The 72,089-nt window shown below is 36.0% G+C and overlaps 1 protein-coding gene across 1 annotated transcript; it reads right to left on the bottom strand.

Moving 5' to 3' along the window:
• Positions 1 to 37,873: 37,873 nt before the first annotated feature.
• On the bottom strand, positions 37,874 to 71,551 carry POSTN (periostin). The gene is made up of 23 exons (XM_052650127.1): positions 71,433 to 71,551; positions 70,051 to 70,149; positions 66,845 to 66,909; positions 64,667 to 64,824; positions 61,841 to 62,005; positions 60,842 to 60,988; positions 60,160 to 60,301; positions 58,804 to 59,016; positions 57,851 to 57,985; positions 56,581 to 56,729; positions 54,404 to 54,540; positions 53,705 to 53,835; positions 53,059 to 53,189; positions 52,857 to 52,959; positions 52,682 to 52,749; positions 51,645 to 51,690; positions 48,661 to 48,741; positions 45,970 to 46,059; positions 45,195 to 45,284; positions 44,293 to 44,370; positions 43,825 to 43,908; positions 39,117 to 39,158; positions 37,874 to 37,911 (listed from the first exon to the last, which is right to left on the bottom strand). Exons 1-23 carry the CDS (start codon positions 71,549 to 71,551, stop codon positions 37,874 to 37,876), a joined length of 2,511 nt encoding a protein of 836 aa, XP_052506087.1.
• Positions 71,552 to 72,089: the final 538 nt, after the last annotated feature.

Here is a 72,089-nt window from a genome sequence, read left to right as displayed (position 1 = left end):
CGATCTCGTTGCCTACTGCTTATTGTCTCTCTTGAATGAATTATCTCATTTTGGAATGAGAAGTGTCTAAGCATACTCTGTGTTGTCCTCTCTGAGTCTCTTTTTTGATGGAGAAGAAAGTGCAGGACACGTGCACAGATCTGCTCTGTGCCATGTAGCAAGGGTCCTGTCCTTGGGGGCAGGGAACCCTGTATTTATCCAGCTGTGCCAGGGCCAGATGGGTAATTCCAATTCAGAATAAAGTATTTAATAACTCATTTGACTGCAGATCTAAAACTATGTTTGCTTTATTGGCCACTTATATGTTTGTTTGTCTTCTCCTGGTAAGAAAGAGATGGCCACTCAGACCAAGTCTTTCTGGAGAGTTTACAAAGAGATTATTTATAAAGATATTGGACGGGTTAGAGAAACCAATGAGGGTGGTAGTACTCTGGGGACTGCAAAAACAGGAGCCACTGCTATAAGAAGACCTGGAAAGAAAGAGGGTAGGGGTAACTACCAAAGTGTGGAGAGTAGATAAATGAAGAATATCTGGTAGGAACTATGTAGCTATAAGGGACAAAGTCCCATCTCTTATATGAACTTCTCAGGGTTATGCCAGTTGGATATACACCAGTAGAACAACCTGAAATCTAGAATGCTAGTCATCATCGTGTTCTTCATGGGTCTATTTGCCAACTGGACATCCTCCTGGTTGAAGTCTCTCTCTGTGTCTTTTGCCTATTTCTCAATTTGCTTTTTTCACTACTGGCAATGTGGGAGACCTGGGTTTGATCTCTGGGTCAGGAAGATTCTTTGAAGAAGGGCATGGCAACCCACTACAGTATTCTTGCCTGGAGAATCCCATGGACAGAGGAGTCTGGCAGGCTACAGTCCATAGCGTTGCAAAAAGTTGGATACAACTGAGTGGCTAGCACTTTCACTAATCACTACTGTATTCTGAGATTTCTGTTTATGTCTCAGATACTTGTTCTTTGTCAGATATGTGGTTTGCAAATTTTTTCTCTCTGTACCTTTCCTTTTCATCCTGTCAACGGGATCTTTCTCAGAGCAGAAGTTTTGAGTTTGGATGAAGACCAGTTAATCATGTTTTATTCTTATGGATCATGCTTTTGTTGTCAAGTTTAAAAACTTTTTGCCCAGTCCTAAGATACAAAATTTGGAAAACTCAGCAGTGGCCGCAGAACTAGAAAAGGTCAGTTTTAATTCCAATCCCAAAGAAAGGCAATACCAAAGAATGCTCAAACTACTGCACAATTGCACTCATCTCACATGCTAGTAGAGTAATGCTCAAAATTTTCCAAGCCAAGCTTCAATAGTACGTGAACCATGAAATTCCAAATGTTCAAGCTGGATTTAGAAAAGGCAGAGGAAACAGAAATCAAGTTGCCAACATACACTGTATCATCGAAAAAGCAAGAGAGTTCCAGAAAAACATCTATTTCTGCTTTATCAACTATACCAAAGCCTTTGACTCTGTGGATCACAATAAAGTGTGGAAAATTCTGAAAGAGATGGGAATACCAGACCACCTGACCTGCCTCTTGAGAAACCTATATGCAGGTCAGGAAGCAACAGTTAGAACTGGACATGGAACAACAGACTGGTTCCAAATAGGAAAAGGAGTACATCGAGGCTGATTGTCACCCTGCTTATTTAACTTCTATGCAGAGTACATCATGAGAAATGCTGGGCTGGATGAACCACAAGCTGGAATCAAGATTGCCAGGAGAAATATCAATAACCTCACATATGTACATGACAGCACCCTTATGGCAGAAAGTGAGGAAGAACTAAAGAGCCTCTTGATGAAAGAGAAAGAGGAGAGTGAAGAAGTTGGCCTAAAACTCAGCATTCAGAAAATGAAGATCGTGGCATCTGGTTCCATCAGTTTAGTTCAGTTGCTCAGTCTTGTCCGACTCTTTGTGACCCTATGAATCACAGCGCTCCAGGCCTCCCTGTCCATCACCATCTCCTGGAGTTCACTCAAACTCACTTCCATCGAGTCGGTGATGCCATACAGCCATCTCATCCTCTGTTGTCCCCTTCTCCTCCTGCCCCTAGTCCCTCCCAGCATCAGAGTCTTTTCCAATGAGTCAACTCTTCGCATGAGGTGGCCAAAGTACTGGAGTTTCAGCTTTAGCATCATTCCTTCCAAAGAAATCCCAGGGCTGACTCCTTTAGAATGGACTGGTTGGATCTCCTTGCAGTCCAAGGGACTCTCAAGAGTCTTCTCCAACACCACAGTTCAAAAGCATCAGTTCTTCGGTGCTCAGCTTTCTTCATAGTGCAACTCTCACATCCATACATGACCAGTGGAAAAACCATAGCCTTGACTAGACGGCAAAGTAATGTCTCTGCTTTTGAATATACTATCTAGGTTGGTCATAACTTTTCTCCCAAGGAGTAAGCGCCTTTTACTTTCATGGCTGCAATCACCATCTGCAGTGATTTTGGAGCTCCCCCCAAAAGTCTGACACCGTTTCCACTGTTTCCCTATCTATTTCCCATGAAGTGATGGGACCAGATGCCATAATCTTCGTTTTCTGAATGTTGAGCTTTAAGCCAACTTTTTCGCTCTCCTCTTTCCCTTTCATCAAGAGGCTTTTGAGTTCCTCTTCACTTTCTGCCATAAGGGTGGTGTCATTCGCATATCTCAAGTTATTGATATTTGTCCCGGCATCTTGATTCCAGCTTGTGCTTCTTCCATCCCAGCGTTTCTCATGATGTACTCTGCATATAAGTTAAATAAGCAGAGTGACAATATACAGCCTTGACGGACTCCTTTTCCTATTTGGAACCAGTCTGTTGTTCCATGTCCAGTTCTAACTGTTGCTTCCTGACCTGCATATAGGTTTCTCAAGAGGCAGGTCAGGTGGTCTGGTATTCCCATCTCTTTCAGAATTTTCCACAGTTTATTGTGATCCACAGAGTCAAAGGCTTTGGCATAGTCAATAAAGCAGAAATAGATGTTTTTCTGGAACTCTCTTGCTTTTTCCACGATCCAGCAGATGTTGGCAATTTGATCTCTCGTTCCTCTGCCTTTTCTAAAACCAGCTTGAACATCAGGAAATTCACGGTTCACGTATTGCCGAAGCCTGGCTTGGAAAATTTTGAGCATTACTTTACTAGTGTGTGAGATGAGTGCAATTGTGTGGTAATTTGAGCATTCTTTGGCATTGCCTTTCTTTGGGATTGGAATGAAAACTGACCTTTTCCAGCCCAGTGGCCACTGCTGAGTTTTCCAAATTTGCTGGCATATTGAGTGCAGCATTTTCACATCATCTTTCAGGATTTGAAATAGCGCAACTGGAATTCCATCACCTTCACTAGCTTTGTTCATAGCGATGCTTTCTAAGGCCCACTTGACTTCACATTCCAGGATGTCTGGCTCTAGGTGAGTGATCACATCATCATGATTATCTGGGTCGTGAAGATCTATTTTTGTACAGCTCTTCTGTGTATTTTTGCCACCTCTTCTTAATATCTTCTGGTTCGGTTAGGTCCATAACATTTCTGTCCTTATCGAGCCCATCTTTGCATGAAATATTCCCTTCATATCTCTAATTTTCTTGAAGAGATCTCTAGTCTTTCCCATTCTATTGTTTTCCTCTATTTCTTTGCATTGATTGCTGAGGAAGGCTTTATTATCTCTTCTTGCTATTCTTTGGAACTCTGCATTCAGATGCTTATATCTTTCCTTTTCTCCTTTGCTTTTCACTTCTCTTCTTTTCACGGCTATTTGTAAGGCCTCTCCAGACAGCCATTTTGCTTTTTTGCATGTCTTTTCCATGGGGATGGTCTTGATCCCTGTCTCCTGTACAATGTCATGAACCTCATTCCATAGTTCATCAGGCAGTCTATCTATCAGATCTAGTCCCTTAAATCTATTTCTCACTTCCACTGTATAATCATAAGGGATTTGACTTACATCATACCTGAATGGTCTAGTTTTCCCTACACTCTTCAATTTAAGTCTGAATTTGGCAAGAAGGAGCTCATGATCTGAGCCACAGTCAGCTCCTGGTCTTGTTTTTGTTGACTCTATAGAGCTTCTCCATCTTTGGCTGCAAAGAATATAATCAATCTGATTTTGGTGTTGACCATCTGGTGATGTCCATGTATAGAGTCTTCTCTTGTGTTGTTGGAAGGTGTTTGCTATGACCAGTGCGTTCTCTTGGCAAAACTCTATTAGACTTTGCCCTGCTTCATTCCGTATTCCAAGGCCAAATTTGCCTGTTACTCCAGGTGTTTCTTGACTTCCTACTTTTGCATTCCAGTCCCCTATAATGAAAAGGAGATCTTTTTTGGGTGTTAGTTCTAAAAGGTCTTGTAGGTCTTCATAGAACCGTTCAACTTCAGCTTCTTCAGTGTTACTGGTTGGTACATAGGCTTGGATTACTGTGATATTGAATGGTTTGCCTTGGAGACAAACAGAGATCATTCTGTTTTTTTTGAGATTGCATCCAGCTACTGTATTTCGGACTCTTTTGTTGACCATGATGGCTACTCCATTTCTTCTAAGGGATTCCTGCCCACATTAGTAGATATAACGGTCATCTGAGTTAAATTCACCCATTCCAGTCCATTTTAGTTCGCTGATTCCTAGAATGTCGATGTTCACTCTTGCCATCTCCTGTTTGACCACTTCCAATTTGCCTTGATTCATGGACCTGACATTCCAGGTTTCTATGCAATATTGCTCTTTACATCAGCGGACCTTGCTTCTATCACCAGTCACATCCGCAGCTGGGTATTGTTTTTGCTTTGGCTCCATCCCTTCATTCTGTCTGGAGTTATTTCTCAACTGATCTCCAGTAGCATATTGGGCACCTACCAACCTGAGGAGCTCCTCTTTCAGTATCCTATGATTTTGCCTTTTCATACTGTTTATGGGGTTCTCAAGGCAAGATTACTGAAGTGGTTTGCCATTCCCTTCTCCAGTGGACCACATTCTGTCAGACCTCTCCACCATGACCCACTCATCTTGGGTGGCCCCACAGGGCATGGCTTAGTTTCATTGAGTTAGACAAGGCTTGTGTTGTTAGACAAAGTCCTAGTGTGATTAGATTGACTAGTTTTCTGTGGTTATGGTTTCAGTGTGTCTGCCCCCTGATGCCCTCTTGCAACACCCACCGTCTTACTTGGGTTTCTCTTACCTTGGATGTAGCATATCTCTTCACAGCTGCTCCAGCAAAGTGCAGCCGCTGCTCCTTACCTTGGACGAGGGGTATCTCCTCACCACCGCCCCTTCTGACCTTGAACGTGGAGTAGATCCTCTAGGCCCTCCTGTGCCCGTGCTTCATGGCAAATAAGTGGGGAAATAGTGACAGACTTTATATTTTTGGGCTCCAAAATTACTGCAGATGGTGACTGCAGCCATGAAATTAAAAGATGGTTACTCCTTGGAAGAAATGTTATGACCAACCTAGAAAGCATATTAAAAAACAGAGACATTACTTTCCCAACAAAGGTCCATCTAGTCAAAGCTATGGTTTTTCCAGTGGTCATGTATGGATGTGAGAGCTGGTCTATAAAGAAAGCTGAGCATGGCAGAATTGATGCTTTTGAACTGTGGTGTTGGAGAAGACTCTTGAGAGTCCCTTGGACTGCAAGGAGATCCACCCAGTCCATCCTAAAGGAAATCAGTCCTGAATATTCATTGGAAAGACTGATGCTGAAGGTGAAACTCCAATACTTTGGCCACCTGATGCAAAGAACTGACTCATTGGAAAAGACTGGGAAAGATTGAAGGCAGGAGGAGAAGGGGACGACAGAGGATGAGATGGTTGAATGGCATCACCGACTCGATGGATATGAGTTTGAGTAAACTCTGGTAGTGGTGATGGACAGGGAAGCCTGGCATACTGCAGTCTATGGGGTCTCAAAGAGTCAGACACAACTGTGCTACTGAACAGAACTGAACTGAATTTCCAAAAGTTTTTCTCTTAAGCTTTCTTTCTTTTTTCCCTAGAAGTGTTATAGTTTTATATTTCATGTTTAATTCCATCATCAGTGTGGAGTTAATTTTGTATATATTATGAGAATTAGGTTGAGATTCACTTTTTTGCCTATGGATGTCCAATTGCTTCAGTGCCATTTGTTGAAGAGTTATCTTTCCTATACTGAATTGCTTTGAACATTTGTCAACAATCAGTTGGATGTATTTTTGTGGATCTATTTCTAGCCTATTTATTTTGCTTCCTTGACCTGTGTGTCAATAACTTCACCCCATACCACACATTCTAGATTACTATAATTATGTCATGTTTTGAAATTAAGTAGACTGATACCTCTCATTTTATTCTACTTTCTGAAGATTATTTATGTATCCCAGTTTCTTTGCTTTTCCATGTAAATTTTAGAATAATCTTGCTTATATATTCAAAACTCTTGTGGGGATTTTGATAAAAGCTGCATCAGACTGTACATCAATGAAGTGAATTGACATTTTACTATGTTGAAATCAACATAGTATGTCTATTTATCTTTTTTGATGTCTTTTATCTGTATTTGTTTCCTCAATAGTTTTCAGTATACGAGTCCGATACACACTTTGTTAGATTTATAACTAATTATTGCATATCTAATTTGTATCTGAATTATCAATTTTAGCTTTCCATAGTGTTATACCCAACTGTGCCTCTATTTTCTAGTATGTTAACATGGCTATTACATCTAAGAAATAGAATTCTTCTTAAGTTTTAAAAATTAGGATTTTGTCTTTAGTTTAGATTGTAGCCTGTCACACATTTTCAAGCATCTGAACAGTATTTGAATACTGTGTTACTGTCTGATTATTTATCAAAGTATTCCCTTTTATCTTGTTACTACTAAGGAAAAACAAGCTATATTTAATGTTTATTTTCTCTAGTATCTCTTCCATTAACTTCATCTAGCCTGAAACAAAATAGGATTATTAAACTGATATTGTTTTCTTTTAAAGTATGTAAGGACACTATGATCTAAGAAAATTCCTCTCTGAGTCATACATTTTCCAGAAAATTTTGATAGCTAAGTTTCAAAACACGGCCTACATCTGAGAGAGGGACATGACTAACAAAGAACTTCATAGCTAATTTAGGGCCTACATCCTGAATCAAAGTAGAACTTTTAATATTCACTGCTTCAGGCTTTCTTCTTAACTAAAAAACATGTGAAAATTGCATAAAACATACTTACAGAAGTAATTCAATCCATAAAGAATACTATTTATCTTTCAAGAACAAAATTGATGTTCATGGTTATTCATTCACTTTTTGTCTTACTCTTTGGGGATATTATAGTCAGACACTGAACATGGAGAGAAGGTTCTACTCACTGTGAATATTATTATCTCTCGCAAAGTTCAAATTGTCTTTTTAGTAAATTTAAGAGTATGTTGACACAGACCTAATTCCCAGTGGTGATGGTGGTTTAGTCACTAAGTTATGTCTGACTCTTGCGACCCCACGGACGGTAGCTTGCCAGGCTTCTCTGTCCATGGGATTCTCCAGGCAAGAGTACTAGAGTGGGTTGCCATTTCCTTGTCCAGGGAAAATTCTCAGTAACACTTGACTTTTCAGTAATCAAATATAAAAAATAACATTACAGAATTCCAGCCCATTACTTAAGCTCCAAGTAAAAAACAAGTATTATTTTATATGTAGCAAACCTTATGTTTTCTCTTGGTTTCTTTAGGAATAGATAAGTGATAATGTCAAGTTTTTGCCCCTCATTTTAGTAAAAATATTTGTAATGTTGTAAACATGTTAAATGCTTCTTTAAAAATTTTCTTAAATTTCTTCAGATTCCCTAAAATTTGATGAATCAGCATTCTCTAACATTATACTATAAAAAACAGAACGAAATCTGAAAAAACCCCAATGCACAATTAATTCTTAGAGAGATTTTTTATTTAGTTCATTGGTGCTTAGCAGCTCAGTCGTGTCTGACTCTTTTGTGACCGCATGGACTGTAGCCCACGAGGCTTCTCTGTCCATGGAATTTTCCAGGCAAGAACACTGGAGTTGTCTGCCATCCTTCTCCAGGGGATCTTCCTGACCCAGGGATTGAACCCTGGTCTCCTGCATTTCAGGCAGATGGGATTCTTTACTGTTGAGCCACTGGGGAAGCCCTTTTTTAATAATACACGTAACCTATTTTGAAAAGTGTTTGGAGTAAAATATCCTTTAAAGATAATTGTAAACAAACGATACACTGTGAGAAGAAAAATGAAAGGGTTAGACTTCCAGCCCACTTACTTTTTTTCTTAAGTTAAGGTGGAATTGCCAAATCTAAAGAGGTGTAGGTAAGTGTTTTTGTTTTCTAGGCATATTTAACCACTATCACCTCTTCTTAGGATAGAGTGGTAAGCATGGAAATTTTGTGTTGTTTCTTATTTCTCATGTTCCTTTCTGTCTGATGATGCCCCTTTCAGTTTTGGACTTTCTACACAGTTTGTACTTGGCAGCGAGAAGTGCTTGGGAAGAATCACTCCCAACTCTTTGCTTTAATATATCATTTTTAACACAGAGAACAGAAAACTCAGAGCCTTATGTGACCAAATCACTGATGTCTTTTTTTTTTTCTTTTGCTCCCTTAACTCTCCCCCTAGCCATGTATCATGACAGAAAATTTATATTCACAGTTTTGTGTTGATTTTAAGACCCAAAAAGACTTTCTTTCTCTGCCAAATATTTCAATTTCACTTAAAGTTTCTGTTTGGCACATGGTTTGCTCTTCCCTGATGTAATCATCTTGAGAATAAAGACTGTATCTTATTAATATTATCCTGGAATGCTTACTGCCGCTGCTGAACATGTAGTTGGTTCTCAGTAAATTAAAATTTAATTGCTGGTGGACAACATGCAACCTTGGCAGTATTCTCTGTTTATCAAGACCTGAAGCATACTGCATATGGCATTCCATATAGCAAAGAGAATATCCCAGGTACAGGCTGTTGCAAGCAAAAGTTGAAGTGAGGGAAAAATCCAACACAACTCGCGTGGAAAAAAATCCAATAGCTCTGACTTTAGTTCACAAAAATATTCCTGTGAGAAAATGACAAGAGGCAGTTTCTTTTTTTCTTATTTTTATATCAGAATTTCATATAGTGGCTTCAGCCTGTGCAGACAGAAAACTTCTCCATCCCTCCAGATTATACAAAGATGCCCATGGCCCACCAATCCATAGACTCTTACTGTGAGAATATTTTGTTTTCAAATTATGTTAAAGTTATAAACAAATTATAAACACATCTGTGGTATTTGATTCTTTTTGCCTAAACCCAATTGGTTTTAATTTCAGTGTCTCTTAGTCAGCTTACAACAAGTAGTGAGATTCTATTTTTTTATTTGGTGATGAGCAAGGATGATTCAGATTGCTGACTAAATTAATCAAAGGTCTGTGTGATGCCTTAGAAAAGAATGAGAAGAAACTTGGAAAACTTGAAGAAAAGAAAAAAATTCTAACCATAGGAGAGAAGTTAGATATGTAAAATTTTAGATAAAAAGAAGGCCATGAGCCAAGATGTGTTTAGTGTCATGAAAGTAAGAGAGAAGAGATAGCCTACTGTAACTGGCTTAGGCTTGGGAGTTAGAAAGCAGTGGCTTAAGTATAAGTGATGCACACAACACTCTTCCTTTTTGTGGAAAAGCCAATGACTCATTCTGGAGGTATGTGTATATTTAAAAATGTATGTTCCTTTCCCAGCTCCCTTTTTTAAGGCTCTAATTTGCTGTTCCTGTTTCAAATCGCCTTGTTATACTCATGTTACATCCCTCCCAGGGGTTGTCCTTTGCTTCTCACTTTTCTTAGTTCTTTATTGTAGTTCTTCCTCATGTGATTTTTCAAGCTAATTGGGAAATCTCAGACCATAGCAGTGTCAGCCACCAAGAAAATAGTGGTGGGCTTGAGCAGTCTCTATAGTGAGGAAGCATAAACTTCAAATATCAGAGTCTTTATGCTCAGCAGGATGTTTTGTTCCTTGTTACTGAAAAGGAACTCAAGATGTTTTAGTCTTCAGAGATACTGAGATGTTTTAGTCCTCACTGATACCTATGTAGAAGAAAGCCTAACAGCCTCTATTATGTGTTCTGTGCAATAGAAGTGATACCAAGTAAAAACTCAGCCGTGAATTGAGATCTTGTTGTGAATAGCCACATTGACTAAAAAAACGAACTTCAAGTTAATATGATGGAAATCAATATATGAGTGCTGAATATGTGAACCAAGATAAGGGTGGGTGGCAGTGAAGAGTTGGAAAGATATAAAGAAACTCAAAGGTACAGATAATTGTACAGTGTAATAAAGAATTAGAAAATGATGAGTTTGGGTTATTTACTGTCATTGTTTTTAATGCAACTTATTTAATTGTGGGTTTATACAGTTTATTTTTGTTGCTGCCTATTTTTAACAACCAACACTTAAAATTCCTGAAAATTAAACAGTGGGTTCTCACAAGCTGATATCTGCCAGCACTAGCCTACTCCTAACTCTGTCTACTCTCTTCTGTACACCGATCATGATCTATTCATTGTGCCCCCATCCTTTAGGTTTAACATGTTCAGGATTAAGTTACCAAAACTTTGTGTACATGCTTAGTCACTCAGTTGTGTCTGACTCTCTGTGACCCTATCTACTGTAGCCCGCCAGGCTCCTCTGCCCATGGGATTCTCCAGGCAAGAATACTGGAGTGAGTTGCCCTGCCTTTCTCCAGGGAATCTTCCCCACCCAGGGAATCTTCCCCACCCAGGGATCGAACCCACATCTCTTATGTCTACCTGCATTGGCATGTAGGTTCTTTCCCACTAGCGCCACCTGGGAAACCCCTACTATTAATATATAACTTTAACACTGCATGTAAGAGACACATAGAGGGGTCAGTTATATGAGGAATATAATATTTTTTAATAAAAAGGAAAGGCTCTCTGTGTAAATAAATTTTAGTAACAAAGTGACCAAAGTGACCATAAGTGACCCCACAAATTAGGACATTGCTTAATATTACTATACGAAGAGCAACAGATGCATAAATTCTATAGTAAATAACACTCAAACTATTGAAGTCTCAGTCAACTATAAATGAAATTTAAAATAATGTCTGGCTAGCAACTCCTTACCATTCATCTATTCAAACATTTTAAATAGATACTGTACTTCACTATTGTAAGTCCTCTGGTGGAGAAGTACAGGTGCTGTAGAAAGACAGAGGGCTTGAAGTGAAGAGTTCTAACCTGCATCTTCACCAGCACCGACTCAATCCTGCCGCTTATGCCAGCAGAAAGCCTTTGGCTAGAATAAGACCAGAGTAGGAGAGAGCCAGATCATAAGCAAAATAAATGAGAGCGCTCCAGATAAACCAGGCTGCAGCTGAGACAAGGCATTAAAGTGGAAGTGAGAGTGTTAGACTCTCAGTCGTGTTAGACTCTTTGTGACCCTGTGGACTGTAACTCGCCAGGCTCCACTGTCTGTGGAATTCTCCAGGCAAGAGTACTGGAATGGGTAGCCATTCCCTTCTCCAAGGGATCATCCCTACCCAGGGATCAAACCCTGGTCTCCTGCATTGCAGGTAGTTTCTTTACCATCTGAGTCATCAGGGAAGCCCTTGTTCTTTAACAGATCCTCGTATTTTTTGCAAGTTCAGTTTCTGTATAGGTGCTTGGAGGTGTACTTTCAATCTTATTGATAGACTGTTTTCCAAGATGTGTGTCATTTGATGGAATCTTTTTCATTGCCCTTCCCCTAGAATATAATACAATACCTTAATCTTTGTGCTTAGGTACTGTTTTTTAAACTTGGGAATGTTTTTTGCACTGTATGTTAATTATTGAGTCTGGTTCAGTTGCTCTGTTTTCCTACAGGAGCACTGTCATTCTTAGTTTGCACTTCCATTTTCCATCCTCCATTTATATTATTGATTTTGGGCTTTTTTCCCTTTTTGTATAAGTCTTGTATATCATTTTATACTTATTTTCTACATCACAGTTTTATTTCTTCAAAATAACAGTCTATTCTATTTCAGTCCAAATTTTTTTCCTACTATGCAATAGTTTCCTTGAAATCCTTAATTTATCTTTATTATTGCATCTATGAACTGTCCAAACTGGCCCATTCACTTGAAATACTTTTTCAACTTATATTGTTTTTATCAATTTGCATTTTGAAATTGTCCTCAAAATTAGCCCAAATCCAGTCAACTATTCAATAAACTTCCCTGGTGGCTCAGACGGTAAAGCGTCTCCCTACAGTGAGGGAGATCTGGGTTCGATCCCTGGGTCAGGAAGATCCTCTGGAGAAGGAAATCGCACCCCACTCCAGTACTCTTGCCTGGAAAATCCCATGGATGGAGGAGAGTAGTAGGCTACAGTCCATGGGGTCCCAAAGAGTTGGACACGACTGAGTGACTTCACTTTCACTTTCATTCAATAAATCAGATCTAACTGTGTAAAATTTAGGATGAGCCCTGGATTTTTAAGAAAGTATAGATTTTGTGTGTTCTGGGGCTCAGTGATGTCTGACTCACTGTGACTCCCCCAGGGGGGAACTGTAGCCCCTCCAGGCTCCTCTGTCCATGGAATTCTCCAGGCAAGAATATTGGAGTGGTTTGCCATGCCCTCCTCCAGGGGATCTTCCCAGTCCAGGGATCCAATCCTCGCCTCCTGCATCTCCTGCATGGCTGGTGAATTCTTTACCGCTGAGCCACCTGGGAAGCCCCAACAGTAATAAAATACTAGGTGAAAATATCTGCATACCGAGAACTGATTCTGTGTTCTTACCCAATTGTTATCGTAGTCTCTCTTCCTTTTTTGGATGCAAATGGTTAAACCAAGCACCTTCCCAAATTAGAAACACAAAATACCATTCAGATAAGTCAATTTACACTGTGTTCTGCAAAGTAATTTGTACTTTCTCACTGAGTAAAATTTATCACTCAGCGATGTGGGAAAATAGCTCTTACTTTTGAAACTCAGCAGAAATATAATTTATTTTGATTTAGATTCAACCTGAATACCCTGGTATGTTAATTTTATTCCTAATTTATTTTTTGCTCATATATGGGAAAAACATAAAAAAATTTTATGAACTGAAGACTCTCAACCATGTAGTCATTAAAACTGTGCATAAAAACAGTCACACGTTGATTGAATATTGTGCTTCAGTGAAAAATATTTTGATATTGACCTCATGCTTTAAAAGTTGGCTCATAAAAAAACATTAAACTTATCTTATGAAGTACATTTTTATCTTTCTGCTTTTATATAGAGAGCACATTAATTTCTTCTTTCATTTTTATTTCGTCCCCTCCCATTTCAAAGGGCTGGGGGTCAGGGCTTGATAGCCCTGGTAACCTTTCCTCTCTCTTCTGAGGGTTGAGGGGCTGGCCTTTGTTATCAGGCAGACTTGAATTCAGGTCCTGCTCTGCAATTTATAACATGTATAGTCTGAACAAATTATTTATCCATCCTCAACCATAATTACCTAATCAATAAATGAGGCACTCTAGGACTTGTTAAGTTGCTTCTATAAAGTAGAAAGGACTTTGACTGACAGGACTGTCGTAGAGCAAGCACATGGTTGTTGTTTAGCCACTAAGTCATGTCTCTTTGCAACCCATGAACTGCAGCACACCAGGCTTCCCTGTCCTTCACTATCTTCTGGAGTTTCCTCAAACTCACGTCCATTGAGTCAATGGTGACTGTGCTTATTATAGTATTCTCTCCTGTTGCCATGGAAATTCATCCCTTCACATAGTTTCTCTTTATAACCTTTGATAATTCCCTCTCCACTTTTCCATCCCAACTTTGAACATACCTCAGTCTCTCCTGTGATTAAAAAAGACCTCATGATCTTGTTTTTCCAAATGTTTGTCCTAGTTTTTTTTTTTTTTCATCCACTTAAATGAACTTCCCACCCCCACCCCATATAGTTTACATCTGCTATGTCCCCTTGTAACTTACCCTTTTATTTTATCAAGGTCTGTATATTGGATACTTACTGCTATCATTACAAAGTATCACAAATTTAGTGGCTTCAGTTCAGTTCAGTTCAGTCGCTCAGTCATGTCCAACTCTTTGTGACCCCATGAATTGCAGCATGCCAGGCCTCCCTGTCCATCACCAACTCCCGCAGTTCACTCAGACTCACGTCCATTGAGTCAGTGATGCCATCCAGCCATCTCATCCTCTGTCGTCCCCTTCTCCTCCTGGCCCCAATCCCTCCCAGCATCAGAGTCTTTTCCAATGAGTCAACTCTTCGCATGAGGTAGCCAAAGTACTGGAGTTTCAGCTTTAGCATCATTCCTTCCAAAGAAATCCCAGGGCTGATCTCCTTCAGAATGGACTGGTTGGATCTCCTTGAAGTCCAAGGGACTCTCAAGAGTCTTCTCCAACACCACAGTTCAAAAGCATCAATTCTTCGGCACTCAGCTTTCTTAAAGCAATACAAATGTATCCTCTTATAGTTCTAGAGATCAGAATTCCTCCAGAGATTCTAGGCGAATCTTTTCCTTGCCTTTTCCACCTTCTAGATACCACCTGCATTCCTTGGCCTGTGGCTCCACATTTCAGTGACCCCTGTTTCTGATGTCACGGACAGCCTCTCACACTTATCCTCTTGGCTTTCTCTTACAGGAATCTCTGTGATTATATTGAATCTGTCATAATAATTTAGGGTCATCTCCCATCTCAAAACCCCTAACTGTGTCACACTTGTCAAATGCCTTCTGCCATGTCAGGTTACATATTCACAGGTTTTGGGGATTAAAACCATCCTTGACCCCTTTTCTTTCTCTAGGTCTGGAAGAATTTGGTTTTTGTTTATTCTGTGTATATGTATGTATAATTACAATTAACAAAGAGTAATGTCTCAAAATATGCCCATGTTCATCTGTAATTATAGTAAAGCATCTGCTATGGGAGTATTACCAAGGGAACCAAGAATGACTTAAGAGCCAGACAAAAGTTCCAAGAGAATGTGATCTTTAAGTGGATCCTATTCACCTTCCTTGTGTAAAATCTTTCAATGTCTAGTTATTGTCTAGATAACTAGATGGCTTCTAGGCTAAAGAGTGAATTCTACAGCTTTCCAGTTTAGCTCACAGGGCTAAGGACTGTGTTTTGGTACACTCTGATTAGCAGCATATTAGACATGTAGATACAGTAGACAGAGGAATATTCATTGGAATATTCACTGGAAGGACTGATGTTGGAGCTGAAGCTCCAATACTTTGGGCCCCTGATGCAAAGAACTGACTCATTGGAAAAGACCCTGATGCTGGGAAAGATTGAAGGTGGGAGGAGAAGGGGACGACAGAGGATGAGATGGTTGGATGGCATCACCGACTTGATGGACATGAGTTTGAGCAAGCTCTGGAAGATGGTGAAGGACTGGGAAGCCTGATGTGCTGCAGTCTATGGGGTTGCAAGGAGTTGGACATGACTGTGCGACAGAACAAAGGACAAAGGAAGGGCTTCTCTTGTGGTTCAGTGGTAAAGAAACTGCCTGCCAATGTAAGAGACTTGGGTTTGATCCCTGAGTTGGGAAGATGTTCTGAAAGGAAATGGCAGCCCATTCCAGTATTCTTGCCTGGGAAATCCCATGGACAGGAGCCTAGGGGGACTATAATACATAGAATCATGAAGAGTCAGACACGACTAAGCCACAGAGCACACAGGCAGTCAAAAGAAAAACCCTGCAGCTTACCATTTGTTAACTTTGCAGTCAATATACCTCTCTCAGAAATTTGACACTTTCTCTTGCTTTTGTTTTCAATCAGAATTTAGTGAAGATTCTAACTGAGGGTATTTTCCTCATTTAGAATCCTCAACAAACTTTTGTTTTACAAAAATATTGAATTATCACTAGTTCTCCCACAGTGGTATTTGTCTCAATGTCAAATTTTTTTCCCCTCTGCTTCCTTGACCCAAACAAGACAAAATAATGATACATGTAATACTTTGAAAACATTTAAATGGAAATTATTTGAAATGTCTGTAGTACAAAGTGGTTCAAATGAGGAGCGATGAATGTCACACACGTGAGACATGAGGCAGCAACAATTTTATCATAAGGGCTGCCTGAGCGATAGTGTCTATAAGGCACCAGTAGTTACAAAATGTGCTTTGATCTCAGAATTTCAGGGAAGTTAAATTGTGAAGATTATGTGCATCTTAGAAGTGATGAAATATGACAATTCTCTTTTTGTGTTGGATTCACAGTTTGATTTTTTTTATTGAAACTGACTTTTTTTAACTTTAATGACTATTGATTAAATAACTCAGAAAAAATGGAAACCCAAATAAACTTTCAGAGGATACAAGAACACTAGCAAAACAGGTAAGGGTAGTGATTCATTTGTGTTGTATTTTAATATCCCATGAAGAGGAAGATGACAAAAACTGAGAATAAATAATGTTCTTACTAGGTGGAAACTAATTAAAATTCTACTTTGGAAATATTAGTACTCTCAGGGAAAGGTGTTAGTTCATAATATGTCATAAAGTAAAAAATATTTTTAACAAATGCCACATTATGATTATACATTTTGTGGAAATACACATATAACATATGAGTAGCAAAAAACTGAAAATATATAGACCAAAAATGTGTGAACCCTGAACAGCTGGATAAATTTATGGTTAATGTCTTAAATTTTTTTCTTTTAATATTTACAGCATTATTACTCTGTAGTTTTCCTACCATTTAAAAGGTTTTAATTGAAGTAAATTGGGATATACAAATGTAATCAAATTGTTAAGCGTGTAGTTTGGAGGCTTTTCACAAATTAAGGACACCAGTGTACCCAGCATCCAAATCAAAAGACATTATGCCACCCCCTTCCACCCCCATCCATTCACTAGTTTGTAATAATTTAAGGGTATTAATATCAGCCATAGGCAGAGGCCTGTGTGAAGCATATGGTATTATGTTAATATACAAATCTCTAAATTCTCTTTGTGGTTATACTCAAACCTGTCCAGTACACCAAGTTCCAACTGAACTGACTCAGTTGAATCAGTATCTGTGAATGTTCTTTGTGAACCTAAAATGCACAGAGCAAATGCTACTGATTATTATTTTATATTTCTCTGACCTCATGAGCAAAGACCATTGACTGACATCGCTTATGATTTTCTTCCATATTTTCTTAGTTAACTGATATTCATTTGCACACTCTCAGGTTGATCATATAGTTCCTAGAATCTAACAGAACCTACAACTCAAGGTTCCTTAGAGGATGGCTTTCTCCTGTTCCAACACAGTGACTGAAGATTTGGTCATTTTTGTCTAAGTGGATGACTAGGCTGCAAAGAATACAGTTTAGTTTGGATGCTCTTTTCCTAAAGAATCTGTGCTTGTCAGCTTCCCACACCGATCAAGTCAGAGACCATGTCCCCATGAGATTGTGCACACATGTAAATGATATTTGTAAAGGATTTCAGAGTTAATGGGTATGAAATTTGTAACAGTCTCTCAACTGGGGACTAGTCTTCTGGACATATGACAGTTTTACCCAGTAATTACTTCTCCTGATTTCCCCAATTCCTCTAAGAGCAGAGTATTTTCAAAACTGGAAGACAGCCATACATTATTCGAAATCATGACTCTCAAATTTTGAATTAACAAAGTACAACTAAAATAAGTTATGCCAATTTTGAAAATATATTAAATTATGATATATGATAAACATGAAATCAGTTATGGGACGATTGAAGATATTGACCACCAATAGACAAGCAAGCCTATTCTTTCACTTCCTTCTCAAATAAAAATTTAGTATTAACCAATCAACTATGGGGCCAGGTTTGTGTCAAAGAAGAAAACTTCTACAGAATTTAGGAGGCTTTAAAAGAATGAAGTAGTGCTACATGTGCCAATGTGGAAGATGTTCACAATATATTACTATTTCAAAAAAAAATTGGCACAGGAAATAGGATTAACATGTTACTTTTGATGTATAAGATGAATAGGTAGATGATAAGTAGAAAGACATATAGATAGATAGACCTAGGTATGTTTGTATATGCATAGCTTATTTTTTTAAGCTAGCACAGGGAATTTGGAAAGAATGGCAAGGAATGGAAAGGAGGTTTACTTTTTAAAAGTACAGACCTTTGTACTTTGTATTTTATGCCATATATGTTCATTACCTCTACAAAAACATATTTTGAAAAACGAACACAGAGTGTTCTTAGAACACTTAGAACCCTGAGAACAAAACCTGTCTATAAACCCTTGATTCAAATATTTAAACCCTGCTCTCCAAGGAAGATGACTTTTTCCCATTTTATCAGAGGCCACAAAATTTTCATAAAACATATTTATTGATTTCTTCCCTAGTGCTTTTCCAAATGCGTATTAATTAGTGCCTATAACCAATCACTTAGGTCACTTTTCAAGTCTATGAAAAGTCAGTGGACTCAATTAATGAACATGCTTTGGACCCACAATAAGGTTTTTGTTTCAATTAATGTCAGAGCCTGCATACAAAGGTCAATATATCAATCACTTAATCAGTTTATAGTTGTTTCACATGTGTTATGTTTCATAGAGAAGCAGTTGGTATTTCCACGTCTTATAGGCTTTATTCTGGATTATGGTGAAAACTTTGGCATTAGTCTTTGACGGTTGGTATTCTGCTATGTAAGAGCCCCTGTTTTACACAATCAGACTTATTTTATTTGAAATTTTATTTACTATTTCTGGATTTTTATTTAGAACACAGAGAAGATTCAATAAAAGATAAATTACCTAACCTAAGCAAAAAATTTTAATTTAAGAGATCATTGAAGTGAAATGCAATTGAAACAGGTGTTAATCTGAATTTTAACATAATTCTAATTGTCACCAGTTGGTTCCATATAGTAGGGATTATATTTTTAACAAATGCACTCAATTTTATGATGTTATTTTTTCCCCTTTCTAGATTCTAAAAGGATGTATTCAGTTAGCTTCAACTTAACTGAATATTTCTGAAGAATTAGTTTTTATTTTGTAGCTTGAACACACTCTCCAAATTTATGCCAAACTGTTAACTCTTCCTGCTCTCTCACTCACTCTTGTGAGCCTTATATTTCTACTTCATTGAGGCCTCCTTTTTTTTTTTTTAATTTTTAAATCTGGCTTCTCATGCAGCTCTTAGTTTTATTTCAAAAAACAAGAAGGCCTCAAGGATGCAGACAGGATAAAAAATGGACTCATCCAGACATTTTAGAAGTGAGAAACAGGAGATGTGATAATTGATTGGCTTCATTTTATATTTAAAATTTTTTACATGGTTTTAAAAATTAAAGTTTACTTGATTTCTAATATCATTTAATTCAAGTGTATAGCAGTTATTCATGTGTGTGTGTGTGTATATATATATATATATATATACACATATATGTTAAAAAACTATAGCATCTTATTGCCCAAGAGGAACTAAAATTTCCAAGTGTTTTACTATGGTTTTATTCTAAGTTTTCTCATATCAAGATGGATATTCTTTCAGAAGCTAACAGCACAGGAAACATACATCATGATGGTAAATAACTCCCAAAACACAAGTTTGGGACCTAGAAACTAATCAGAAGATAACACAATAAGAAATACAACATACACTTTCTTTTTCTTTATCCCTTTCTTGCAATCTGAGGCTAAGAAACAAATTCTGAGTGTGTCTGTAGCAAGATTATTCAGTTGCCTATTGTTCACTTGCAAAGAATACAAGTTATGAAGAGATACTGCCTGAGTGAGAAAACAGAGGTGAATGGAACATATATTTTGAAGGGTTAATCAGTTTCAAAAATGTACATGTAAGACTGTGTCAAAGGATAATTTGTTATTTTGCCATATTATTTAAGGGGTGAACTACCTTGAAACAATTTTTTTTTAATAGTAAGACCAAAAAGTATCCTGCATCAAAATCTGCAGTGATTCTTTCACTTGATTTAGCCAAACCATAAGGAATACTAGTGTTCTTCAAAAATGTGCAGCCTATTTTGAGGAAAATATGGTTATTATTAGTGTTACTTTTTATCTTTCTCCAATCTTCTATCTGGTTCCAGTAGTGAATTTTACATTTTTGTTTGGTAAGTTTGTTGCAAATGTGCCAAAATTTGACATCTGCAATTCTTAGGATATGTTAAGAAAAACAAACTGTTCTTTTAATTAGGTATGATTTCAAACTCGTAAGCAAAACAATGAAGTAATTTTTTCCTTTTGCTTCCCAGGAACAGATAGTCAATAAGATCGGTAGTTCTCAAATAGGTTGGCATAGTGGACTTAATAATATTCAGCTGGGGAATATCTATAAATCGTAAATCCCCTTTTCTCTCCCCAGTACTCTTTCCAGTTTCCTTCCAGCTATTTTGCTATATTCAATTTTAAGAACAGTTGCCAGGCATTATGTTGTGTTCAGGATAATAAAGTTCATGAACCCTTTCTCTTTCCTTCAAGGACCTTGTGTTTTCTGCCGGTTTTGGCAAGAAAACCATGATACAGTGGGTTGAGTGTTATAATTGGTAAAATTTGCTTTATGGAATCAGAATCTAAAACAAATGAAATAAGGAAAGCTTACCACAAGAAGTGACATTTGAGTTGACAGTTGACAGATGACTAGATAATAGCTAGATATAAAAGGGTTCTTTAATGTGTAAGAGTATGTGTACTTATGGATATGGCTTGAGTACTGTGATTACTGCAGAGAACATTCTAAGCAACTGTGTATTCTAAGTGTATACAAAAGTCTGAAGCAGAGAGTTGGAATATGTCTGTTTGGGAGAATGATGCATGATGGATGAAGTAGAAGATGTTCAAAAGTTTCAAAATGTAGGGGCTGATTTGAGGAGCTAAAGTAAGGAGTTCAGCCTTTGTTCTGAAAGCTTATGGCTGACTTTTTTTTAATGGTAAGACATAATTGTGTTGAGGATTTTGGAAGATTACTGATAACAGAGAAGTAAAGGTGGGCTTCCCCTGTAGCCCTGCTGGTAAAGAATCTGCCTGCAATGCAGAAGACCTGGGTTCAATTCCTAGGTCAGGAAGATCCCCTGGAGAAGGAAATGGCAACCTGTTCCAGTATTCTTGCCTGGAGAATTCCAAGGACAGAGGAGCCTACCGGGCTCCCATCCTTGGGATCACAAGAGTTGGACACACTTAGCAACTAAACCACCAAAACTAGAGGAAGTGAGAGGCTAATGTAGTAATCCAGATGAGAAATTATAGTAGAAAACGTCATATCTTAAGACTGGTGGTGAAAAAAATAACGATGTAAACAAAATATTTTGAATTCATATTTACTTCAACTGGATGTGTAGAACATTTTCATGAGGTTTTTTAGATACATTTTAAGCTTTCTACCTCACAAAAAATTCTAATTGACACTTTGTAATACAAAACATCTTGCTTTCTCTAATAAAGGATTGTTACTGAACCATTTCAATAAAAATATAAAAATAAAAGCTTTTCCTTAAGAAATCACGTCCCTTGACCCTTCAGCCCTCTCCAAGCACTGCCTCAATTTCTGTCCCCTCCAAAGACAAGAAAGTTGTATATTTCTGCTGCTTTCCTTCTCTTACTTTTCATTTTTTGTCAGTCTACTCTTGGCTTGTACTTCCAGTCCTGCTCTTGCCAAGACTCACAATGACATCTTGTTGGAATATTTAATAAACTCACTCTGCCATCCTCTTTCTTACCATCTTCAGTTCAGTTCAGTTGCTCTGTTGTGTCTGAGTCTTTGCGACCCCATAGACTGCAGCATGCCAAACTTCCCTGTCCTTCACCATCTCCTGGAGCTTGCTCAAACTCATGCCCATTGAGTCGGTGATGCCATTCAACCATCTCATCCTCTATTGTCCCCTTCTCCTCTCGCCTTTAATCTTTCCCAGCATCACTGTCTTTTCCAATGAGTCAGTTCTTTGCATCACGTGGCCAAAGTATTGAAGTTTCAGCTTCAGCATCAGTCCTTCCAATGAATATTCAGGACTGATTTCCTTTAGGATGGACTGGTTGGATCTCCACGCTGTCCAAGGGACTCTCGAAAGTCTTCTTCAACACACCACTGTTCAAAAGCACTAGTTCTTCAGTGCTCAGCTTTCTTTATAGTTCAACTCTCACATCCATACATGACATCAAGAAAAACCATAGCTTTGACTAGACGGACCTTTGTTGGCAAAATAATGTCTCTGCTTTTTAATATGCTGTCTAGGTTGCTCATAACTTTTCTTCCAAGGAGCAAGCGTCTTTTAATTTCATGCAGTCACCATCAGCAGTGATATTGGAGCCCCCCAAAATAAAGTCTGTCACTGTTTCCCCATCTATTTGCCATGAAGTGATGGGACCAGATGCCATAATCTTCGTTTTCTGAATGTTGAGCTTTAAGCCAACTTTTTCACTCTCCTCTTTCCCTTTCATCAAGAGGCTCTTTAGTTCTTCACTTTTTGCCATAAGTGTGGTGTCATCTGCATATCTGAGGTTATTGATATTTCTCCCAGCAATCTTGATTCCAGTTTATGCTTCATCCAGTCCAGTGTTTCTCATGATGTACTCTGCATAGAAGTTAAATAAGCAGGGTGACAATATACAGCCTTGACATACTCCTTTCCTGATTTGGAAACAGTCTGTTGTTCCATGTCCAGTTCTAACTGTTGCTTCCTAACCTGCATACAGATTTCTCAGGAGGCAGGTCAGGTGGTCTGGTATTCCCATCTCTTGACGAATTTTCCACAGTTTATTGTGATCCACACAGTCAAGGGCTTTGACATAGTCAATAAAGCAGAAGTAGATGTTTTTATGGAACTGTCTTGCTTTTTGGATGATCCAATGGATGTTGACAATTTAATCTCTCAATCCTCTACCTTTTCTAATTCTAGCTACCATCCTGTCATTACCATCCTACCATTGATCAATGCATTCATCCACACTGTTTTTGAAGCAACCTGCTTCCCTTGAAACTACCATCCTGTTTTTTCTCCCATCTCTGTCACCACTCTGTCTTAATTAATCTCGTTTCCTAACTCCCGCTCTTCCAACCACCTCCAACTACTGAATTCTTCAGGGTGCATATCTCTTCTTTCTTTTCTCTAACATGTCTCCTAATCTAATCCATTTTTTCTTAATTTCAAAAAACAGCATGTGACAACACAGGTATAATTTATATCTCCTCTAGTTAAGAGTATCTGATCTGAATGCTAAATTCCTTTGTTCAAGAATCTATTTGTTATATCTATTTGTATGTCTTAGAAGTCCCAAGAGTTAATCAAATCCAAAATCCATCTCCTGATCTTTGTTCTCCCAGACTTTCCTATTTTATTAAAGCACATCATCACTCACCCAGTTGCTCAAGCCGGGAACCTGGGGCTCATCCTTGATTTCTTTCTCTTTTTCTGCCACACAGCAAATGCATCACTAAGATCTGCCATTGCTACCTTCAAAATGTATTTTAAAACCATCATCTTCTCTTAATGTTCATTACCACTACCTTTGTTCAAGCCACCAGGATTTCTAATCCGAATTGCCTCAGTAGCTTTCTAACTGGTTCATTTTCCCTTTTACAGTATTGTAGATTGTATGCCAGATGTTCTTGCCTCGACTCCATCCACAGAAAGCCTTAATGAATCTTTGCCCCCATGTTCTGCTTTTATAAGGACTTCTCTTGTGTCTCAGACATTAAAAGAATCTGCCTGCAGTGCAGGAAACCCAGGTTTGATCCCTGGGTCTGGAAGATCCCCTGGAGAAGGGAATGGCTACCCACAGCAGTATTTTTGCCCAGGAAATCCCATGGACAGAGGAACTTGGTGGGCCACAGTCCATGGGATTGCAGAATCAGACACGACTGAGTGACTAACACACACACACACACACACACACACACACCGTACTTGTCTTCAAAATAGAAATAGTACCTGCTCTTCTTGTACCTTCCTTTTTGTTAGTTGGAAGAAATATTCCCTAACTGTCTTTACTTCTGCCTTCAAAAGCATCACCAATCATTCTTTCATACTTGGATGGAGTACATGTAAATATATTAGAAAATGAAATTAAATAGCTAAAAATATGTCTTATAGTAAAAATTTTGTAACATAAAAGTATAATTTTATAACTAAAGATAATTATTTTAAAGATATTTTCAAAAGTTTTATTTTTGCCTCAGTTCAGTTCAGTTCAGTTCAGTCGCTCAGTCGTGTCCGACTCTTTGCAACCGCATGAATCGCAGCACTCCAGGCCTCCCTGTCCATCACCAACTCCTGGAGTTCACTCAGACTTGCGTCCATCGAGTCAGTGATGCCATCTAGCCATCTCATCCTCTGTTGTCCCTTTCTTCTCCTGCCCTCAATCCCTTCCAGCATCAAAGTTTTTTTCAATGAGTCAACTCTTCACATGAGGTGGCCAAAGTACTGGAGCTTCAGCTTTAGCATCATTCCTTCCAAAGAAATCCCAGGGCTGATCTCCTTCAGAATGGACTGGTTGGATCTCCTTGCAGTCCAAGGGACTCTCAAGAGTCTTCTCCAACACCACAGTTCAAAAGTATCAGTTCTTCGGCGCTCATCCTTCTTTACAGTCCAACTCTCACATCCATACATGACCACAGGAAAAACCATAGCCTTGACTAGACGGACCTTTGTTGGCAAAGTAATGTCTCTGCTTTTGAATATACTATCTAGGTTGGTCATAACTTTTCTTCCAAGGAGTAAGCGTCTTTTAATTTCATGGCTGCAAATTTTACTCAAATGGATCCCTGCTGTATATTATTTGTAGTAACCTGTTGTGTAACAGATTATTCTATCGTTTTTCTGATCATTCTTCCAGTTTCTTCAAAAAAATTGTATCAAAACCTCATTTGCCTGGATATTATTCTAATAGCCATAATTTAACCGTTCTCTTGAAGTCTGAAGTGAAGGTTATTTCCTCTATATTACTATAATATATATTTATAATATTATAAATGAACCTGTACCAAACATTTTAACAAGTGTTTAGTATTGTTCTCTGATTATTTTCATCAAATAAATTATTGCAGGCTGAATTACTGGGCCAAAGTATTGGCATGGTTCTAACTCAAAATGATCCCTAGGAAAGCTGGTCCTATTTATGCTTTTACCACCAGAATATGAGGGCACCCGGGTGAACTGTCACGATACAAGTGAGAGAAAACAACCCAGTAAAACCATCTTGCACAGAATGTTAACATGGTTATAAAATAATTTGTGACTTCTGTAATAGAATTAACCTAGTTATCAGAAAATTAGCTATTGTGTTAGGTATGTGGTGACCATAAGCCATAGGTTTCAGTGCTAATTTTTAGGGAAAAAATCTAAAACTCATTAGAAGCAATAATATCCTATCAAGCAGATACTTGCTGATGTGAGTTGCAACTTGTGACATAATACAGATTTGGTAGTTCTTCGGAAATTCGCCTCTGGTCAATAAGGTAAATTTCATGTTTTTGATGATGAGGGTTGAAAATAAATTCCAACAAGTATTTTCTAAACTAGAAGAGATCATTTCCTCTTGAAACTACATGATATAATCTACTAAAATATCTTATAGCTGGAAGGATAAAAGAAGTTGATAGTAATTTTTTTTAGATCACCTGGGTATAAATAAAGAACCCCTAGGTATGAAAAGGGCTCAATAAGGCCTTGATGATTTTTCATAATTAATGTATGTTTTCATGTGGTTCTTATATTTGGAGGGGTGATTTATATTCTAAAAGATTAAATTTTGCTTTAGAAGATATGAAGCATAATTCTTAAATGAATGTGAGAATGAAGAAAAAGTTCTGTGGCTCACATTTCCTTCCCTGAATCAAGGAAGCCTGTTTAGAAAAAAACAATGAAGGCAGGTACAAAGCATGTCAGGTAAAGAGGCTGTTGCTGTATAGGATAGGGGCAAACTCTACAGGGACAAATGGGGGAGGAACTATGGAAACCTCCAGCACATTTCATCTCCTCCTTTGAGAGAACTTTGAATTATCATTAATCCTTTCCAATTTTACCTAACCATATAAGTTAAAAGGGTACACACTATCAAGCTCCCATGTTGCTCATCCAAACCTCACCCTCTCTGCGAAGCGTGGACTATCCTGATTACTCCCCTATGTTGCCCTGCTCTTTCTCTGCTGACTTTAGCCCCAAAGTCCCCAACATGTTGCACGCTGTTGTCACTGTGGGAGCTTTTTGTTGGGAGAAGTTATGTGCATTCTTCTTCCCACATTGTCCTGCCCACAGGGACTGGTCCAAAGAGTGAACACATCTCATGGAAGATCAGTTGGTCTCCTTCCTAAGCACTGAAATATAAAACCATTCTTTCTTCTGCGGCTTCTAGAGTAATATTATCAGTAACCATGTTCCATACCATGGGTACAACCAGAAGCAAAAACAAAAATCCAGTACAAGCTAGAGCTTATTCACATTGAGTTTCTTATTCCAGTTCCTAAGGTTTTGGTCTGAAACTCTTTCTTTTTGAAACTTGCAGGCTATTTATTTATATTTACTAGTATATAAACTAATAATTTTATTATAAATGGTCTTTCTGTTGTTTACAAGCTAGTAAATCTTGAATAATATACACATGAAAATTAAAAAACGCTTACTCCTTGGAAGAAAAGTTATGACCAACTTAGATAGCATATTCAAAAGCAGAGACATTACTTTGCTGACTAAGGTCCGTCTAGTCAAGGCTATGGTTTTCCCAGTAGTCTTGTATGGATGTGAGAGTTGGACTGTGAAGAAGGCTGAACACCGAAGAATTGATGCTTTTGAACTGTGGTGTTGGAGAAGACTCTTGAGAGTCCCTTGGACTGCAAGGAGATCCAACCAGTCCATTCTGAAGGAGATCAGCCCTGGGATTTCTTTGGAAGGAATGATGCTAAAGCTGAAGCTCCAGTACTTTGGCCACCTCATGCGAAGAGTTGACTCATTGGAAAAGACTCTGATGCTGGGAGGGATTGGGGGCAGGAGGAGAAGGGGACGGGGGAGGATGAGATAGCTGGATGGCATCACTGACTCGATGGACGTGAGTCTGAGTGAACTGCGGGAGTTGGTGATGGACAGGGAGGCCTGGCGTGCTGTGATTCATGGGGTCGCAAAGAGTCGGACACAACTGAGTGACTGAACTGAACTGAAAATTAAAAACTAAAAAATTTAGTTTAAAAGTAATATAAAATATTCAATTAGAAAATGCGAGGGCATAACATTTAATTTTTTTCCTAACTCCAATTTGTAGTGATCTATAATATTGAAAGAAATGGCATACTGCATTAAACTTAAAATCATTTTGAATTCTGTGTTCATGCATTTGTATGTACTCTATCCACAAACCAGACTAGTATTTACTCTCAGGAATAAATACAGTATTTACTCTTATGAATAAATAACAACTGCAGTATTTTAAAACTAAAATTTTACAAACTTCAGAATTGTCAGGAGCTCGTATTTGTGATTGGGTCTGTGTTAGTGACATATGTTTCATAACAGGGCCATCATTTTTGCCAAATGTAATTGTTCACTAACAATACACTATTAAAAAACAAATAATCTCTCAAAACCCCCAAATGGTAATTTCAAAGTAATATTTTTGTGTAAACTTTTCTTTTTTCTGAAGGAAAAAACATAGGCCATCTGGAGTTCCCAAAACTGGGTTCAATCTGACATTGATCATGAATTTTTTCACTTTATCAAAAGAAAAATGAGGAATAAGATTCGGCAGGAAGCCAAGGTCTTGTACATGGGAAGAACTAGTATACACAGGATCCCATGATGGTTTGACTAATATAGAGAGACTATGAAGGAGAACCTAAATAAAACTTGTAAACTCAGATATTTTCCTATGACTAATAATGACCAACAGATGTGTGCAGATGAACAGCAGCTTGGAAAGATTCTGAGACCACTTCTTCCCTCCAGATGTCTTGTTTACAGCCTTAATTGTCTAAAAATGGCTATTAAAGATGGAGAGAAATTGGACTAATTCACAACTGGAAGCACTATAACTTTGATTTAGTAGAAATTGTTGACAAGTATTCAGTAAAATTTTGAGCAAATAAATACATTTATTTCAATCATCATTCATTAAATATAACCTATGAGAAATTCACTTATGGAAAAAAAGTAGCACTTTCTCTAAAATCTGAAGTTTTGTAGGAAAGTTGGCACAAATATGTAGCTTTATGTTTGCTGAATGAATGAATGCAGGAGAGATACAAGGTTGGCTATAACATGTGACAAAAGAGAGATTCCATCAAAGTCATATAGGAAATCAGAACAGGAAGAGAAATTTTTCTGGGCAAATCAAGAGGGGTGCCATGGACAGTATAGGACTCAAGCTGAGCCTTCAACATGAGGAGGAAAGAAACATAAATATTTAGGAGTAGTACAGTCAAGTTGGTATATCTAGTGTTTGTCAAGGCTGGTGTGAGGTTAGGTTAATTTGAAGGGCATTGTGTATGCCTGCATAAAAGTTTAGACTTCCATAGTTAATGAAAGTGCTCAAAGTTGCTAAGCAATGGAGTGATGCTGTCACAGTTGAGTTTTAGGAATAAAAATGTTTAAAAATTTTAAATATGAACTAAGACAAAAAATGCTAGCAGTAGGATGCCCAGTTGAACAACTAATGGTGTTCAAGACCAGATTCAGGGAAAACTAAGAAGAGAGATTCAGTCTATCAAATCACTTAGAGCTCAGACTATAAAGCCATACTATGTGGACTCAAATTCTATTTCTGCTTCTTGCTAATCTAAGCAAATTATTTAAACTCTCTATGATCCAATGTCCTCTTCTCTAAAATATGGAAAAACAATTATATCTCCCTCCTAGAATTGTCAGGAGTATTTGTACAAAATGCTGAACAGGTTCTGTCATATAGTAATGCCAAATAGGTGTTATTTATTTTAAAAATCATTCTTATTATTGTATAACTTCTGGTTTCCAGTAGAAATGTCAGATTTTCTGGGAGGTGGTTGCTTATAAGTATGAAGTAGAAAGTCATAAGAGAGCTGTTGTGAGTTCATTGAGAAAAAATATATATTAAATATAACCAAGTGATGAGCGAGAAAAGTGGAAACATTAGAAGAAAGGCATGAGATGATGACACAACAGTGAAAGAAGCAGTGAGCGTATGACCAGAGAGGCCAGAAGAATGAAACAAAGGATTCATTCAGAGCAGATGATGTAAGGCATTTTGGGAAACTAAGTCCAGGAATTAGAGATAGCTACTGACTATTCCCCCTTTAACGTTCATCTCTTGTGCAAGAGCATGTCTATCTTCTTTAAGATCTGCAAAGCTCCTAGTTGAAAATACAGGTGATTAAGGAGAGTACACTTCATCATGACCCCTAATTTTTGCTTTTTTTTGGTAATTATATTGTCTATACCAGCCCTTATGTAAGGCAATGATCATACACACGTGGCTAAAACATAGATCTCTTTCTTGATCAGGAAGTGTGAATGGTGTGTGTCATGCAGACTCTGGGATGAGAAATTACAGCATGGAAGTGTGTTGTATGGTATGTGTAGTGTAGGCAGAGGAGGTTGAGTGAAGCAAAAAAAAGCGTGTGTTCAAAGGAAGAAATTATTAGAAGGATATGTGAAGAGAAGACATTGCAGGTCTAATATGAGGGGAAAAAATGAGAGGAAAGGCAAGAATAACTAAAATCATCACGGACTGTAATCAGTGATAAATAAATGATGCAATGAGAAGGTCCATAGAAGTCTGAAAAAAAGTTGAGTCTCTGGCATGTGTAGGGGTATGTGACATGTGTTTATTATGTATAGTATGTGTTGTGTATCATGTATAAGGATTTACATGTTCCTTCATTTACATACAAATTCCATTAGCAATGTCTTTTCAATAATGTACACACATATCCATTTAAAAAACATTTTCTGATTATAAAAATCAATGTTAGAAAGTGTATACAGCATAGAAAATGATGAAGAGTTTATAAAATATCTGTAAAACTAATTGTGTTGATATTTTGAGGAATTTGTTCTAAAAATTTTTGCACTTATTGTAAGTAGATTTATTCACAAATTTGCTATTGAAAGCTTAGAATGGGAAAAGTCCAGGTGTAGACATTAAGGACCTAGCTGTGGACAAAACAGATAAGATCCCTACCCTCATGGAGTTTATATTCTAGTGAGGGAAGGGGAATATATAATAAACATTAAATAGTATCAATAAATTCTGTAGTATGTTTGAGTCTGATAAATGCTATGGGAGAAAAAAAATACATAGGGTAAAAGAGATGTTAAGTGCTGTTCTTTTCCTACCCCTTGAATTAATTTTTCTAATACAGTTCTTATGTTTGGCAATAAAACTGCTTAGACACAACTGTCGTAGAGAAACAAGACCCAGGGATTTTATTTGCTTTTTACGCTCATTTTCCTGAAGACGTACTTACACGGTGGCTAAGAAGATGACGAACACCAGAGAGCAGCTTTGGGTCTGCAGAGATAACAATGTAGTAGTTATTTTTGGTTGCAGCAGGTTCTCTGCTGACTTTGATGGCTGTGTACTTGGACCCCAGAAATCTAAGGGTGTGAGAGACGATCATTGTATTATAGTAAAAGATAAGCAAATAGAAACTGTGGCACAAATATTTGAAACTCAGATGTTGGTGATACATAATGGACTGAAGAAAAAATTTAATTGAACTCTCCTAGAACAGGATAAATCATGATTTCAGTTTTTAAAAACCAAATGGTGTATTTTTCTGCCGTAAAAAGAAAAAAATCCAAATTGATTTTATAATAGTGACTTAACCTAATAAACAGTTTCTAAAGTTTAACTGAATTAAGTTGGGACTAATGTTCAGGAATAATTAATTGAGGAAGGACTTATTAAAATTCCTTCAACTAAGCTGGATCCTTAATTTACACATTGTTTATTGACCTTGTTTCTGTCCGGTTTTTAAATTCGCATGGAATATATCTTATATTTTCAAGCTAATTATTCATACCAACCCCTTGAAGGTAGTTGTAATTATGGAAATTTTTGATCTATCTTTCCTGAAGTTCCAGAATTATCTTGTACATTTCAGATGTTTTTCTGTGTTTTCAAAACTTTTTCTGAGACCGCATTTAAGTTTAAGAAATCCATTAGTTAATGACTTTATCCCTGTAAATGGAAGTCATCTAACAGCCTTATTCACATATGGTCTAAGTTTTTCAAGTGTTGTTTTTGGAACCTAGGTTGGCTAGAAAATTACTAGTCTTTTCTCATCATATTGCGTAGAAATCTCATCAATGAATATTTAACAGATGTTTTGTAAGACCTTTTGGAGACTCTCAGAAGTGAAGACAATGAGGCTATTTTCAGTTACCCTAAATAAGTGCTTAAAACTTTAAGAAATACTGTTCTCAGTGTTTGTTGCTGTTCAGTCGCTAAGTCATGTCTGACTCTTTGTGACCCCATGAACTACAACACGCCAGGCTTCCCTGTCCTTTACCATCTCCCTCAGTTGCTCAGACTCATGTGCATTGAGTCAGTGATGAATGAAAAGAAATATATGTGAAGATGAACATAAAAAAGAAATCGCAATAAGTAAAATTCAGCTACCATTTTCTCTTAGCTCTTTGTGTATGTGTTAGTCACTCAGTCGTGTCTGACAAGATCTTTATGACCCCACGGACTATGGCCCACCAGGCTTTTCTGTGCATGAGATTCTCTAGGCAAGAATGCTGGAGTGGGTTGCCGTTTCCTTCTCCATAGACAGTTCCTTATCAGTGTCTGATATATGAGTGCATATGCACAGCAATGATAGTAGCTATAAGAGATTTCATCTTGAATTCTTTTCCTGTTACTCAGGATAGGTCTGTGTGCATCCTATCAACACATTTCCATCTGGCTCTTCTTATGATTAGCATCTTCCAGTTGGCTGCTCCTATTTAAAGTTATAGTTTATGATTATGAAATAGAATTAATATAACTAAATTAAATTAGAGTAGATCTTATACTTACAGGGGAAAAAACAAAAATTTCCAAAGAATGGTATTCAGGAAGGGGGCCTGGGCATCAGGCAACAAATGTCAGTGATGCGTCAGAGTCAGGAAACAGGCAAGGTGAGCTCTGTGATTGTTGCAGAGTTCTGTTCTGCAGGTTGCAGTGCAGGAAGGGAGAGCCTACGGGGGAGACTGGCTGAGTCATGGAAGTGATGAGAGGGAGCTGACTGTACAGGGAGACCAAGAAAGCTAGCGTTCACAGGACAGAGGACATAGCTGCACAGAGAGAGAACTTGAGAGAAATGCAGAGGGCTTCCACGAGTATTCAGCAGAGTAATCATCAGCATGTGGTTAGAAATATTGGAAAATTTTGGAAATAATTATTAATTTTAAATAATAATTATTAATCATGCTATATTAGAAAACTAATAGAGACCAGAGGTGAGGAAAACATTTGAAAAGATTAGCAGAAACAGTATCTCACATTCACAAGAGCCTAGAAAAACACCCGTTCCCATCAGTCAGGTTGGAAAACCTCATAATTCACTGGGCACCGAGACAGTGCTCAACAGGACCATGGCTACATGGCAGTGAATAATTAGCCTCAGACTATGTAGATCGGGCACTGCCTAGCAAATCTTAGGAGCAAGACCCAAATAGATTAAACTGTTTCCAAGACGTAACTATATCCTAGAACAATATTCAAGAATATTTGTAAGAATGCAAAATATCTAGCACCCAACAAGAAAATAGTACAGTGTCTGAGAACCAGTCAAAGTTTACTAGGCATGCAACAAAGCCAGTATATATGGAAAATAATGAGGACAAAATTCAACCCATTGAAGTGACTCAGAACTGGTGCATTGTTCCAGTAGCAGAGGACTTTGAAACAGTTACTATAATTATATTCCATATGTTCAAAAAGTTATGGAGAGACGTGAGATATTAAAAAAAAGGCCAAATTGAACTTCTAGAGATGAAAGCTGTAGTTTCTGAAATGAAAAATTCAGGGAATAGATTTAGGGTCAAATTGCACAGAGGAAAAAAATAATTAAAACATGCGGAACAGTGAACTGTACAACAACTGAAAAGTAGTCTAATACATGTAATTAGAATGCCAGAAAGGAGGGGACAGAATAAAAACATTGATACCGGTTAAAAAAAATCAGGTTTGATAAAAATTCTAAAATCACGTATCTAAGAAACTCAATACATCCTAGGAACAAAAACAAGAAAAACCACCCCAATGCACATCATAATCAAAATTTTCAGAAACACTGGCAAAGAGGGTAAAAAGGGAATGTTACATACAGAGCAAATAAAAAGAAGACAAGCAAGAAAACAGTGAAATAGCATCTTTAAGTCGGACACAACTGAGTGACTGAACTGAAAGCATTATAAATAAAAAACAGTCAGTCTCAAATTGCTTATGTTGCAAAAATAGTTTTCAAAAGCAGAGACAAAATAGTGATTATTTTTAGACAGAAAAATTCAATTTATCACCTGTAGATCTGCACTAAAAGAAATGTTACCAAGGGGAAAATGATACCAGATGGAAATATGGATCTACACAAAGGAACAAAGAACGTAAGAAATCATCACTACACTTGAAAATAAATATTTTTCTTATTACTTCAATTTCTTAAAAAAAAAACTGACCTTTAAAACATACTTAGACAGAAAATTAGAAAGTACTTTGAGTAGAATAAAAATTAAAAAGTGAAATTTTATGAGATATCATTAAGCAGTACTTAGTGGGGGAATTTATACCACTCAGCTATGGTATTAGAAAAATGAAAGTTTCTATGTCAATGACTTCAGCTTCTACCTTAGAAAACTAGAAAATCAAGATCGAAGTAAAATCGGATAAAGGAGAAGAAAGATAGCAATAAAGATAAGAGTCGAAAATAGTGAAATAGAAAATAAAAACACATTACAGACAAACATAGGAAATAGTATTTTAAACCTATTTTAATACAGTCAGTGTGACATTTCAATTAAGATAGGCAAAGATTAATGGAACAGAATAAAAAGAATAGAGAAAATAAACAGAAATATATCCTTATCCACAAATATATGGCTTTTTGACAAAGGCATAAAAGCTGATCAGTAGACAAAGGATAGTTTTTTTGTTTTTCAGAAAATGGTGCTGGAATAATTGGCTTTTTATAGGAAAAAAGAACCTTGATTCAAATCTTGTACCACAAGCAAAAAGTAATTCAAAATGGATAACACATCTCAATGTAAAAGCTTAATCTAATAAAACTTCTGAAAGAAAACATACCAGAAAATTTTCATGACCTTTGGTTAATAAGAGATTTCTTAGATACAACACCGTGAAAGATGTTAGGTAGAATCCGTGAAAGCAAAAAAAAAAAGATAAAAGATAAAGTAGGTGTTGGTATCTTTAGAAACAATGTTAAGAGAGTGAAAAGACAAGTCCCATATGGGGAGAAAATATTTACATATTATATAGCTGATAAAGGACTTGTATCTGTGATATATTAGAAACTCTCAAAACTCAAGAGTAATTTTTTTATTTTTGTAAATAAAGCAAACCAATTAAAATTGGCGAGCTCCCCTGGTGGCTCAGTGGTAAAGAATCCGCCTGCCAATGTAGGAGACGGGTGTGACCCCTGATCCAGCAAGGTCTCACATGCTGCAGAGCAATTTAGCCTGTGCGCCATAACTACTGAACTGGTGCTCTAGGGCCCGGAAACCACAACCACTGAGCTCTGTGCCACAACTTCTGAAGCCAGCACACATTACAGCCCATGCTCTGCAACAAGAGAAGCTCCCCACAATAAGAAGCCTGTGAAACACAACTGGAGAGTAGTCCCCGCTTAGCACAACTAGAGAAAAGCCTGTTCAGCAATCAAGACCCAGCACGGCTATAAATAAATAAATAAATTTTTAAAAAGAAAAAATAATAAAACTGGCAAAAAGTTGAACAGATACTTCATTGAAGAAGATATATAAATGTTAAATAAGCAGATGAAAAACTTACCTCAGGGAAATGCACACTAGAACCACAATGAGATCACTATACCACTCTTAGCATAGAGACAATTAAAAAGACGGGCCATGGCAGGTGTTGGCTAGAGAAATGGAACTCTCAGATATTTCTGGTGGGAGTGCAAAACAATAGAATGCCTTTGGAGTATGATTTGCCAGTTTCCTAAAACTTTAACCATACATCTTTCCTATGATCCTACCATTTCACTCCTACATATTAATGTAAGAGAAAGCCAGAAAAGGAAGCCGTGCATACTATATGACTCAGTTTATATAGAGGTCTGGAAAATGCTGTTATCTGTAGTGATGGAAAGTAGATCAGTGGCTGCTTGGATACCATAATCTCAACAGGAATCTCTATAGAGCTTTATTTCTCAAAGTTAGTGTAGAAAACCTTGTACACCAGACTTAACTAGAAAGGGTTATTTTAAAATTCAACTTAAATTCAATGCTACTTACGCAGAGGATGGTTAGAAAAAGAGCTGAAATCAAGCAGTGCAGAGTAAGCACAATTTCAAAAAACAAGTGTGTTTGTTTTATTTAAGTTGTGCTTGTTGGGTAATGAACGTGTGGTAAGCTGAGTGATGGCCTGATGTAAGAGTACAGTGCAAAAGAAATAAGAAAAGTGATACAAAGTCCTTGAGCCTCATGTTTTTCACATAGAACTGGAGATAATACAACTCTTCAGAATTTTTAAAGGAATAAATATTGTATATAAAAGCATATACTATGCTGCAGTTTCCATTTGTAGAAAGTGCCCTGGTAGGATATTTATTCATTATTTATCTATTTTAAATTCTTATTTTGTGGTTTTAAATGATTTACTTTCATACAGTTTAACCTTATGTCATTTTACTTGTATTGTTATTTCTATTTTATCAATAATTTATCTTTAAATTTTATCTTTAAATATATTGACATGTATCAGTTGGCTATCCTTTACCAGAGATATGCTAGATTTTTGTATGTATGTTTAGCAAATACTATTTTTATTTCTTCTATGGTACAAAAAAATTTAAAAAGCAGGGCCTTAGAACTTAAAGGTGCCAGTCTTTAGAAAGACCTCAAGTTCATCTCTACTGTCTATGATGACCATGTTCAAAGGCAAACTCTGCATGCAATACTCAGCTCATTATCAAAAGCAAACCCTGAAGGGAGTGAAATGAATGAATCCACGTACTCTTTGTTCTATGCAGTCAACCTGTGATCTTCCAGAAGGTTAGTTAACAATATGCTGTCTGGTTAGAACTGCCATTTATCTTGATATTAGTTTAGTATATTCCACCAGCGCCACTTTACATAACCACCTCCTTTGAATCATTTTGGTTAAGTCATGGCAATGGTCTGTCCAGCTGAAATCAAAGTCCAAAGATATCTATCTGAGTGCTCAGTTGGTAGGACATTTTATTTCTTGGCAAGGGCTCTTAAGTGCTGTGCATAAATCTCACCACTGTCTAAACTAGAAAGCATTCTGGAAAACCCATGCTATCTAGCAATTCTCCAGTCAGTGGCACTGTTAGAACTTAACACCTCACTTCCTTACCTCAACTGCTGCTCAAAGAACCAAAGCTTTTCAGCTACTTCAGATCTCTCCAGGTCCTTTAGTATAGTACTCTAGTACTGAGCCTCTGACCCAAGAGATATCTTTGTTTTGGTTTTCCTCAGTTTTATAGTCTTTTGATTGCTAAATTCAACACATGGTATAATTTATTAAGCTATGACAAGTTGGTTTCTCAGCAGTATGGATTCTGATCCCTACCTGCTCTTATGTCTGGTCCAAGATAAGGATGACATTTATTGAGATCTGAGTAGATCAAACAAATCTCTTTATCATTCTCAGAAAACAAATAGTTTTCTTCTTCTCTTTTGTCATGAAATGGACTCTTATGTGACTTCAAGTCTTCATTAAAGACATCTATTTGGCTCCTTCTAAGTTAGCCTAAGCCTAGGAATACTTAATTGAAGTGTTTGTGTAGTGCCGTTGATTCTTCTCTAACAGTCCATGGTACATTGTGGGTTACTGGTTTGTCTTTTTGCCCTTTGAAAACAGTAGTTGTCTCATTCCTCTTTTGAATCCTCACAGCTTAGCACAGTTCAGGGGGTATATTATACACTCAGTTGATGTTTAACTATTGCTTCATTGTGTAATGGCTATTTATGTATCATAATAGTTTTAAAAATTCAAAAAACACTAAATTCATTCAATCTCCTTTAATGAGTATTTGTTATATATAAAAAAAAGAGGTATAAAGTCCTGTTCCCAAGTCCAGACCTCTTATTAACTTAAACCTTGAGTTTTTTTTTTTAATTACCCATTTGAAATAATTGTCTTTATACCTGAAAAATGGATTTATCGAAATGTTTGAGATAAAAAATATGTATTGCAAGAAGCATAAGACAAACATTTCAAGAGTACAAAATTAGTTGTAGAAATAACATAATTTGCCAGTAAACCCACATTTTATTAGAAATGTGCAAAGCTTTTTGGTGTAAAATTTTGGTTTTTTCATTTTTTAATACTGAGCACCCATTTTTATTTACCCATTTCCCACGGAGAGGTAACTCCTTGCATGCATTTTATCTCTCCATATGTAAATTCAAGGTTCAATCTTCTCAATGGGATAACAGGTCACAACTCAGAGATTTGAATTGTAATGAATCCAGTGACAAGGATTTTCTCTCATGGATTCCAAAGTCAGCTGGAACTCTTCATGTCAAGATGTAAAAGTCTGTAAGGTGTTATGTTTCCCTCAGATTCTATCCCACAGGAGGCTAAACCCACAATCTCCCTCATGTTTCTCATTCAGAAAGAAAAAATAACTGCATTCAGAATTGTTCAACAATTGCTGTTTTGTCTTGGCTCATTTCTTCACATCAAGGTGGCTTTCATATTTTTCCTTTAAGACCGGGTTGTCGGTTTAGGGTTGTATAAACTTTGTTGTCTGGTGTCTGGATTTTCACTGAGGACGATCTTCCCTTGATCGTCTTCTAGATGCTGATTAGGAAGAAGGCAGAGAATATAGATTGTAAATAGGATGAAATTATAGTGTTTAACAATATGATATTTGACTCATGTGTATGGGTGCATGCTCAGGGGCTTCAGTCATGTCTACCTCTTTGTAACCCCATGGACTGTAGCCCGCCAGGCTCCTCTGTCCATGGGATTCTCCAGACGAACACTGGAGTGGGTTGCCATGCCCTCCTCCAGGGATCATCTTGCCCCAAGGATCAAACCTGCGTCTCCTCTGTTGCAGGCAGATTCTTTATCACTGAGCCATCAGCAAAGCCCCATTTTATGCATAATTATATCTATAAAAGACTATTATTTCTTATTATAATAAATGTTAAACTATGTTTTCTTAATAATATTCTGTTTATGATGAAACCAAGTCATCTTTTGATTGAAGGTATATGAACATAATAAAGTTATGCTTTATTTCCTTAGAAAATTTGGATGATTTTTGCATGTTTAAAAGAAATCCATGATAAAGTTTTCACTTAAAAATTATTTGTACAATTGAGTCTTTAGTTTCAAATGTCTATATTGGACTAAATTAAAATCTGATATGCCTATAAATGCATTTTATAGAAAAGCCTTGCAATTTCTTTTGACTATTAGTATGTAATTCTAAGTTCCACAGAGGAAATCTTTGATATTTGATTGTACCAGAATATAAGGTATCCTAAGTGGAAGATGAGAAAATGCACGTAAATGAAGTTATAAAAAAAGTTATAGTGCATAGGTGATATATACATGTATATAACCTACACATTATATCAACATTTTGTACATAGATATATTAATCATTTTCTATAAGTGTGCAGTATATATAGCTTTGAATTTATTTTTGTCTCAAACTGCAGCCTCATCTTAAATTATTTAATAGTTTCACAGAGTTCCAGTGTACCTGCAACTTATTTTTACTCAACTTTGGTATTTAAAGATTTCTTTTCAAATTAACTCTACTTTAATCTATCCCAGTGATTCAATATATTTAACAGTTTACATGAGTATAATTTTCTTTCCATTGATGTTTGCTTTTCTTACATTTTATTAATAGTGAGTAATATGAAAGATTTATTTTCTGATTCATATCAAAATACTTTGCTTAAAATAAAGTGTATTAAAATACTCTCCTTTTTTTGTCTTAATGTAACAGGTGTGCCACTTACGCAAATCACCATAATCAATATATTTACCTTGAACTCTTTTGTTGGCTTGTATCTTTCTCACAGGTGTGTCTGAAATTAAACAGTTGTAGTTAAAAATACTTTGAAATTATGACTAACATGAGACAGGAAAACACAGTTTAGCAGAAAAGTGTGAATTTTTAAATAAACATCACTTTAACCTGTAGATTTTCTCCTGGAGTAGTGAGACTTTGGCATTGGCCACAGACATTTGTCTTCCTTATATCATAATGAATGTTTACTATTTTTGCAAAACATATTGTTTTATTATGGTATGTGGAGCCCCAGATGGTGTTCCATTTTTGCATGGAGTAAGTGACTTACATGACTTACTTTTCATCCTTTTTATAAAAGGCATCACTTTATGATGAAAGGATGTCTAACATCCTATGAAGTTTAGCAGAAGTATATTCCCAGAGTTATGCACTCATTTTTTTCCTAGTCATTCCTATTTGTGATATATCAGACTTCTGCCTCTGTAAAATTCTCATTGTAACTTAATTTTGATTAACTTTTAATATGTGAAGCATGCCAATAAGCAATTCAAGAAGTTTGTACCAATTCAATTCCTGAATTGAATTCCAATCCAACAAGACCATTTAAAAATTAAATAGTTAAAAATGATAAGAGCTCATATTTTAGAATTTCAACTGTTCATAACAATGCAGTGTTCATACAGTGCTGCTGCTGCTGCTAAGTCGCTTCAGTCGTGTCCGACTCTGTGCGACCCCATGGACGGCAGCCCATCAGGCTCCTCCATCCCTGGGATTCTCCAGGCAAGAACACTGGAGTGGGTTGCCACCTCCTTCTCCAATGCATGAAAGTGAAAAGTGAAAAGGAAGTTGCTCATCATACAATGCAATATTTTGCAAAATATTTCCCAGTTCTTCATTTTTTCTTTTAACTTATTGACAAGACTACTTGGTCAACTGAAATTCACATTTTCATTCTGTGGTTGGACATTTGAGATCAAAGAATAAATATGGTCCCTATAGCGACTTTGCTTCTCTGCTTACCTTCTTTATTTTTTTCTCCAAAGTTTGACTTCTCAATTTTTATATATTATCTGTACTCAACAATGAAGTCAAAAATTTTCTATGATATATAAATATATTTTTTTCAGTTCTCTGAAATCTCATAAAAGTAAGACATGAAACTATCACCAACAGTATTTTTGGCTATATAATGTCAAGAATTAAAAAAAAAAAAAGAAATATTAAGTATTTTTTGGAGAATTGTGTTTCTGTCTACATAGCACATTTCCAGCATGTCTTTTTATTCTGCCTGGATATAAGTTACATAACCGTTTATCATATGCATTAATACTATAGTAAAATGTAGAACTATGGAAAACCTCCTCAGATTGGATAGTAGGGGAGAGTTTAGGTGAGATAGAAAAGTCTGAATTATGAGTATGCTCCAACTGATTTATTTCCCTTAACTTCAGGTTTATTTGGCCACAAAAAAAAAGTCAAGAAAAGATGGAAATATTGTCAAGAAAAGATGGAAATCATTGTATAAAATGGACTTACTAATTCCAAAGAGCACTTATCATGCAACTTAAAACAAGATTTCAACATTACTTTTGAAAACAAGCACTTATACTCAATTTTCTTTTATAAATTTGGCAGCATCTGATTAACGCACATCTAATTACCTAACTTGTTAATTTATCACTATTTGGCTACGACAAAATCAAAATAAGAAATATTCACTGTGGCAAACAAATATCTCTTGAAGAAAAGCTTAATTAAATGCAGAAAATCAGATTTTCTCTCAGTGGCTCTCTACAATTTCAAACTGAATGACACTTGTATGTTGTGTTTAGAGAAGCAAAAGTGTTAAGGTAAACCAGTCATTGGAATGATCCTACGAAAATGCCCCTCCCCACCATGTTTCCTTAAACACACAAAGTGTTTCCACCCAATTATCTGCAAGATTGTTGTATTTTTACATAGCTATGACTCTGTAAATTTAAAGTAGAGCATAAAATATTACTTTGTTGACCATGTTAGTGTGAATTGACATAATCCTGATAGTAGCTAACATCACTGAGGACATTATTATTATGCAGTGAACATTATTCCAAGTGCTGTCCATATATTGGTTATTTTTATGTAGGTAACATTACCATCCCCTCTTCCCAGATTAAGAAAACAAGGCAGAAACACATCAGTTTACTTAAGTTCAAGTTGGAGCCCAGATTGAAAGCCAGACCTAGGACCTGATCCTCTGTTCCGTACAGAAGCCATAAATCTTCAAATGTTATACTGGCAGATTTATCAAAACCTTCTCAAACAGCTTTTTGTTGTTGTTCCTTTCTCCATAGCCTACTTTTCTGCAATTTTCCCTTAATTACTTCAGTAGTTTCAGTAAATGTAGTTCTATTTAAGATAAGAGTGAACAACTGTACACATTTTTGAGAAGAATTTTAGTTAAGGAGTCTGAAGTATTTAAATAACAAATCATAGTATTAGTACCCAATTGACCATTTAGCCAAGTTTATAAACATGAACTAAATGATTGAGGAATACATTCAATTCATTAAAATGTACTGTATGTACCATAAAATGAGCAGTTCAGATAGAAAACTACAAGCTTTGAGATGAAGACCATAGTTTAGCTATAGATCAATATTCTGAAAGAAAAAAAAGCCTATCTTGCCTGACATAATCTTTATTCACACCAGCTTCACTGGTGTTTCTTGGGATCTAGACAAGAGGACACTTGTTACTCAGTGTTAACCCAATGGTTTTACAGGGCTGGAAAAAAAGAAAACTAGAATGTCCAGTTAATGTCCAGGTATTAGTAACTATACCACTTATATTGTCTTCCTTACGAGATAAGAATCCTTGGAAATGTTTTGATAAAAATTTATGCTGTGGCAAGGATTTACTGTATAGCACACGGGACTCTGTTCAATGTTATGTGGCAGCCTGGATGGGAGGGGAGTTTGGGGGAGAATGGATACATGTATATGTGTGGCTCAATCATGTATATTTACGGCACAGCTCTGCTGTGTATGCATCCGTAACTATCACAACTTTGTTAACTGGCTATACTCCAATATAAAATATAACATCTCTTAAAAAAACTATTAAATTTATGTTGTGACATTGACAAAATGAATGCTTTATAAGTACGTAGAGAAACCAAACACTGGAAGATTAATGAGTCAACCTCTGGGATGAACAGAAACCAGAATTAAACAAGGATTCTATTTCTATTGATTAAAATTAGATGATCTTATTCTTGTAACAGGTATTATCTTCTTTTGGCCGAAGTTATTCTTCAAAACTCAGTTCGATGTTTATAATGGACTTGATAACATGGGCGTATTGAAGGGGAGGAAAACATACTTACCGGAAGTTTAAGTCTAAATAAATTAAAGCAATATATACAAGTGCAACTACTAGTTGGTTCATTCTCTAAAAAGCACTGCCATTCTACAAAGCTGCTTACTATGGCAAGGACTGAAAAAAAAAGAATTCAACTTAATTTTCACAATATCTGCCTTTCTTCACTCAAATCTCCACCTTTTTTCTAGTAGAGTGTAAGCATTTAGATGTAGGTGAGTAAATTTTGTATTATAGCTTATAGGAAACTGGTTCTACTGTGGCTTTGGGAGTGTCATATACTCCCAGCAGTCTGAAAGGAAGTCTTGTATTTTTCAGACACACATTTTTCTATTGAGGGGAAATTCAATCATTGGTTCAAAAAAAATTATTTATTTTTACTATTGCTGAACAGTATCAATATTATGTAAGAGACTCTGCTTATGTAAAAATAAAGAATAATTGCCAAATATAGATACAGTCCCAAAAGAAATGACAACTTCTCGGACATAGTACTATAATTTTTAAAATTTTAAGCATAAAAGCTAATGGGAACCATACTTTGGATAAACACTAAACTTGTTGTGTTTCTTAATTCACAGTATATTTCAAAGAACATATTTGATTTTTCTAGATAATTTAAATTCTTGTTTCTCTAAAACAATTTCTTAAGTACTTTTTTTGTTAATAAAATGAATTAGAAATTAGTTTAGTCAAACTTCTTTGTGTAATTACCATTGAGAGCTTGTGTAAGATTTTGAATTCTTTTTCTTCTTTCCTTTTAAAAGTAGGTCCTTTTAATGCCATAGAGAACATTCCATATTTTAAAGATTAAAATTAATTTCATATGCAAAATAATTTACAGCTCCAGGTATAGATTATCACTTGAACTGTTAGAAGAAACAGATAACCCATTCCTGAGAATGTAGTTTTGGAAAATAAAATTGCTAAATGCAATTTTTTTTGCTAGTTCTATGCACTTAAAAAAATTCATAAACATGCCTTTTATTATGGTTGTGGGGGCAGTGAATACATTTTTTAAAATAGAAAAATTATTTCAATTTGGGCTTCTTTTAATAATTACCAATTTTAAAAGCATCCCTCTTTCACATACTAAGAATATCCTTACAGTTGTCTGTATCAGAGCAAAAAAATATTCATTGCTCCCCACTGAACTTTTTAAAGACTGTTTAAGCTAGTAATTCTTTCTTTATATCTCTTACTTTAACCACCATTGACCCAATCAATCTGTTAAGACAGACTTGATGCTGTTTTTTAACCTAATTAAAAAACAAACAAACCTGAATGCTCAGTCTTTAAAAAGCTAAAGAACTCAGTTATCAGAACCTGTTAAGTGGGTTAGTTGTTTCCCTTTTACTAACCTCCCTGAAGCAGTCTTTTAATTTCTTCATCTTCAAATAAATGACCATCACCACCTTCAATGAATTTGGTGACCTTGGTGACCTCTGAGAGGATACATGTTTACAGCAGAAATTGGTTTATGTAATAAAAAGGCTGGAGATTTGATGCGATACATAATGGCATCTGCCAAACAATAAATTCCAGACCAACACTTGGTTCTTCTTGGTTTTTAGTGCTATTTTTTGATAAGCCAATTTTCTTACAAAGTTGTTGAACAGTACATAACAAATACAGAACAAACCCATCAATATGACTATCATCTGAGTTTCATTCCCTATCTTTGGATTTTTTTCTTGTGTTGGTATGGAACTAGAACAAAGGAGTGAGATAGAGAAGAAAATGTAAAAGGCCTCAAAGATTATATTAGAATATGATATAAATAGATAGCTTAAGAAAAGTCACATTCTTATTTTTCTAGACATACTGACCTTCTTGCAACAATTTCTTCAGCGTTTCTTCTGTTTCTCCACCTGTAGTTGAAATCCTAGTGTATTTTATTTCAGGACCTAAAGGAAAGACAGTTTACAAAAAGACCTGAAACAAGGGTAGGTACACTTCCTCTGTAACAGTTAGATAGTGAGTAATTTAGACTTTATGGGTCATATGGTTGGTGTTGCAACTATTCAACTTTTCCCTTGTAGTGTGAAAATAGCCATAGACACTGTATAAATGAATGGTCACATCATGTTCCAATAAAACTTTATTTACATAAGTATTAAAAGATGGCATGGGCCATAGATGCTGACTGCTTGTTTAGACAAATACTTGTAAAATAGCTGAATTTAGAATTTTATGCTAATTCATTGGTGGCAGACTAATACAGAGGTTTACTGAAACTATTTATAAATTGTTTTATACTAACTTGCATATAGTTTGGTGTGTAGACCTTAAGATTAATGGAAAATTCAAAGGAGGGAACAGTTTTTCTTTTAGGATTTAGTAACTCAATAAATAGCAAAGTGAAGATAATGTATTATATAATACATATGTGTATTCATAATAAAAACACATGCTTATAGATTTGCTCCCAAATTTCCAATTCAGGAGAAAACATAGATTATATATTTAGAGTTAGTATTATTTCTACCAAAAAAGAAATGAATAACTTCAGTAACCACCATGAAAATGACTTAAGCTTCTTTAGTAATTCTTATAGAGATATTTTAGGATTAAATGTGATTTGCTCTTTGTAATCCAAGCATAGTTGCCTGGAGCATCCCATGGACAGAGGAACCTGGCAGGCTACAGTCCATAGGGTTGTGTTGAATGCACACACACACACACACACACACACACACACAGTGTTCTATAGTATTGAATTAAAGACTACCTGTAATGATTCGTTCTTCCCTTGTTTCTTTTTCAGTTATTTCCACAGGCACTCCATCAATGATCTTGGTGTATTTTTTAATAATTGGCTCTAAATTGGGGAAGAAAAATGCATTTGATTTGTCCTCATATGGTGTGTAAATGGCCATAAGCTAGACATTTAATCAAATGTATTAAATGTACATTTGATTAAATGTATTTCTCACAGTAATACCATTTAGAAATCAATCATAATCATTTGGAGAACATATCTCAAATAAATTCAGATAATAGAGGTAGTGGTCATGTCCTGAATCTTGGGTAAAGGAGAGAGCCAACTGTCAAGCTAACACTCCATGTCATACTTGTCTCCTGACTGTGCAATGAACATTTAGGGAGAATCCAAGGAATTACACATCATTAGAATGGGAACCTTATACAAAGTCCAGGCTATGGCTTGTTAGTCTTATAGAATTTTCATTCTTTCTTCTAAGACCAACATGTTATCTGGTATTGATGTGATTGTTTTCATTATATTCATAATCATCCTTGCATATGCAGAGTAAGGACGGTTTTGTTGGACCTGGTGATTTAATGGTAAAATCGAATCCAACTAGATCCATTAAAAGGTAAACTATATTTTAATTGATTGGCTAATAAGAATCCATAACTGATAAAAGCTTTTCACCAATGTGTATAAAAGTCAAGAGAAAACATCAGATATTCAACATATTTAAACCAGCACAATTTCAAAATGTTCACAGTGATCCTAAATAGGCTAGGGAAACAGAACGCACCTCCATGGATCACTTCAGTTACCGTTTCACCTTCTTTAATCAGTCTGAATTCAGGATCACCTTCAATTTTGACCTTTGGTATTGTGCGTCCTGAGGCGTCGTTTTAGGAGACAAATTATCATGTTAATGCAGTCCTTTAAATTTACCAGAACAGGAAATTTATTTCAACACTGGTGTTGCTGAAATGTCAAAGTACTTTGAGGTTTTATGAAATCGGTTTTAAATAGTTCCCATTGTCTTCAGATTGAGTAGTATTTAGGAGAACAAATGACTTCTGGGTCTATTAGTGTGCTACTAAAATGAATTTCATCAGCTTTAGAATTTAAACAAATGTTTAATTGATCCATTTATTCATAGTTATAAATTCTGTTCACACAAAATGTTATATATGACTATACTTTGTGAATCACACAGTATGTACAAATTTCAGTTGCTCTAATGATAGCTAGTGTAGATCTTACTTTACCATACTGATGTCTATTACTTGCTTTTCTTATTACATTTTAAATTTAATTTTTAACTACTCCATATCTTATATTTTTATCTAATGGGCATAACTGAACATCAAAAAAGCCCAACTTTATGCCTACCTTTAAGATACAATTTTCAGGTTTTATGGGAAAATGGGAGTACTTACCTTTTCTATGTGAATGCTGCAAATATTTACTAATTAATAGTTAAACAGTCCTTCAAATGCAAAAGTTGTGTTACATTTGACTTGCAAAATGATTTTGCTCCAAGAGAAAATCATTTTGAATGTTAGAAAGCTGATTACTACATTACTACATAGTAATTAGATGAGAAGTTCAGTACATTTAACTCATATAGTAACACCCTTTAACAGTTGAATGGAGCTATATTTCCTTATCTTTGAGAAGGTTTATTTGTTTGTCCAGAAATTGTCAATGTACACCATTACCCAGAATTAAATAGTCTAGGAAGATCTAAAATAATGAAACAAGAGTACAGCTGATTCAAACAATAAGTATTTCACACCATAATATTTGATCCATGGGGTCAAGGGACATTGAGTATCAAAACATAAGGCCAAGTTTTTAAGGTGTGGAAACTTCAAAGGGAAAGAACAGCTAAGGAGTTTAAAAGCAGGAAGTGAGTTAATAAAATATCCAAGTAAACATTTCTTTAGAAAAGCCTCAACTAGCATTTGAGAAACATCCTCCACCCTTAAGTTCTATGAAGGCAGGAATTGACTACCAAAAATTTTTTTTTCATATTTACTCTGGTGGGCACCTAGGAAAATACCCAGCACAGGATTGGTACAATAAGTATTTATTGAATTGAATTTCAGTTGATTTATTCCTAATTCTAAAATTTGGTTAAGTACCTTTTCTAAGAAACATCCTAATATATGTAGTAAGAATTCAGGAGTTACCAATGAATCAGCAAAAGTTTAAACAGTGAGAAGGAAATGCCAATAGCAATCCTAGGATGACAAAATTATAGATGGCTGCCAAGGCAAGTATTAATATTTGTCTCCCTCATTATGTTATACAAAGGCAAATTTCCAAATTTTTTAACTGAAGAGTTGTTAATGCACAGGGGACATGATCCCATTTTTCATCTTAGTTCCCTTCATAGGAGGAACCCAAGTAGAGTTGATGCTCCATTGTGTTCCTAATTGAAGAAACAGTAATACAGTAGAATCCTGTTCACAAAGACTGGGAAGATAGATAGGTTGAAAGAAGCTTGAAAGAAAAGAGATGAATCTTGGAAAACAAAAATAGTGCATCTGAATGATTTCTACTGAAGAAGATGTGTGCAAGTGATTATACACAATTTTAGGGAATCTAATTTAAAAAAAATAGTACAAGAATTTTAAAATTAAGGACCATTTTATTTTTTCATTAAAATGATTAAGAAATATTTTCTAAACAAAAATTTCTGTGATTTAACTTCTTAAAGCACCAAATTCTCTCTCTCTTTAAACAGCCTAATTTTATTTATTTTAACTTTATTTTTTTGGCCATGCTACATGGCTTGCAGGATCTTAATTCTCCAAACAGGGGTAAAGCCTGGACTACCACAATGAAAACATTGAGCCCTAATCACTGAATATCCAAGGAACATCCATCTTATATATGTATACATATAAGAATATATAATACTATATATAAGAATATGTAAAATATACACACACATTCAAGGCTGGAATTAAGGATTCTAAGGTTTGATTCATTGTACCAACTACTTATTTCCTCCGTTCCTAGTGGTTTAATTAAAAATTATATCATGTGTGGATGTACATTTTAAAAGTTTTTTTCAATATACAGCTTCTGTGCTCTCTGAGTCTGTTGAATAAAAAGATATGTGCACTTTTTTGGAGCACCTTCTAACAGTATGAAAGAGATTGATATGGGGAGACTGGAAACACAGCTATAAAGAGTACAGGTGCAGGGAAGAAAGCTCAGTTTAGTGAGTATCTGGGTACTAGTGCTAATGCAATGGCAAATTAAGTTCAAATGAAATCAGATACAAGCAAATGTACTGAAGGTATTAGGAATGCACATTTACTCTTCTAAATAAACTTGCATTCTGCATTCTGGTGTTAAATGAGCATGCCATCGATATGGAGATATTTAGCATGTTAGTTTCAAAAAGAATGTAGATACATTCATAGAAATCAGTCTATTACATGGATTTTTAAGGAACCATGTATACATTGATTTTTACCTTCTGTTTTGATAATAGGCTGAAGACTGCCTTCAATCACTTTAATTTTTGGTTCCACAACTTTGGTTATAATTTTAGTTGCTGAAAGTATAGAAAGTGGAACATAAATGATGCTTACATAAAAACAACCTGAATGAAATTGTCTTTTTTTCCCCTTTGGTCTTTGTTGGGTACTGAGGTATCAGATGTGGTAATATGTTCAGGCAGTCATATACAGGAAATAATTCATAGTAATTATCTAGTATCTTCTCTTGTCCAGATGAACTCTGAAGTCCAGTGACTTTGATTTGTTCCAGTGAAATATATACTTTCTATGTGAGGAATTCTACCTAGAAATCTACAAGTTTGAACTGCAGCACTAAAGCTCTTTACCTTCTTTTGTACTTCTTGAAAATACTGGCTGCATAGCAACAAAGACAAAGAAACATGATTAATTTCATACAATTCATAATATCTTAAGTTGCATTGTTGGGTTCTTTCTCAATTAGAAGAAAACATTGAAAGAAAAAGACTTGAAATATTTTTCATGCATTTGATGACAGTGATATGGAAAGGAAAATTTTAAAAAATTAGTTCAGAATACTTAAAAATGGATTTTTTCAGTCAGCCAGCCATGAGCTCTATGCAACAAATATGATATGATCATATATTTAAATATTTGTTACAGGCTAAAATGACTATAATTTTCATCATCAGTTTTAAACTGAAAGCTAAGTATTTTGAATGTATGTTATCCACTCAACTGAAATAATTATGTGCAAAATAGATTTAAAATAGTAGCCAACCATTTGGTCAGCTTTTGATTGCATAGATTAACTGAAAGTGTGCCTATGGAGTCAGATACCAGAGCTACTGACTTTTTATCATTTCTAATTACAGCCTTAAAAGATGGAGTCATTAGATAAGGAACTAAAGCTGTCTGTGCAGTTGTAACAGACTGTGTTGACACACTAGAGGCAAGATGTTAGTACATTTGGATTTCTGTCACATTTTCACTTCAGGTGTTTGAAATTTGTATCTGTGTCAACTCTTTGAATTAATATGGATTCCAGGGCTTAACTGTGACTGTTTCAGTTCTTTCAGATTTAACATGTTGAGATCTCAAATTATGAAACTCTGAAATATATCAAATTGGTGAGCCCAGTTATCCATTCCACAGGTGGTCTGGCCACAGAGAAACCTTTCCATGAAGGTCAAATCCATAGAGGTCTCTGCTGCTACTATCAGAATGGGTTAATTAGCTTTAGCTTAAAAATACACTTCATGTTAAGGAACTTGAAGTTTAGAATATTTATTTGGTTCCTAGTTCTGCTTCAGTTTTGCTTTTCTGAATACTTAAATAGTTTTGACAGGTCAAAGGATGAAGATTAAAAACTGATTTTATTCCTCTCCACCTCAAATGTCATATATTTGGCAACATATACTAGAGAGCATTTTTCCCCCATACAATTTAATATGTAAGGTATTTGGGGGACAAGAATAGTACATAATAAGACAAAGAAATTTTAGAGACAGGTCAATAAAAGAACATGAAAATGGAATCTTTGGTTTAATTAGTCTCAACCTTTATCTCAACTATGCTTCTAAGTAACAGCGTACACGTCAGAGAGGAGTTAAACAAACATTCCACATCAGAATGTAAATCTCAGAGCTCTTTCAAGAGCTGTGAGTAGGTAGACAAGATTCATTAGACTTGCGTAATTTCATAAAATGTAGATTATTTTCTGTGAGTAGGTATCCAATGTCAGTAAAGGAAAATAAAGGAATTATAATATTTTAGGTCATTGTAAGCAAAATAGTGCATTGATATATAGAGAAAATGGTGAACCTCTCATGGATAAAGTAGGGAAATGCAGTGCAGGCATAATTTTTATGGAGGAAGATGACATAGCATTTCTGATGAATAGAGCTCATAACGTTTTCTGATTTTTTTAAATAAAATATATCTTTAACAAGACTGTATACTTCCAGACTGGAATTTAAACCATGTGGAAGTATAACTATTTCCAACTAAATCTTTGAAACAGGGCTGATCTGGCCTGATTCTAGGGTTGTCCATGTCAATATCACATACTTGAAATCAGTAAGAAGAGCAGACATTTTGTTTTGCTCCTTACATCATCTTTATGCTTGTTCCATATCTGGTGTAAATCTTAAGGAAAATTTTCTTAATTGAATAACAGGATGCTCACAGTATAAAATAGAACAATTCTAGCCAAAATAAATGTACAAATGGGTGCACCGTTTTAGCTACTGATATGTTTTGAGTGTTGAACTGTAGAGTCAAAACAAAATGAAAAAGAATTTCTGCTTTGAAAGCTGCAGTGGAAAAGAGGAAAAGACAAAGAAAGAAAAAACTACACTGAATAAGAAATACTATGAGTTAACATTATGCAAATGAAATACCTTTACCATGGTTAAGAAATAGAGGTTTAATTTTGATAATCTGGTAGAGTCAGGAATAAAAGAAAACTTGGAATCTAGAAACTCTAGGTTTATCACCTGACAACGTTTTTGTTCCTTCATCCAGTTTTGAATGGGGAGAGTTTTTTGAACCACCAGCCCATAAACGTTAGAATTCTCTGACAGTCTGCCTTTAGATAGCTGAGGTCTTGAGAGTGGAATGAGCTAGAAATGTTTCAACAATATTACTTCTATTTCCACACATTTGAATTTTCAAATAGCTCTGGAGTGCATCTTAGCTGTCTTTTCCCTATATGTTTGTATGACTTTCTCCCTTGCATCTTTGCCATGCTAACAATTGAATCAAGCTGTGAGTGAAGAAGTGGTTCATTGGAGTTGAAGAGGATAGTCAAGGCTGAAAGGTCTCCTCCAGACTGCAAGCCCTGTTTCAAGTGGGATGAGTTTTGCCATTGTTTGGAATTCTAAATACCAGATTATCAATCATCTCAGTAAACACAAAATTATTTTCTTTTTTTTACATCTTGCCACATATATGTGACAAATATTCATTATGTACTTACTGTAGACAGTTATGGGGATTTCTTTGAAGGTACTGCCACGAACAAACTGAAAATAAATATATTTAGTAACATGAAATGTAGTCGTTGCACTAACATGAAATGTTATCACTGTATTAACAAAATCGTGGCACCATGATTTTTAATTCTCACTAAAGAAGTGAAACTACCATTACATTTAGTAAAAAATGAAGTCTTCATGTCACCTTCAAATTTCTTGCTATTGGCAAGATGGCAAAAATGGTTGGATTTGTTACTCAGAGTTTTAAAAATTATAAAATAGCAAATCCCAAATTAAATGTTTATTAAATAATATTTCATATGTTGTCAGGCACTTTAACCCTACTGATATTCAACCCAGTGTTTATTCCCAAATATTCCTTTGCCTTTAATTATTGTGCTGTGTGCTTAGTCGCTCAGTCATGTCCAGCTCTTTGCAACCTCATGGACTCTAGCCCACCAGGCTCTTCAGTATATGGGGATTCACCAGGCAAGAATACTGGAGTGGGTTGCCATGCCCTCCTCCAGGGGATCTTCCCAACCCAGGTCTCCTGCATTGCAGGCAGATTCTTTACCATCTCAGCAGCTAAGGAGACCCTAACTATTGTAATTAGTGGCTATTTCTTACAAGTAAATATCTTTCCCTTATATTCTGTAGCAAAAATATTTGATGATAGAAAAATTATTGCTTTTATCTACATGTCCTATCTTCCCTACTGGATTGTAAACTATTGAAGAAATGATGCCAATGGTGTACAATCAACAAAGAGCAATGTAGTCAGGGTATATTTACTTATTAATGTATACATTTCTAGTTTTTTATGTTAAACCTGCAATATCTGTTAAGCACATTAGAAACGTATGCAATAGCCAGGCTCCTCTGCCCATGGAATTCTCTAGGCAAGAATACTGGAGTGGGTTGCTATTTCCTTCTCCAGGAGATCTTTCTGACCCAGGAATCGAACCCAGTTTTCCTGCATTGCAGGCAGATTCTTTACCAACTGAGCTACAAGGAGAGCACTATGCAATAACATCTGTACCTTAATTTGGATGTATTTGATCAGTTTATTAAGTATTTCTAGCAGCTGATCATTTCCAACAGGTGTGTCTGTGAAGAGGAATATAAAATGAATATTGTAAGAATCAATGAAATAAAAATCTAGGTTTCTATTGAAAAAGATTTATTTTTCATTAATCAGTTCAATAATTACCAACCTGCTGGATAGAGGAGTTTATCTACAACATGAATGACGCCATTTGTTGTCATGATGTCGGATTCTTTTGATTTCAGTTCATTTACCAGAAGTGTATCATTTACCTGTTAAAACAGGGGATAATGTCAATGGGAAATTTAATGAACATTAGGATAACTGAATATTAGATTAACACTCTCATAGATATATTCTAGAGAACTTACTCCTTTCAGATAGATTTTACTTCCTTGTGTGGTTTTTAAAATGTTAGTAACGCCAGGTTCAAAACCTTTTCCAATGAAAACTCCTGGTGTCAGGTGATAAAGGATGATGTTTTGAAGAGCATTTTTGTCCCCTAGGAGAAAAATATATATATTTATTTAATAATATGTCATACGTTTTGACATTTTGATATTATGATGACTAAGGGGAAAATATTTCTTTGTAATTATTTTTCTCCACTCTGTAATTTCTCATAATGTCATTGTTCTCTCAAGGCAGTAACAATGCTATGTCAAAACATAGTCTCTTCAGTCAGTTCAATCAAAATATTATCCAACTTACTGGAGGAAAAAAAATCAAATTATTTTCTTGAAATTGTGACTATTTCCTTCTCTGTCACCTCACTGTGTGGCCTTTAATAGAGATGACATAAGTTATTATCTAGCCCCACAACATGACAGTAAGGAGTTATTTGAGAACACTGATGAGGGAACCTCTACATAGTCTAAGTGGAATAAGAAGAGGAAGGCTAGCCATGAATATGAAAGAGGGAACTGTGGGGGGCCGACATCTAGGTAGGAACACTTGAGGAAGAAATGAGATCATGAAATCAAGGGGCAAATATATCTGGTGTTCACTTCTACTCACGAATCAGAATTTCCTTTTCTTCATTAGTCATTCCCTTAAAGGCATCATTGGTTGGTACAAATAAGGTCCAATCTCCAGGCTGTGTTAGGAGCTCTTTCAAGTCTGCAGCTTCAAGTAGACTGAGGAAGATGCTAGGCAGGAAGGACATGTGTTTATTAGATTTAGTCTAGGTAAGCCTACCGACCATGCCTGAAATACAGTAGTATCCCTTTACGTGGAAAAATAAGCAAATGGCTCATACACTTTCATATGTTTCAAATGCAATTTACCATTAAAGGTTTATCATGGGGAAATTATTTAAATATGTGTATGATTTTTAAATTTCCAAACCTCTGTTTTTCCCCTGTAACACTTGATGAAGTCACATTTGGTAACAAAATAGAAGCATTTATTCATTTAATATTCTGCAAAATAGTCTTTGCTAATACATACTACCATTTTTAAAAAACATAATTCTAAAAAATTTGCAAGGAGTAGTTCAGTCTATTAGATTTGGTTTTTGTTTGGTTTTTACTCACCAAATCATATTATGGAAGAAAACTAGTGTTAAGAATATATTTTAATTTTGAAACACTTGTATAAGCTTCTTATTCTAAATTGCATTCTCAGCAATACTGAATACTGAATGCATTTTGGAATACTTACTGTGAAATAAAACTATGTCAAAAGGTCTTATTCTCTTGTGGAGGTGAAGCTTACCTGAAGCGCTTATCCTGTTTCAGTTTTTCATGGAGGGATTTCTCTGCTGGTTTGATGATCTCTCGGAATATGTGAATGGCACCATTTCTTCCTTGCTTGCTTCCTCTCACCATGCATGAATTTTCAATGCAGACAGCCTAGCAAAGAAAAGAAAGATACAACTGTGCATTTCCTTATTTGAAATTCCCTATGTGGAAGAAGCTCCCTAATAAAATTTCTGGATGGTTTCTTCTGAAAGGTTTCTAGGCTTTTGATGCCAGAGGAAACGGTTTCTCTCCTCTGTTTTTAATGACTTGTACCATCTGACCTGGGCTTCCCTGGTAGCTCAGCTGGTTAAGAATCTGCCTGCAAAGCACGAGACCCCGGTTCTATTCCTGGGTGGAGAAGAGATCAGCTACCTACTCTAGTATTCATGGGCTTCCTTGGTGGCTCAGATGGTAAAGAATTTGCCTGCAGTGTGGGAGACTTGGGTTCGGTCCCTGAGTTCGGTAGATTCTCTGCAGGATGGCATGGCAACCCACTCCAGTATTCTTGCCTGGAGAATCCCCATGGACAGAGGAGCCTAGTGGTCTGCAGACCATGGGGTTGCAAAAAGTCAGACACAGCTGAGTGACTAAGCATAGCACACCATCTGACCTCACTCATCTTATTCAACCAGGTTTTCTACTACTAGGCAAGCTACTATATGTGTAGGGCAGGTAGTGTTGTCGATTGTTGTTGTTCAGGTGCTAAGTTGTGTCTGACTCTTTGCAACCCCATGGACTGCAGCACGCCAGGCTTCCCTGTCCTTCACTATCTCCAGCATATTGCTCAAACTCATGTCTATTGAGTCAGTGATGCCAAAGCAATTCCATATAATTCTATTTCTGTGTTTTCTGTCATTCTTCTCCAGGTTCTACTCATTCTTTCAGACCCTTTCTAGTAAATTTCTTTAATCATGAAGTTCAGTGACTTCACTGCCTCTTGTGATCTTTACTATATATTACTATGGTGTGGCATGTGTGTGCATGCTTAGTCGTGACCAACTCTTTACTACCCCATGAACTGAAGTCCGCCAAGCTTGTCTGTCCATGGAATTTTCCAGGCAAGAATACTGGAGTGGGTTGCCATTTCCTACTCCAGAGGATCGTCCCAACCTGGGGATCAACAACGCAGTTCTTGTGTCTCCTGCAATGGCAGGCAAATTACCAGTGGCACCACTTGGGAAGCCCATATATTTCCATATATTGCTGTATTTTCTATGCAAATATTTACTATATTGGTAGTAAAACCCTATCAAGTATAAGCTAAATTACTGGTTAAGTTATAGCACTTTGAACAAAACTAATATTTATATATGTATCATTTAGAATGCAGCACATTTTCTGTTTTGTTTTTGTTTTTTTTTGGCCTGTACTACACAACATGTGGGATCTCAATTTCCTCATCAGAGACTGAACCCATGCCCCCTGTGTTGGAAGCACAGAGTCTTAACTACTGAACCACCAGAGAAGTCCCTTCCGTATCATTTAAAAAGTGTGTCTTGACCTTGTGGACCTATGGTATGAAAACGCTGTGAGTTATGTTTGGTTCCAGGTAATCTTTGACTTCTTATGAATTCTTTTTACCTGTAACTGCAAGGTTGCCTAGAAAGAAACTGAATAGCACCACTTGTCAAACTGTAATTTTGATAAGCAATATCTTCTAGAAACTTTTCCTCAGATAAGGCACATTAGAACCATTTTATAGAGATCTTTATGTGCCTATAAAAGTTTACCATGAAACTCATTCAAAAGAGATTTAGTTGCTGAATGGTGACAGTACAGTTGAAGATCATCCTAAATATTTGATTCAGTATAAAAATTACCATGTAAACAGTAAAGTACAGTACTCTATGAAACAAAAAGCTTATTTGAAAGGGGTTTTAATTATTTATGGGATTGAAACAATGCTATAAAAAAAGTTATTGATGATGAAACAAATGCAGATTATCAGAATTATTAATGCATAGCACTTTTGTATACTTTCCTCATAGTCTTTTCAAATATGCTACTCACTTCTCTGATCTTCCTATGAACTATTAAAATCATATTAGTAAAATTCTGAGGGACATTTGTTATAAGGACAGTCTTTGACAAGGGCGTCTCTTTTGACATGTAGGCCAGTGTGGATATTTTACCTCGTTCTGATGCACTTACTGTACGGTACACGAAGACTCTGAGCTGTTTGCCTCCAATGGTCTCAAGTTTTTGTCCATTGTAAAGCTCATTAAGGCCAACTTTTACTTTCAATATATGATTCTGTAGAATTAATTTAAGAAGGCGCTGATCCATGCTCAGTGTATCATCTATAAGTAAATTCATTACAAAAGAATGTTATTTTATTTAGAAAGCATTACAGTTTCCCCTGTAAGAGAAAATCATGAAAATGGAAAATCCCTAATATTATAGATCTTAAGGATCCTACACTTATATATGAGTTGACTAAATACTGAAGGCTAGAAACTCTATGCACCATGAGCTATTTCATCAAATGATTACATGAGTCCAAGCAGTCCAGACAATAGGTTACATCTCAGTGAGGGGCTACATGGTTTCATGTGGTTATTGATAAAGGTTAAACTTTAAACTCTAAGGCTGGCCAAGATTTTCTCTGAGAATTTGATGTCCATTAGTCACATGATAAACAACTGATGAATCATTTGTAAATTTACTTTAATTTCTGGAGAGAGAGTTGGCGAATCATGTAGCCTCTTAAAGTTGGCTTGATGTCAACAAGTTACAGACCTTATTATTACAAAAAGGAAAAACAACATTTTTTAGAATTTGAATTTTCTTATTAATAACTTTCTATGTTACAATCTAGTATTTGGAAAAACATCAAATATAATGATGATTATTTTTTCATTGTTAAATTTTGCCTAACAATTCACATATGTCTTTGTCATTTTTTCCGGAAAAAAAAGTAAGGTTGTATTAATCTAACCACAGTCTTTTAATAGCAGTATAAGGTCAAATACTTGTAATAATAGTTCACATCATAATATAGAAGTATATCATATTTTCCTGTTTTTATTTTCTCATAATTTGATACCTTACTTTCAAATCCTGAGTTGCAAAATGCACCTATGTATAATGTTGGGTGTTAAACAAATCAAATTTATTTTTCTTAAGATCTGTTAATATATCCATTATGTGTGCTGGAAATATGATCAGGTTCACAGAGAAACTGAAGACCCTTATCACAAAATTTCATTTCCTGTAGGCCATTACCTATTATAATGAAATGTTTTGAAATAAAGGGCTTTTTAATAAAAACAGTAGTAATTCATTGTATATGTAGCCAGTGAAGAAACTAATTAACACCTCATAAAAGATCTATTATTTATTAGCAGACAGTCACGGTGCAGGAAAAAAAAAAAGGTGTGTAGGGGTGGGAAGAGCTGGAATGGCAGTGGCCGATACATACCAGAAAATGCGTTATTCACAGGTGCCAGCAAAGTGTATTCTCCATCTGGCCTCAGAGCAGATGCCAAGCCTAACTGGGCCACAAGGTCTGTGAAAGTGGTTTGCTGATTTCCAGCCAGCTCAATAACTTGTTTGGCTGTAAGATAAACCATGACCATTCAAACAATGTCATCGTTGTTATTACTATCATCATGAAATTAGTAAATCAGTTCTTGGCTGTTTCCATAAGCTATTTGCTATACTAGCAATGTGATAAGAAGTCCTGCCTTTCCCTAGTAAGAAAGTTCTAGCTCCCCTTTTGTTTTGGCGGGGTGGGGGGGTGGAGGGGGTTAATAACCAAAGAATTTCAGAAGGAAAATATCTTTCTAATTTCATGCTTTGCAGTTTTCTTCAGTTCTCTATTGCTCACCCCTTGTCTCTCTGCTCTTGTGAGGGCCATAGCTCTTTCATTTATCCAAAAGTAACCATTTGGTTATATATTTCCTTCCATTTTCAAGAAAAACTCTGGCACTGTAAGAATCTTTGACGATATTAGATATTAGAAACTCTGGAAAGCCAGAGTCTATTGCACTGGAATGACCGTGACTACACAAGCTACCTATTTAGGACTCAGCTCACTGTTAGTTGTTGTTATTATTTTTTTAAAATATTTTATTGAGGAAAACATCAAACATATACAGAAGTAGACAGAATAGAATGGTAAACTCTTATGTAGCCATGACCCAGCTACAGGAATTCCCATTTGACCAGGGGTCAGCAAGTTATCACCTAAGAGCCAAGTCCAGCCCACTACTTGTTTTTATAAATAAAGTTTTATTGGACCACATCCCTGTTAGCTTTGTTTGTGCGTCACATGGCACTCCTCATACTGCACATTATTTCCCATAGGCCTATACTTTAGACACCATGATTGATAAACAGCAGTAGGTAGAAGAATGGGAAACTGTTGCTCACCAGAATCAGGAACCAGGACCTGATCAATCAAATGGATGACACCGTTATTTGTCACAATATCTTTTTTGTTCACCATTTTTATTCCATTTACTGTTATACTGTCACCATCACATCCTATCTCAATGGTGTTTCCTTCCAGGGTCTCAAAGACTGCTCCTCCCATGATAGCCTCTGAACACTGCAGGGTGTTTAGAATGTGGTACTTCATGAGAGCTAGAGGATGAAGGAGAAAGAACATGCTTTCAGATCAAGGAAAATAGCATTTGACTCTTAACAGATGTCTTTCACTGTGGAACCAAGTATTCCTCAGAAATAGAATGCATATATAAGACCTAAGTACTGACCTAAGGGTTTAAAATTTTGTTTGTTCTCAGAATGGTTTTTTTTCATCAACTCTCCAGTAAAATTAACTCAGTTTGGTAAGAAATAAGCAGAAAAGAAGATCAACTGCATGAAATTATTTGTACAGTACAATGTGTTAGATCAAGTTCCATTTATCATAAGAAAATAATTTCTGATGGAAACTCAAGAATAATTTCTCCTTTCAGAAAGCCTTCAAAGTTATTTGTTAGTGATACCTGTTGCAAACACCTAAGTAGTATCTTGCTTTAACTACTCATGACAGAACAGCTGAACAGGCATACTTTATTTTATTGAGCTTCACTTTTGTGTACTTTGCAGATAGTGTGCTTTTTTCAAATTGGAGGTTTGTGGCAGCCCTAAAGACAACATCTAGAAAGTAACCAAAGCAAAGATGGTTTCTTGAAAGACTTCAGAAGTGATCTGTGCCTAAACTCTATTATGTCTATATTTTCACCAAAATATCTCATCATAAATTGGTTAAGCATGTTTATGGCAGGCTGCGTAAGAGAAATGTGCTAGTCACAATTTAAAATCTAGTTGAAACTATCAATAAAAAGGGAGTCTGGAAAGAAGCCAAATTCTGTGTATGAATAAGTAGTGACCAAAGATAACCATGGAATTTTCTCCCCTAACTTCAGTGTAAATTTAGAATTAAAACCATTGAATAATATATATATATAATATTAAACCTTGGATGATCTAATATTTCAACACTTTCTAATTCTTTTTAATGCCTGCTACTTATTTACTTGAAAGCAGTGCAGAAACATGTGATCTTTAGTATACCCCGAGTACTTAATTACTTGGATTATTAAATTAATTATTTAATTACTTTGTCTACTCTTTCAAAGATTTTTATCATCTGCCTCAAAATAAAAGTTTTTCTTTGCCTTTGCTTATCAAAAATAATAGCATTGGCAGGACTTAATCTCTTTTTCATTTCCTTTTCTTGGAATCCTGGGAGGCTTCTCATAGACAAAGACACTTAAGTACCTTCTGAAGCCACTTTATCTCCCATGATCCTTTCTAGAACTCCTCGTGGAAGTTTCTCAAAAGCTTCATTGGTAGGAGCAAAGAGTGTGAAGTGACCATCTCTCCCAAGTGCCTCCAATATATCAGATGTGATGGCAGCTGCCTGAAACACAAATGTGCTTTTCAGAGGCTTGTATGTTGCAAATTCAGAAAAAAAGTTACAAGACACTCAGTCTAGGCTGACACCAGAGAGTTGACCCTATAGAAAGCTGTAGAAATTATATCTTACTCTTGTTAGATCTTTAAAAAAAAATTATTTTTTTTTGCACAAACAGCCATGTTATTTCGAACTTTCTACAAACTGTATTTTAGATGGGAAATTCTGCTAATGCCTGTGTGACTGAAGCAATATCCAACAGTTAGTGTAATAACTGATAGACACATTCTAAATGTGTTCAGTATACTTCAGTCACATAGCTCATCATTCTTTATTACGTCCACATAAATATTATTCTTTCGTATGAGAAGATGAGTTCTGTGTAAAATGAAAACCTTTTCATTTCAAGAAATATACTGCTTATGTGTCTGTTAGAATTGACAGTCTTTTGTTAATTAATTGCTTTTTATTATTTTTTTAGAATCTGATGGAGAAGAGGAGAATTTCAGTGGTCCAAAACAATCTGCTGTTACTTCTTGGACATACCCTAAAAGATGAGAGCTCATCTTCTGCTTCAATGAAGTCCTGAATTGAGGTACCAATTTGTGTAAGGACACGGTCAATGACATGCACAACACCATTTGTTGCAATCTGGTTCCCATGGATGATTCGAGCACAGTTCACAGTGACAACCTGCAATTATTTGGGAAAATCAAATTTCAGAAATCACAGCTGTCTGTTGATCATTGAGACTGCAAGCCCATTTCCCATGTCTCAAGTTTATCAGTAAATGTAACATGAAAGAACTGACATTCTGAATACAAATGCTGAGGATGGAGACTTACAAATTACTGTCTTAAAAAAAAAAAACAAAAACCAAAACTAAGAGAAAATGGAACCAGTTGAGAACCCAATTGTACTTAACATGTCTAGAAACATAAGGCAAAAACATTTTTGAATTATTGTTTTTATTGCTCACTTTCTTTTATAGAGATAGTCATACACTATTTCTAATGTAGGCCAAGTTCTGAGACAGAAACAATTATTACATAAATGTAATCAGTTCTGTTTCAGTGACTTCCTGAATATTGCTTCATCACTGATCCCTTCTGTCCCTGGAAATCTGACTACTGGAAGAGCCCCATGACCTTGCTGGAAGTTTCCCACAATGACTTTATTAAAACATGCTTATCAAAACCCACAAAAATCTAAATTAGTATAGTCACAAGGGGATGAATAAAAGAATTCTCATTCTCTGATTATTCTTTGATAAATTCTTATTCTTTATTTTTCTCTTATTATTAATTATTCAAACACATCAGCTAATAAAATTTCCCTTTGTAGAACATCTAAGTCTACTGTCAACAACTGTCAATTTAATTTCTTCCTTGCCAACACTCATTGAATTGGAAATTCACATGCTTTACATGTAAGGAAAAGTTTATTCACTGACATTTTATTATTTCTGTAAACCTTATATAAAGGTCATAGAAAAAATTAGGGGCAGTGTTATTGATCAATGTACTTTTTATTACATAAACTTACCCCATTAGGATAATGGTTAATGAAGAGCCCCAAGTTGTTATACATTGAAGGGATAATCATGCCATTTTTCAAGTCCTTGGTCAACATTCTCTTATTAACCATGTGGCTATGTAAAGCATTCAGTAATTCAACATTCACATTGCTCTCCAGACCTCTCCGGATATCCTAGGAAAAATTGAAATGGCAGAAGTTTATTTTATTATAGTTAATTATTAAAATGCCTGTAATCACACTGTTTCTACTCTTTTATTATTGTCTCATTGAATTACCCAGATGGTCAAAACAAGTTGAAATAAATAACTTAAAATTATATTATTTCAACTGATTAAGAAATTTTATAAGTACAGGTATTCAGTAAAGTCTTTCCGATCTTACAGAGTATTTGGACATTTTTAGAGTCAAAACAAAAATTTTAATGAATATATTGATGAGGAGATGCTCTTGCTGTCAAGGCTTAGGGGGTATGAAATTATCAGATATTTAAAATTTTAGGGTGGAAAAAATTAAAAATGGCATTATATTTGCATACATACAGTATTGTAATTTTAATGTGTTTTATGTTTATTCTATAACATTCAAGAATTCAACCATTCTGTACCTTTCATTTATTCAATATCATATGATACTGTACTTGGTGTTATGAGAAATACAATGATAAGTAAGGTGAAATCTTGATCTTTGAGGTACTTATCCTATGTGTGTGCATGTTAAGTCACTTCAGTTGTGTCTGACTCTTTGAGACCCTATGGACTGTAGCCCACTAGGCTGCTCTGTCCATGGGATTCTCCAGGCAAGTGGGTTGCCATGCCCTCCTCCAGGGGATCTTCCTGACCAAGGGATTAAACCTGTGTCTCTTGCATCTCCTGGATTGGCAAGCAGGTTCTTTACCACTAGCTCCACCTGGGAAGCCCACGGATGCTATAGCAGCTGATAAATATAAGCATGATTAGATAAAGGACAGATGGAGGAAAAAATGCTTTCTAGGTCAAATGAAAATGGCCAGCAATTCAAAGTTTGGAGACAGGTCTTGCAGGATAGGTAGATAGGGTAGGAATGTTGTAGTGATCTTTCTAAGTCCAACTGCTGGCAAAGAAAGCAGAAGTTGTCCAGTGTGGTTTTATGTTTCTCAGATAATAGGGAGAAATTTTAGAAAAGTGCATGGGACAATGACATAGAAGACTTTAATTCCCAAGCAAAGAGGAAATTAAACTGGCAATAGAGAGCCACTAAGCCCCTTTAGCGGCATTAGAATACAACGATTAGCCCGGGCTTTAAGAAGGTTAATCTGGTGGCAATGTGTAACAGAAAGAGAGTATTACGAGGATGAAAAACGAGCTGTGGATGACTAATAGTAGTTTCTAAGAACTGAAGAGGGGAGAAGTCAGGATGACTCATAATTTTAAAGTTTGAACTCTGAGATTGGGGTTGCCAGTTATGGAAACAGCAGAAAATCAGTTTTTGATGGGGAGAAAGTGGCATCTGTTTTGGATAACAGTTTGCTTAAAGATATAGACGGTGTATCCAAGGAGAAATATTAAGACAGGTGTTAGAAATATTCTCCTGGGGATCCAGAAACACAGACTTCATGGTTCTGTGCATTAAGTGAAAGCTGAAGCCATCTGAAGTGCATATGAACTGCAGAGTAGAGTTCCTAGAAGAGGCTTTAATAAAACCCATTCTTAAGACGAGGAAGAAGAGGAGTCTGCAAAAAGGGCCAGGAAGGTGGTTAGAGATTTGATCAAAGACAACCAGAAAAGGGAAAGTTCTGTATTTGTAAGCAAGTAACCTCACAGTTAATGTATCAAGGTAAAATCCCAAAGAATCTACCTAACTTTTACTAAATACTATATGACTCATGAGTTTGAGTAAGCTCCAGGAGTTGGTGATGGACAGGGAAGCCTGGTATGCTGCAGTCCATGGGGTTGCAAAAAGGTGGACATGACTGAGTGACTGAACTGAACTGACATGACTCTAGTAGTAATTTTCAGTTCATCTTCATATCAAGTAGAAAGTAGAAATATATTTCTATACCAGTTATATAGATCTGGATATTGAGTCATAACTTAGTGTGCTATAGATCAGACTATGCATAGAAAAACCTGAAAATTAAATGCATAATTTACAACCCTTCATTTAAATATCCATACACACTTCTGTCAGTCTTTGAACAGTCATATGTATTTATATGCAATTAAAATGATAAATATATATCTAATAGAGCTTATTAAAAATAACATTTCAAGAGGGTTCTTAACTTGCCTTTCTTCAAGACACATCATCTAAAATTACCTATAATTCTCCACAACCAAAAGGGAAAGAGAAAAGGCGTAAAATGGAATAATAATAAGTGCTTGTTCAATCTACTATTGGTTTGCCTTTTTTGTTATTAGTCCATGAGCCTGCTGGGCTGTTATTCCATTCATGGAGGTACTAAAATGATTTGCTCCTTTTTTGTTTGTTTTTTGCATGTTCATTCATGTCCAACTCTTTGCGACCTCACGGACTGTAGCCCGCCAGGGTCCTCTGTCTTTGGGAATTTTCCAGGCAAGAATACTGGAATGGGTTGCCACTTCCTTCTCCAGGGGATCTGCCCAATGCAGGGATCGAACCTGCATCTCCTGCACTGGCAGGCGTATTCTTTACCACTGAGCAACTTTTTCCTTACCCTCAATTAAGGAGCATCCTTAATACCCTCATCCTTTTATGTATCATCATATATGCACAACAAGAAGATATACAATTTCTATTAATTTCTAAGTTAATAAATCAATTGAAATAATATAACAATAACAGAAAAAGTTATATTCATTAAAAATAAGGAATTACAGAATCCAGGTTGTCCCAAGCTTCGTTACTCGGTGCGAAGTAAGTGAACGATCCCTTTCCTTCAATCTCCTCCCTCAGTTTTGAGACATCAGAATAGTGCTGTGTGGTGGTAGCTCCCACAATGCCCAGGGTTCCATAAACATGGTCAATAGGCATCACTGAAATAATCAAGAGATGAATAAGTACTTAGGAGAAAATGTCAAAAATGTTATTTTATAATGATTTAACCTTTACAAGAAGTCCCTCAAGATATTTAACTGATGATTTTAGCAACACAAGTCTGTGAATCATCAGTTTTCTATGAAAGTTGCCTTTTGAACATCAAATGATAAAGTACTATTGTTGTTGCTGTTGTTTGATCACTCAGTCCTGTCCGACTCTTTGTGGCTCAATGAATTGCAGCATGCCAGGCTTCCTTGTCCTTCACTATCTTCCAGAGTTTTCTCAAACTCATGTCCATTGATTTAGTGATGCTATCTAACCATCTCATCCTTTGCCATCCCCATTTTGTTTTGCCTTCAGTCTTTCCCAGTGTTAGGGTCTTCCAGGCTCCTCTGTCCATGGAATTTTGTAGGCAAGAGTATTGGCATGGGTTGCCATTTCATACTCCAGGGGATCTTCCCAATCCAGGGATTGAACCTGCATCTCTTGTGTCTCCTTCATTGGCAAGCAGATTCTTTACCACTGGTGCCATCTGGGAAGCCCCAAAATACTTATCCTTTATGTTGAAGGTCAAATAATTTTAAATTATTATCCTAGTTTAATGTTTTATCTATTTGGTTGTCAAATCTGCTATGTCTATAAGGGTTCAATCACAATTATCACTAAGTATCTTTGATCGTTTCATTGAAAAAAATTTCCTCACTTCTCTCTGAGAGTGGCCAAGGTAATAATTTTTTTCATGTTGGCTTAAAGCTCCTAAGTAGTATAATATTTGTAGGTGTAAGAACCATAATTATATAGATTTGGGTTCCTGAAAGAAATATGTAGACCTACTTCTTTTCATCATAATTTCAGGAAGAAAATAGATTAAAATATCTAACACTTCCAGAATATATCTCCTGAACTTCAGAATGAAAATTAATATGTGAATGTTAGCCTTTAGGTTGGGTACCGCCAACTTACTCTTCATGACCTTATTTGAAGTTTAGTATGACTTGGATCATATCACAGGAGAGATGATTCTCATCTTTGTGACAATAGAAAGAACAGGTATGCAATTAGTAAATTAAATTACAAAATCAGGATTTAAAGACACCCCAACAGAATGGGGAAAATGAGTCCAAATTTACAGGTTAAATGCCACAAACAAATTCCTGTGGAAGACTTGATTTGATAGTATTCATATAAAATAGACCACTAATCTGTATTAATTAATTAAAAATTCAACATGAGCTGATGGCATAACACGGTTACCAATGACATCAACAAAAGTTCAGGAGCTCCCTACACTGACATATTTGTCTTAATATTCTCTCCACTGCCTGGTCACACATGGGTTGTAGACACCAGTTTTGGATTCCAATTAAAAAAAAAAAAATTAACTGGATTAGAGGTTTTCCATGGGTTGCTGTCCATGACAGTAAGGGCTCCAAAGTCTAGATCCCACTCAAACTGTGGGTGATGAGCCCACAGAAAGGAAGATTCTACTGGGGAAGAGAGAGTAGCTGGAGGAAGGGTATGATGACTTGTGTTAAATATTTGAATGGCTGTCATCTCAAAGAGGAAATAGATTAACTATTTTTTCTCAAGTTGGCGAGTTACAGGAAACCAACTTTCAGTATGAAGAATCTTATAAAATCAGAGCTGTTGAGCAGTTAAATCAGAAAGATTTGCCAAGGTTGCCAAGTAGTCAACCCATGTTTCTAGACAAGTTCAAAGAAAGGCATTTTGTAGTGAGGATCTTTGTCTTGAAGGAATGTTGAACTAATTTAAATTTGGAATAAGCATCTGTTGTCCAGCATCCAGTGTACAAGATGTATGTTTTCATGCTTTATTGCCATGATAAACTAGTGATTAAGATATGGAGAATATATCTTGGATTTATCATGGTGCTAAACACACACACACACACACACACACACACACACACACATATTGGCTTCTCTAAAAGCTAATTCAACTCTTTTTCCTCACACAAGACAAATTTTTCATTTAATTCTATAATTGATACATTACCTGCTGGGCAGCCTTTCATTCCTTCCATCCTCATATAACCAGGGCAGCATTCATATAACACAGTCCTATACATTGGAAGAAAATTAATATTAAAATGGAGGCACTGCATAGGATACATTTTGACTAAGTTAGCAAAACATATCATTTATTGCCATGACTTATTGATAATTTAGATATCAAGTTTGTTGTTCTTCTGTTTGTTTATGACATTGTTGTTTAGTTGCTAAGTTGTGTCTGACTCTTTGCAATCCCATGAAGCAGCAGGCCCGGCTTCCCTGTCCTTCACCATCTCCCTAAGTTTGCTCAAACTCAAGTCCATTGAGTGGGTGATGCTACCCAACCATCTCATCCTCTGTTGTCCCCTTCTCTTCCTGCCTTCAACCTTTCCCAGTATCAGGTTTTTTCCTAGTGAGTTGGCTCTTCACATCAGGTAGCCAAAGTATTAGAGCTTCAGCATCAATCCTTCCAATGAATATTCAGGATTGATTTCCTTTAGGATGGACTGGTTTGATCTCCTTGCTGTCCAAGGAAATTTAACGAGTTTTATCCAGCACCACAATTCAAAAGCATCAGTTCTTCTGTGCTTAACCTTCTGGATGGTCCAACTCTCACATCTGCACATGATTACTGGAAAAACCATATCTTTGACATTTTTTGACATTAAGGTAGTTATATGAGTTTCATTTCTCATTAGCCTCATGGCACGGTGGAAAAGTTCTAGGATCGTGAAGCCAGAAGAATGAAGCTTGGTTCCCAGTTCTACTGCCTAGTAGATGTGTGACCTTGAGCAAATCATTTAATATATTTCTGTCAACTGATACATAAGTTCTTAAAGATGACTTTGGAATTTTTAGCAGCTGCAAGCAGATGGCAAATCAGGCATTCTTCCTGTCAATATTATTGATTTCTTTGGTTATTTAAAACTAGCTACTAGCATTTACATTTATTCCAGAGCACAGATGTCAATGTGTTTGTGAAAATGAAGTTAACAGAAATAAGCTAATATAATTAATCAAAGAAGACATGTTATATTTCTGATAAAAAGCCAGACTTCAAAGCAGGAATTTTTTTTTTTTAATGGAAAGCAAGAAGGATTCTTGGCATATGCCTTGTACAAGTCTTGGCATCTCTAATATATTTAGAGGATTAAAGTAAGATTATATCAGATTTCCTTAACTTCCAGGAAGGGTGTAATAAAGATTTCCCTTAAATGTTTCAGAAAGCAGGTCCTTTCTTATGTAGTTAGTGTGCATTCCAAATAAGCCTTATGGTAATCAAGAATATAAAGAACAAAGGGAGAAGAATCCAGAGCGTTGGCATTCCCAACTAGGGCCTGACCTAAATCATGGCCAGGATCCTTGTAACCACTGACTTACACTGCAATTGTGTCAATGACTAATAAGTCTAGCAGATGTCTGCAAACTAATAGGAATAATGCCCTGGTCAAGAAGTAACATTAGTTACAATTATATTAAGCCAATGTGTGGGAACAGGCAGCAGTGTCCTGTGGGGTACTAAACTTGATTACTATGGAGAGTCCAGCTAAGGCTGTATGTTTTGAATACATGATTCTTAGTAGAAATAAAGATAACCCTATGCATTTTAAATAGTATCTGTTCATACCTCCTTTTCCCACCAGTGTATATCCAATTTGCTTAACATAATTTAAACTTAAGGATGATTAATATTATGAATTAGAGTTATTTAGCAATTTCACATTTGTTCATTCATTTTACCTTCAGAGCTTCCCTAGTGGCTCAGACGGTAAAGCGTCTGCCTACAATGCAGAAGACAGGGGTTCAATCCCTGGGTCAGGAAGATCTCCTGGAGAAGGAAATGGCAACCCACTCCAGTATTCTTGCCTGGAAAATCCCATGAATGGAGGACCCTGGTAGGCTACAGTCCATGGGGTCGCAAAGAGTTGGACATGACTGAGTGACTTCACTTTCTTTCACTTTCTTTCCCTTCAGAAAATGAATTAAATTCACATTTCATAGGTAAAGCATTGAAGACTCCAAAAGGTGATGTGACTTAGTATTTGTAACCAATATTATTAAGTTAGGAATATATTTTTAACAATACCCTAATGCTTTCACCTATTTAGGGTATCTGAAGTTTAATGATGATGTGTCTCCCATATTGTGGTTCTCAGGGTATCCTTCACTGAAGGTGGGGTCCACATTAATAGGAAGCAGGCAGGAGCCATTTCCACTGTTTTCTTGACCAAGGATGACATCTCTGACCTTTTTCATCTAGTAATTTGTTCTGTCTAGAACTCAGCTCCTCCATCTTAAAATGAAGAACTTGCCAATATGTATTAATTGATTAAACCAATAAGCTATCAAGTAATAAAAAATGTTTTCCAATTTTAAGTTAATCAGTGAAACAGATAACTAAATTGGGGAGTAATCATCTTTTTTGGTTATTGAAATAGTAGATATAGTGGTGGGCTTCCATTATCACCTTTGGAGACTCTGAGAATCTGACAGTTTGGGATGGAGTGACTGGATTAAATGAAAAGATGAAACTTGAATCTTTTCCAACTTTAATCTTTGATGAAAACTCTGGGGTAAAGTGAAGTATTTTAGATAATTTCTAAATGACTGGAGGCAAACAATCTTACCTTAAAATCCTGATTTTTCAGATCAATCTGCTCCTCTGGCCCACTTTTTAATAAAATGAGAAAACTGAGATAATGAGGTTAATTGACTTCCCCAAGACAAAAAAAGCCAAACCAGGAGGAGAAATGACATAGTCAAACCCTCAGTGATTCCATTCAAACTCTCTGTGATTCTATACCAAGTCACATGGCCAGTGGCCATTTCCTTTTCCAGGGATCTTCCTGACCCAGGGATTGAACGTAGGTCTCCTGGATCACAAGCAGATTCTTTACCAACTGAGCCACCAGGAAGCCCCAAGATAAAAGAGGCCTAACCAGGAGTAGAAATGATATAGCCCAACTATTACAGTGATTCTATAGCAGGTCACAGGGCCAGTGCCATAGAGTCAAGGAAAAAGTTAGTTTTATGAGTACAGGGAGAAATGCAGGGGAAATTTCTTTATTCACAGTGATCCATTTTTTTTTTTAAGCTACCAATTTTGGAGAGTATTTTCAAAAGAACAGTGTGTGTTTCTGTCCAAAGAAAGCCATGGGCATTGCAGTGTTGTCTTTGGAACTGGCACATGAAAGAAAAGATGAGACTTACGTTTTTTTTCCACAGATGGCACCTTGATACCAGTTCCTGCAGGTACTGAAGTATTTCTTTTTGGTGCCCAAAATCTGTTGAAGGGCACAGACATTTGGACTGGAAGACAGAAGTAAGGAAAGAACGTTAATGTCATAACATTAACAAATAGTTTTTCATATCTGTAGGTCAGGCGGTTAAAAACAAAGAAAGAAAAAGAGAAAGTTAATATGTGGCTTAGATTTTCAAAGATGTGACTCCAGTCATGGGCAGATCTCATTCTTGATCCAATCCTACTGAGTCATTAGAAAAACTAACTGTGAGAGACAGAGAGGAAATTGTACACTTCTGGGAATACAATGCCAGTATTTCAAAAGTTAATCTAATAGATTTTAACAATATGTTTCTTATTACTTTTAACAGTAGGTAATGCCCTGACCCTTTTAAACCAAACGTGTACTCACATAGGGCATGGGAGTGGCTCCAGGGCCCTGGAACAATGACAGATCAGACAGCAAAATAGACAAGTTTTACTAAGTCCCAAGATACTGTACTCTGTAATTTTCTAGGTAAGCAATCACAGAAGTAAATGAATGCTAAGATTAACTTAAATAATATGGCTGCCCAAAGAAAAATTTATTTCTTTGCCTGGAAGTAATTAGATTAAAACATTCTCTGCCAGAATTTTAAGTGTTTTTCTCCGTTAAAGAGATGCGAGTCTTATTTGCTCTGTAAGGCAAAGGAACTTGGAAGCATGATGAAAAATTCCTCTGAGACATAGGCAGCAGTGCCAAGATCCATTTCAAAAATTAATACTAAATGCTTGGTTAAGTTACTAAATTGTCTGATAACTTTAAGAAACTCAGTTGTAGTTTTTTCTATGAAATCAAGTTATTGCAAATATTACAGAATGCAAAATTTTAAAGCATTCTTAAACACTTCAAAAAACTTCAGAAAACTTGTTACATTATCTATTGTGTAATTTTCATACATAAATGAAATTTTCCCTAACATAATGTGAGATATTTCAAAGTTATTTATGTAATGAGAACCTCTAGCTACAGATTCTTTAATTTTGAAAACCTCATTCTGGAAATTTAGAAGGAAATAAAACACAAATAAACTGAATCATAAAGAAATGCCCCATTAAATGTTGTTAACTAGACTAAAATCTTGCAATGTTTCATAAAAAGCAATTATACACAAATTATTTGGACAGTAATTCTTGAAGTTTAAGACATGTACATAAACCACAGATTACACATTTGTTCCTTTTTCTTATTACAAATAAGTAGGAATAAAACCCTGAGGTATAAATAAGAAACTTTATGTAGAACTATACATACAACAAGCTAAGAGGCTGGGGGTAGGGAAAGGTTTATAAAATCAAACCACTGACTTACCCCTGATCCCGGCCCCTGATACGGCTGTGAGCCAAGATCTTGTCATAGTGACCATTGGCATTTACAGGGTTAACAACCAGCAGCAGGAACAGAGAAAATACTGGTAAGAAAGGAATCATCTTTAGTCTCTCCGCTGCAGTTAGTTCACGAAGAGAACTGGCAGTGGGCTTTGGAGAGCTCAGAGCTTATATACATGTCAGAGTTCTGGGAGGGAGCTCTGTATCAACCTGGGAATCTGAACTCTCTCCAAAAGGCATCAGCAACTTCAAGTTGCCAGCTAAAATCCGCTTTTGTCAGTTGTGTTAACTGAGCAAACTGAGCCTCCTTTTTCTTCTCACTCTCCAAAAGATATTTATTTTTGTATGATTTATTTTTCTCTTTATTTTACTTTCTGACTCATTTCAGGTTCATATTTCTGTCTTATTCGTTTGTAATTTAGAGGGCTTTTATGGGAAATGATTTCATTTAGATGTTAAAGATCATTCTGTAATCCATACATTTCAGAGTCCCTGTCCCCATGCTCAATGAGAGCATGATTGGATCTTATCGCATCTTGTCATATTCAGTTCACAGCCGAACTGAAACGTTATTATTTTTCACCAGTAAGCAAAGGTAGATGTAAGTCTGATAATCACAAGGCAGTAACGACTGCTGATT

This window comes from Budorcas taxicolor, chromosome 12, assembly GCF_023091745.1.
Source record: "Budorcas taxicolor isolate Tak-1 chromosome 12, Takin1.1, whole genome shotgun sequence".
In the NCBI taxonomy this organism is placed as follows: domain Eukaryota; kingdom Metazoa; phylum Chordata; class Mammalia; order Artiodactyla; family Bovidae; genus Budorcas; species Budorcas taxicolor.
The sequence above is the reverse complement of the archived record's forward strand: the minus strand, read 5'-3'. Positions and strand labels throughout refer to the sequence as shown.

Coding starts and splice junctions, on each gene's coding strand:
- POSTN (XM_052650127.1), bottom strand. CDS start 71,551: ATGATTCCTTTCTTACCAGTATTTTCTCTGTTCCTGCTGCTGGTTGTT. Junction 51,691..52,681: donor TCAAATACATCCAAATTAAG/GTACAGATGTTA, acceptor ATTTATTTTCAG/TTTGTTCGTGGCAGTACCTT. Junction 37,912..39,116: donor AGCCAACAAAAGAGTTCAAG/GTAAATATATTG, acceptor CTTCCTAATCAG/CATCTAGAAGACGATCAAGG.